Source organism: Plectropomus leopardus, chromosome 7 (assembly GCF_026936395.1).
Source record: "Plectropomus leopardus strain MGB_pleo_1.0 chromosome 7, ASM2693639v1, whole genome shotgun sequence".
NCBI classification, from domain to species: Eukaryota; Metazoa; Chordata; class Actinopteri; order Perciformes; family Serranidae; genus Plectropomus; species Plectropomus leopardus.
In genome coordinates this window covers 21,180,087-21,252,175 of record NC_142182.1, presented here as the reverse complement: position 1 = coordinate 21,252,175, position 72,089 = coordinate 21,180,087, and the positions used below count along the sequence as shown (strand labels likewise).

At 37.8% G+C, this 72,089-nt stretch overlaps 1 protein-coding gene across 1 annotated transcript; it reads right to left on the bottom strand.

The window, feature by feature from the left end:
- Nucleotides 1-19,759: 19,759 nt before the first annotated feature.
- Nucleotides 19,760-70,906, bottom strand: LOC121943502 (solute carrier family 23 member 2). Its single transcript, XM_088080185.1, has 12 exons — nucleotides 70,666-70,906; nucleotides 58,416-58,568; nucleotides 51,317-51,474; nucleotides 47,122-47,305; nucleotides 44,153-44,334; nucleotides 40,440-40,557; nucleotides 37,852-38,008; nucleotides 32,213-32,466; nucleotides 31,520-31,684; nucleotides 29,616-29,724; nucleotides 20,699-20,794; nucleotides 19,760-20,603 (listed from the first exon to the last, which is right to left on the bottom strand). The coding sequence occupies exons 1-12, from the start codon at nucleotides 70,735-70,737 to the stop codon at nucleotides 20,416-20,418; spliced, it is 1,836 nt and encodes a 611-aa protein (XP_087936311.1). The 5' UTR covers nucleotides 70,738-70,906; the 3' UTR covers nucleotides 19,760-20,415.
- Nucleotides 70,907-72,089: the final 1,183 nt, after the last annotated feature.

The following is a 72,089-nucleotide window of genomic DNA, read 5'->3' as shown; positions in this document are numbered from 1 at the left end:
TCAATACTGATGTCCGTGGTTAGGTTTTACAAAAGCACTTTAAGGTTTAGAAAGTAAGACTTGTGAAAGACTGTCTCTAAAAGTAATAGACACAATTTGATTTACATACTTTAAACATTTGATCTTTGTGACAGCTGGAGTTCCACTTATCAATATTTTCTGTTAATAACTAATCCAAACTGATAAAAAAAAAAAAAAAATCTGCACACTCTATGCAGTGTTTCACTTTTTATTGAACTTGCAGTCTACCAGACCGTCAGAGCTTCGGAGAATGGACAATCCTGATTGTAGCTTTAAAATTCCAACCCATGATATTGTCTATCACCAGGGTAGTGAACAGGTGAACTGCATGCTGCCGCTAAGAATGGGGTTGCTTTCTTTTACCTGCCTGCCCATTGCTGATCCAGAACAAAGTGAAATGCTTCATGTCAATAAGTGTGCAGAAACATTTTCTATCAATGTGGACTGACTGATATCTCTGGCACCTTTGCCAAGATTAAGCCAGGTGGTACTGTGGTTGTCTTCTTCTATCAAATGAAAGCATGGAAAATGAAAAAAAAGGAGAATTGTCACCAACTCTGCATACTCTCTGTGCTTCAGTCCAAGTGCTCATTAATCTGGTGCAACACGTTCTTACCCCAAGTTGTCACATATTGCTACTTTGCAATGGGCTTCTGCATCTACATATTACACTTTAGGAATTCTTCTGCGTCTGCTGTTAATGATCTGGGATGCCACTACCATGATGTCAACACAAGCACATGGTGGGATAAGGCTGTACATGGTTATGTTAAAGCGACAAAAGCACATTGCAACCAGTACTGGGATGTCAACAAACACACTTACTGGTACTGATGGCTAGGATCAGGGGAAGAAGGAACATGGTAAGGTTTAGAAAACCCCCCAAAAAACATTACATTCAGACAGAAAGACAGAAAGAGACAGTAAGAGGAACACCGCACTCCCAAGTGCAGGGGGTGAGGGGGCATTATGACACCAAATGCATTGCCAATTGTGCAAAATCCTGCGTTTCACATCAACTGGCAGATTTTTGCTTACGTTATGGGCGAGGAGTTTGCGGTGCTGCTGTTCATGCACATACTCCCCACATTGCAGTGATGTAAACCTGACTGAAAGTTAAATTATTCCTTTGAACATATGCAAGAGCATAAAAATGTCAGTCAGTCATTTTCTGTAACCGCTTGTCCTCGTAAGGGTCGCGGGGGGGCTGGAGCCAATCCCAGCTGTCATCGGGCGGAAGGCGGGGTACACCCTGGACAGTTCGCCAGACTATCGCAGGGCCGACACATATAGACGAACAACCATACACACTCACAACCACACCTAAGGGCAATTTAGAGTCATCAATTAACCTGAGCTACATGTCTTTGGACCGTGGGAGGAAGCTGGAGACCCCGGAGAGAACCCACGCGGACATGGGGAGAACATGCAAACTCCACACAGAAGGGCCCCCGCCCGGACCGAGCCCCGTTCCAACCGGGATTCGAACCAGGGACCCTCTTGCTGTGAGGCAACAGTGCTAACCACAAAGCCACCGTGCCGCCCCCGCATAAAAATGTGTCTAACAAAATTTTTAAAATGTTATTATTTTGTCATTATATGAATTATTCTATGTTGGTGTTTCCCTCTCATTTGAGTTACAATATTTCCACAGTAGAGCTTCCAACCTAAAATATGCCAACATGACAACTAAGACTCATGGTTCTGTTTTAAGTGATAACCTGAGACAATACAAAAGAAATGCTGCTGGATGTGTGCAACTGTGCTTGATGCATGCATGCAGTTTGCAAACAGTTTATGTTTGCAAACTGGGAAAAAGGATACACACCCTGTGGGCCCAACATCTTATTTATATATTTTCACAGTCATATTTACTTTTCTTTTTTTATGTTTTTGTTTAGACCTCAGGCTGTGTTCAAATCAAATCATGTGATGCCTTGAACCAACTGCAGTGTCTAGTAAGATTGGTGTGCACGCATGTCAATAGTCAAGTCAAGCTAAATGTATTTAATTTACATAGTCTATTATCTCAAATTTTAAAATTAATAAACACATTTATCTTCTCCAGGCTTGACTATTGTAACTGACACCAATTTATACAGCAGAAATACGTGATCATGCTTTTGCCATTTTCATTCTGTCAGCTTTAGAATGACATAGCCTAAATCCATCCTGATCACGTGAGCTCAACATTTTGTTTCTCCCCGTCTTCAGTCGATAATAGAGTCGATAACAACAATTAAACGAGGACAAGAGGATGCACTCACAGTATTTCTTGGAGGAAATGACCTTTTTTGACACTTGTCTAACTGGCTCTGTTGGTGATGAAGAAGGAATGTCCCAGAGCAAATGTAATGATTATTATTATTTTGTCACTGATTGCGCTAATGGAGGAGCAGATGTGAGGGGCTGCAACGCTGGGGATCACGGCCATGCAGATCTGTGTTCACAATGCTTTGGACAGACAACAAGGAGGCTACCAGCTGGTATTCAACAGTCCAGAGGCAGCTGACTGCTGAATGAGAAATGCAGAAATATGATAGAAACTGCTGTGTATGCAAAAATCTCATGGGGATTGTTGTCGAAGAGGTACATGTCACATACAAAGATCAAATATAAATTAAGTTGATTTTTTTAGACCGTTACTGTCTAACTGACAACATATTTGTTTATTAAAAGAGCAGATGCTAATGCTAACGTCAGGACTGTCTCAAGGAGTCTGTCTATCACAATGAGTAATTCCCACCCACTGAAACTGTTTGGATTGGGAGTGAGTCCAGAATGAATACAAGGAGAGAAACATAATGTTGAGCTCACATGATCAGGATGGTCATATCAGGCTAGGAATGACCTAACTGAGGAGGATAATGCTCACAGGATCACTGACCTTTTTAAATTACCACATGAATACCTCTTTCATGGACTTCCTTTTTTGTGGTGATGTCTGATGATCTTTTTATTCTCTCTTTAGTCTAATTATTATTACTATCATTTTGTGGTTATTAATTTTAGTGTATTTAATTTTATCAATATAATAATTCAAGTCTTTATCTTTATTTCTCCTTATCATATGCCTTCTCTCAAATATGTTTTTGCATCTGTTGTCACATTCGTGCATTGTATATGTCCGCCGACACCCCCCAAGAACCGGCGAATCCAGAGCAGCAGTAATGTTTCATTGTAACAGGTTCAGGATACTTTTTTTGTACCCGTAGGTAGATTTGGTTTGCAGTATAAAGCGAAAGGCATCCATTCAGCACAGTTTTCAGACACCACAGACAACATACAGGATAAAAACATGACAAAAAGATAAATGTGGAGGTAAATGTAAAAGATAACGCCAACCGGGTACAGAAACCAGGCAGCAAAATGCCACCACAACCTATTATACATTGCCTTTCCTATGTTCAAAAATGCTCATACCAGATAAGGAAAAACTCCCCCCAAAAAAACAACATCAGGTCCTCACACTCCATGTTCCCACTGGGTATTGAACCCATGACACAATGATTCTGGGTCTGGTTTACCACACTGTGTGTCCTTGTGACTTATCGGTAACCATGGAGTGAATAAACTGTTTCTTTATGGCCTTTGAAGGTCTAAGACTGTCTCCTTTCATACCCTTTTATATGCACAACTCTTGGCACTGTTCAGGGTCATTTGGAATAATGACTCCGAATGTGGTCACTCTGCACATTGAAACACTTTGTATACACAAGATGCAACTGTACTCACCTTAAATTCAAAGGAAGGAGATGAAAAATTTTCTATTTCCGTGCCTTTTAAAAGCATAATATCACACAGATGTTTCGAGAACTTGCAGCTCATGCACACTTAAACAGAATATCATAAAAAGCATGCCAAGGTGAGCTCTCATCATCTGTCAATGTTCTACTGCGTGAAAGCTGAGGACACAGAAGATGAAGATGACTGACTGAGCATGATTGCATGTTCATCCACTAATTTTTCCCGTCATTTACTGTAACTTTTTTTGCCTTCCATCCTGAACCACACGTTGATGATTGTGTATTTGTGAGATCAATAGTGTCCCTTTGTATATGTGTATGTATATATATATATATATATATATATATACACATGTTGTTTTAGTCTTTGTAGATGTAATTCACAGAAAGAACAAACCAGGCAGGCCGTATTGGATGATGAAATTCTTAATCAAAAAACTCGCCATTTTTAGTATGTAAGTTGCTAACTCCAAGGTTGTTGTTGTTATCCATAATGAAGGAGATTTAAAAACAATAACATGAAGACAGGGGAAAAGAGGGAGGGAAGAGATCAGGGGCCTAAATAGTTGGCAAATGGCAGGTTTATAGACACATTCAACATCGAGTGAGTCAGACTACTTACAGGGCTGTTTGCAGTGATGAGTGCGCATTAGGAAGTATTTGACACATTTACAGGAGCGGTAACAGGAACCACTGCAAATTTCAAAGACAACAAGGGTTATATATTCACTTATTCATCAATCGTTACTGCTATAGCTTATACAGGAGCCACTGAAGAGTGAAGAATATTTAAGTTGCTCGCTGAGTACCACTTTCTTCTTAGACATGTTGCCCTTTCAACTGCCATTTATATAGGTAAGACTGACTTCAAGAAAAACACACCTGGTATACGGTGTCCATTTAGGACATCCTTATGTGTCAGGGTTCAGAATCAGACCTTAGATGAAAAGGCATCAGGTCTCAGAAAAAACGCCATCAGGTCTCAAAGAAAACACGGTCTGACTTCAGAAAAAAAGGTGTCAGACAAAACAGCCTTAGAAAAAAAAGTCGTCAGAAAAAAAGTTGTCTGACCAAACGGCCTCAGAAAAAAAGTCGTCAGATAAAAAGGAAGAAATGCAAGAAACGTAGTGTTACGAGAGAACATGTCTCAACAGTGGCTGATATAAGACAAAAGAAAGAGAATGAATAAAACTAACGCTCGGTTTCTTCCATGTACTCGGCGCCTGCATCAGTACAGTTAAAGCCGCATCTGGATGACGTATTTACGGTCCCCAGTCGGTTATTCCCAGGAGTCTGTTTCGTCTGACAACTTTTTTTCTGAGGCCGTTTGGTCTGATGACTCTTTTTTTCTGAAGTGTGACAGTGTTTTCTCTGAGACCTGATGGCGGTTTTCCTGAGTCCTGATGCCTTTTAACCTGACTCTGAACCCTGACACCTGAGGATGTCCTACAATGGACACCGTACTGGTAAGTTACACAGGGGGAGCTCTTTGGCCGCTGTCCAACAGTAAAGCATTACTGTTCTGCTCAAACATCATATGGATTTCCACGTTCACTCTGAACCAAACAAGCACCACCATGGCTGAGACTAAGGCAGCGCAAGATTGACTCAAGATGAAACAGTAAAGCAAGACTATAAAAAAGTGATTTTAGTGAAATCTTTCAGCTGGGGTTGACTCTAGCCCCCTGGGACCCCTTGACGAATAACGGAGTGGATGGATGGATGATCAAAAATGCAAAACTTGTGTTGTCTCTCATAATTCAACAGGAAATCAAAGTTTGTGTACCTAATCTTACTTTGTGTAGTATGTGTCTTTCTTGTTTTTTTATAGTGTGTTTGATTGACATGATTGTTGGCCTGCTTTATCTAGGATTCCTCCACTTTACACAATCTTGGATTTTGGGCCAAATGTATAATTTAAAATGACAAGCAAAAGCCAGACTTGGCAAGTGATATGAGCTGAGTTAGACAACAACATCACTCATTTTGAGCCTGAGCTGCACCTATCACATGGAAAGCCATAAATCACAGGCTTCATTCACTTTTAAGAAAGTATATCACATATTCACTTGGCAAACATGATAGATCAAATCAGGTTTTGCAGTAACATTTATAAATTTAACAACATCTAAACATTGTGCAACATGGGACATCTGGGGAGAATTTAACAGGAAACATTGGTGTGAGCAGCAGAAACTGTCATGATGTTTATTTAGTATTTAAGGAGTAAAATAGTCCTCATTATTTTTGAGGCTCCATGGTAACTTTCACATGCACTAAATGAACAAAAATGCAGAATGTAAAAATATGGGACCAAAACCAGAACCGCGTTGATGATTTCATTTTTCTCTTTACTTTTCACCTAATCTGGGTTCTGACCAAATCACTATTGCATTTGACAAAGAAAAACAGCAACAAACTAAACATTTCTTATAAAACTGTTATGATTAACTTTGAAGGGACAGTTTAGCAAAATTCAAAAACACACCTTTTTTTCTCTTACCTGTTGTAGCTACAGCAGTCCAATGAAATAATGGCCATGCTTCGTGCAGATGCCTTCTGAAGACTTATTTTACTCTCTCTTTGTATGTTTCCTCAGACTCTGTGAAAACTATAACAAAATAAAACACATAAAAGTTTCAAAAACACATATTTTCCACTTAGCTGATAAAAATAAGATGAAAGGACCAAAGAGTCAAATGACTCAGTAAATGACTTCACTGTAGGTAAAAATGGAATACGTGCTCATTCACAGCATCTTAGAGTTCATGTTTACGAGATTAGAGTTCACGTCTTGATTAAAAAACAATATTTCGCACCTCTGTCCATCTATCATTATATAATGCGGGATATGCAGAATATCTGATAATTTATGCATCCACAACTATCACATCATGACTGGTCTCACTTTTAGCATCAAAAGAAGGACTGATCCTCAGCCCAAAGACAGAAGCATTACTAATTATTCATTATAATGCAATTACTGCTTTATAGCCCTTACGCAGTATTCTCCTACAGAAATTCTTGCAAATCCCTTTATCTGATCACCTCTGGCTCCAGACAGCTGCCATGCTGACAATGCCTTTTATAATAGTAATGTTTTACCTGCCAGTGTCCTGTGAATCACATGCTCATGTGTCTGGCAGACTGACTGCTAGACATCAGATAATGGATCCTGTTTCACAAAATCTTTTGAAGGAATTCTTTGACGGTCAGCCAGTGTGTCATCTCATTTTTGCCTTACTGTTTACTTTGTCTTGTGTTGAGCCCCTCTACCTCTTGTGATATCCACTTAAGTCAATAAAAATATAAATATATGGTAAATTTTGAGTATGGGACTCCTAATATTTTCATACTTTGATAACAAAAAAGGTGAAATGTTTTATACTTCACGATAACGCTTATAATGACTATAATAATAATAATAATAATAATAATAATAATAATAATAATAATAATAATAATAATAATAATAATAATAAACTTAATTTACAGAGCACAACTGACAGCCAACCAGCACGTATGTTCTGTGTGTGCGTCAGAGGAAAAACCCCTTCATACCAGCAGACAGCAGTTGTCTGTATTAATAATTCAAGACAGGAAACTGGTAGACTGCTATGACTCTAGTTAGCCAGTTAACACACTAACATCACAAACAAATGTTGAAAGAACAAGCATATTTAACGTACATCAGGAAACATTTTGAGCTGAATGGCAGAAGAAAAACAAGCTGACCTTATATAACAAATTTGTGTCAACCTTACTCCCTCTTGACTTTAGCCTTTTGTTTACATTTTTCACTTCAGTTTGTCTTCTCGTGCACTGAGCTAGCCAATCAGAGTGATTTTGTTCACCAAGGAGCCCCGGGGTCACCGCTGTTGAACGGGCGGAGAAAAACTAATGAGGGTAAGCAATGGTGTAGGACACACCTCGGCGACGATGGCGACGGATGCTTGCCATTGCCCCAATGTGGGCATACAGCTGACCATTGCCTTGGTAAGTCACGGCCTTTGGGCAAAATTTGGAGGACACTGAGCTGGCACTGATGCACATTGCACACATTTTGTTATCCTGGAATCAGTCAAATAAATCTCGAATAAAAATGGAGCAGTAATTAATCAAACAAAAATAAATTTAAAAAAGCGTGCATAGATGGATATCATTGTCACTGTCGAGAGTCACTGTCACTCGGGAAACATCTTGGGAAAACAACAAGATTCCAAAGATTTGACATTCACACCTGGCTCCAGACAAAACAAATAGCATTTTATCATAGAAGTTTATAGCTAAACAATAAAAGACCTCAAACAGCATTTACTACCACTTCTCTAGGGGAGTAAAACCTCTGTTCTAGAAGCTAATAGCAGATGATGTAAAATGTGCAAGGAGTCAAACTTCCGGCTCACTTCTCCTCTGACTTGGGTGGCAAAGGTCATTTTATTTTACAGGTTATTTTATGGATGAGTTTTACAGTTTGACCCAGAATTTCTTCCAGGTGATGAAAAAGTTTGAAAAAGTAACTCTTACATCAGAGGCCGGTCTACCTGCAGGTAAGTCTGAAAAACTAACTTCCTAACATAACATAGCTGCTATTTTGTTTAATGATCAAAAATTACTTTTTTTTTTTAGTTTCTTTAATTATTATTCATCTTTTGTAATATATTTATCTCACTGTCCCAGTTTTTGAAGTCATGAGTTCAAAATTTTCCATATCTTCCTCTCATGATCTCTTTCATAATGTGTATAACTGATATCATTACATGGTTCCTTCTCAGTAACTCAAATAATAGAAAGTGTTTATTAATACTGATGAGCTTTTCTGGCTGATATGCAGTTTGAATGCCATGTTGAGGTTAGGCAGTGCCTGTGAATTGTCAGACAACAGTATTATTACAATCTTGTCTTTAAGGTGTGCTTCAATTATTATGGTATTACCCACTTAAATGCAGATTAGCAAGAAGTAATTGATTAATAGAGACACAGACCTGATGAGAATGGGGGAAGTCTGTGAATCCTCAAGTTAGCCCAATAACTAGTCTGAAGTGCACTAACAATTTTTACAGTCTGATTTTGTGTTGATGTTAGCCAAATTCATTTTGGGAGGAGCGGTTTCTTGCCCTGGAGAAGCTGGCTGGAGTACTGCCTCAGAAGCTAAACAATGTACTGCTGTGGAATCAAATAAACATAGGATGTGATTTTAAGAAAATTTCCTTTTTCCTGTGGTGAGTACCTGCATGAGACATCCACACACAGTTTTCCTGATGGTGTGTAGATGTTAGGTTGATGATCTTGGAGCGCAGCATGGATCTTTGCACTTGAGCCATATCCTCTGGCTGCTTCTTCCTGCTGCCTCTGAGAGTGATTTATTAGACTGCCACAGAGCCTGGCCATGGATTTCTAGATCCTTCAGCAGTTTGAAGGTGGAAGATGGCACCAATCCTCTGGGGGCTGCAGCAAAACATATCCAAGCCACCTAAAAAAAAGAAATCGATATCGGTTTAAGTGTACACTATAATGAGAATGTTTTTCACTGCATTACCTTACCGGAGACAGCCCTTTCCAGCAGGGAAGCAGTTAATGGCTTCAGTTCTTCATTTATGCTCTCGTCAAAGTCACCAGACTGCACTTATAAAAAAGTAATTTTAGCTTGTTAAGTACAGGAGCCTCAACTGCAGCCTCAGTTTGTCAGTTTGCCTGTGTTATTTTGTGACTTTGGAAATTTTGAACTAACCGCTTTAAAAGTCAGTCACACAATAACACAAACTAACTGATCAAGGCAGCAATAGGCCAGCAACTCCTGTGTTCAGCAATGCTAAATCACTGTTTCTCAATCAAGCCTAGCTTTAAAGAGAGCAACATAAAGGCTTCAATTTCCTGTCCAATATTGCAGGATGGATTTCAGAAACAAAATGTAATAACTTTTAAAGTGGTCATATATATATATATATTTGTATTTTGCACTTCAATCATTGAAATGTTACTGTGATAAAGAAAATAAAGTACAGTGAAGTTAAAAAAGAAAGTTCACAAATAATACTCAAGAAATCAAGCAAACATTCCTTAAAGTTCCATTCTCAAAGATTTACATTTCATTCTCTTTAGCAGCACCTACGGCAATAAGCAGGTACTGGGTGTACTCTCCTGTATTTTTCAATGGCTTTTTGGCTGGACAGGGTTGTGAATACAGGGTCTGGATACTTTAGTTTTCTCATTTTAATGAATGTGATTTGTTTTTTTTTTCCTTTTTTTAAAAAAAGGACAATAGATGTAGATAAGGCAAAATAATGAATTCAAAAGATTTTTGCACAAGGCTGCAATATACCAAAATTTGAAAAAAGTGACAGGATCTGAACTACTGAATGTACTGTAGGAATCTTAGCACTCTGTCGCAACTCTGCAAGTGGATGCTTATATTTCCAGGTAAAAACTGAGCTGAGATGTAGCAAGGTTGAAGGAGTCAATCCAAACTATGACTCACCCTTTCACCAAATATAATCTCCCAGTTTCACATGTGCTGCAGCTATGGAAAAATATGGATAAATATATATATAATCAAACAGAACGAGCTAGGTGACCATCTAATGCACAATTTATACAATACTGCAAGACATGTCTGGGGTCAGGAGTCACAGTTAAAACAGATTTGTGAGATTTTAAACAAATGTCAGCAACACAATATGTTTTTGTCAAGACAGTACCACTGAATAGTTTGCACAGTTGATGTGATTATGCACTGACAATTGCTCAAATGTTTCAGTCACATGGACTACACATTATTGGATTACTGTCTGGTGCCACCGTGCTTGTGATGGCCAGTGATGATTTACTGAAAGATTATTGGTGCATGCATGGTAACATTTTCTGTAATACAATGTGAAACCTAATTTCAGTGTTTTTTGTAAGGTATTTCTGCAGACCATTCAGAGGTTACAGTTATTATAATAAAATCCATTCATTTATTATCAACAATTGTTTAATCTCTTAAAGGCTCACCCCCCCGCCCCACCCAGGGTTCAGACCCAGGACCATCTTGCTGTGACCAGCAAGTGACTCATAACATAAAGCTGGCATCATAAAATGTCAATAAAACACACAAGAGTCTCACTTACCATGACTGAAAACACTATTGTGAAATGTTTTTTTGTAAGGTTGCAGTTGAATCATGTTCATAGAGCCACAGAGCCAGGAATAGGGGCATGTTTGTCTGCTCATGAATCCAACGGCATGCTGCTAAGCCCAGTAGTGTCACCCATAAAAAAAAGCTGGATGTGCCACAACAACTTTGACAATATAATTTTCCAGGAAAGAGAGTCCCTGAGAATAGTTAGATCACTCGTCTATCCGGTAATTTCATCCCTCAAAGTTTCCGATACGTGGCTTATCTCCAAGAGTCTGTGTACCGCAGTGTACAGCTGTCTGCTGTGGCAAACAACGGAAAGTTGTTTGATAATGGTCTTCCTTGTGGTGATTATTTTATCAAATACAATGTCGATGACTTGTAAACACTTACTATGGTTGGGACATTGTGTTAAACAAAAAAGCAGAATACAATGATTTGCAAATCCTTTTGACATATATTAAACTGAGTACAGTCCAATGACAAGATATTTAATGTTCAAACTGATAAACGTTATTGTTTTTTTAAAAAAAATATATACTCATCTTGAATTTTATGCCTGTAACACGTTCCAAAAAAATTGGGAGAGGTGCAACAAAAGAATAGGAAAGCTGTGTGTTGCTCCAAAAACCCTGGAACATTACAAAGGTAAAAAGGTCAGTGTCCCAACCACTGATATTAGGACGCTGTCACTGCAAAAGCCTTATGCCCACCCTTTGGTTCCCCCGTGTCAGTACTATTGCTGTTGTTAAGCACTGTGCATAGAGGTAGCATAGCTGCCAGCCCCTGGCTCAGCCATGTTGAACAGTCTCCAGACAACTTATACACTCTGAATTTTGCATAAAGTCCCTTTGACTAAAGCCCCATTTGGCTTGTATATATTTATCAAAGACAAGGACATTGCGAGTGCCCAGTACACTAATGTAGTGTTTCACTGACTCAATGAAACACTTTCTCTGGACATAATCCAGGCAGCATTTACAGTGTTCATCCTGATGTAATTCTGAAAACAATTTAGTAACACACAAACGTAATTTCTAGGAGACACTTCTGGTTGCAGTTTCGGGTATTTAAAAATATTCTTTTGCAGATATAAACAGTGCTCAATGTATTTAGCTAATTTAAGACTGGGCTGATCAGATGCCCGAACCACCTCAGCTCTCTCTGGATGTCTGAGCTCCTCACCCTATCTTTAAGGCTGAGTCGAGCCACCCTAAAGAGGAGACTCAGTTCTGCTGCTTGTATCCACCATGTCATTCTTTTGGTCACTACTTAAAGCTCCTGACCATAGATTAGGGTTGCTACATAGATGGTAAGGATGTAACAATTCACTCAGCTCATTAATCGATAAGATTCATGATACTGGGTTAACTATACAATTTTCTCACATTTTTTAAAAATACAAAATGAGATTACAGAAAAATTTTGACTGAAAAATATTATATTAATTATTTCAAATAAAAATTATACAAAATACTGCATTTTGTTTTCCCTTTTATTTCTGATGTAGGGTATTAATGCAAAATACAAACTATGTGATGAATGCATCTGCTAGCAATATTTGCAGACTGTTTTTGTCTTTTCTGTTATCTTCTTGCCTTTAACTCTTTCTGACTTAAGAAAGCTCAAGTGCCGCCACACTTCTGATTTGAAACTGCAGGGCGCATCTTCTACTTCAATATCCCATGTCGCAGAGACTTTGCTTTGTCTAATTTATGTTGGCCACCTGTCTCTAGTCTGGGACATGACGCAGGGCACTGAACACATAGTGACGTGGCACTTCGAACAAGCAAGGTCAAAAGTAGATTACGCCTCTGCTGTTCAAAAAGAGTATCACAGTTCAGTTTTTATCTCACCCATTTGAATCTTACATATTTTTTTAATCAATTTTTCACTGTCTTGTGATGCATTGTTACATCCCTAATAGATGGACCAGTAAACTGAAAGCTTTGCCTCCAAGCTTAGCTGCCTTTTGACCACGACAGCCTGCAGCTGACTCTGCCAAACCTCCTATCCATCTCTCACTCTGTTTTTTTTCCTCACTTGTGAACAAGAACCAAAGATAGGCTTACTTGAACTCCTTCACTTGAGGCAGAAACTCTTGCCCAACCCAGAGGGGGCAATCCACCATTTTCTGGCAGAGAACCACGGCCCCAGACTTGGAGGTACTGACTCTCAACATGACTGCTTCACACTTGGCTGCAAACTGCCCCAGTGTATGGTGGAAGTCATGGTGGGATGGAGCCAACAGAACCGCATCATCTGCAAAGAGCAAGGGTGCAGTTCTAAGGTCCCCAAACCGGACCCCTCCTTCTGGCTGCACCTGTTCATGAATATCACAAACAGAATTGGTGGTGGAGGCCAACACCCATTAAAACTTGTTTGACTTTGTGCCACAAAACGTGTGTAGACTGGATGGACAAACTTCTATGATCCCTCTAGCAGCTCTGCAAGGGTAAAGAGCTGGTCCATTTTTCTACGGACAGGATGCAATTGCTCCTTTTGAGTCTGAGGTTTGATAATCAGTTGAAGTCTACTTTCCAGCACCATGGAAAAAAACCTTTCAGTGGAGGCTGAGTAGTACAATACCTCAATAACTGGAGCATAGCCTCCAGCCCCCTTAAAAAATTAAATAAATAAATAAATTATAAAGTGAGGGAACAGATTTATTCAGAGTCTGATGGGGCTTTGTCCATGGTGCTGAGTGTCAGAGGTAGACAAAAGTACAGTACATTTTTTGAAACACTATACAAACTCAGTTCATTTAAATTTAACACAAAACTCAACAACTACTTTGTATACTCACCAAAATATAACTAAGTGTACTTTGAGTATGGTGAGAGAAAAACCACACAGCTTTAAATGTATTTCAGTGAATTTGTGGGGATAAGTATGTGGGAGATGCAGGACAGTGTAAATCAAGTAATGTACACATTTTCCGCCATAATTTCTGCAGCCTTTTTGATAGTGACCAGCTTGGAGACTTTCCAGTATCATCATGACCCTATTACGTCTAATTAATAACAGCTTCCAGCCTTCTGAGCCCCATGGACTAACTCAATATGGTGTACCTGGTAGTAAAGCTGCATAAAGTAGCTTAAGCAAGAGGAAACAAACCTGCACCATCTTTTGCTTTAATCCCTCATCTATTGGTATTTGTTGCATTTGGAGATTAATTACTTTTACTCTTCCTGATTTTCTTTAACTCCAAATAGTGTGCTGAAGTTTTCAAATCATACTTCCAGCTCACTGATTTGAAAGTCAGCTGTAAACTGTGTAAAATTTCAAAAAGTATAGCAGAGATATTTTAAATTTTACTGAAAGATTATTGGTGCATGCATGGTAACATTTTCTTTAATACAATGTGAAACCTAATTTCAGTGTTTTTTGTAATGTGTTTCTGCAGACCATTCAGAGGTTACAGTTATTATAATAAAATCCATTCATTTATTATCAACAATTGTTTAATCTCTTAAAGGCGCACCCCCCCGCCCCACCCAGGGTTCAGACCCAGGACCATCTTGCTGTGACTGTGACAGCAAGTGACTCATAACATAAAGCTGGCATCATGGTTGGCAACTGTTATGGTAAAATGTCAATGGGGTGTTTTGAGGAACTAAAACAAAATCAAGCGAAGCAATAGTTTGTACATATGTATATACATACTTTTAATTTTTCTGAAACCAAGCACTTTTGCATTTTGGTTATGATTAGTATTTATGACATTTAATGAAACAACTGAAGCTGATTTTCTTGATGATCTTCTTAGTATTTTCCAACTTTAACCTTTTCATACAGGCATCCAAAGCCCTCAGGTCAACACTGGAATGTACCCAAGAAGAGTCACGTTGCCAGTGGATGATTAAACTCAGAGCTGGTAATGCCCTGAAAGACTTTCTCTAATACCTCGAGTTCAGAACATTGTGGTTGAAGGTGCCTCTTCACTTAATGAACTCTCGCATCTGTCGATACAACTCAATCCTTATTAGGATTTAGTAATCCTGTTAGATTTGTGCCAATGGAGTTGCAGGGCTAGACAACCATCTCAGATTTATATCTGTGCAACTGGCCTGCTCCTTGACCAGGTGATGGGCTTGGTGGCAAACTTGGCACCCATCCTGACCACATGGCTCTCACATATGGTACTCCTGACTGTGTGGCCCCATTTTTATATACTATGTTAAAGAAGCTGTTGGAAGTTTATGTTATGCTACATGCTTCAATTCACATAAGTGAACATTAACACCTGATGCAGATGGCTGGCAGCAAACTCAATTATATATGATTTATAACACAGTAAAGCTACTGACGTAAGAATTATTTCAACCATCTCTCTCCACCGTGACAGTTGCATCTATCATTTAAGCCTGTTGGCTGTATTTATTGACTTATTACACAACAATACATACAGGCCATTTGGTTTATTGTGCCAGGACCACAACATGCCATTCTTCCTGAAAGAGATATCCGTCTTGTGGAGTCTAGAGTTATCCAGACTTTACAAGGAGACAGCTGACAGGATGTTAATCTAATAGATGTTGCCATATAGAGGGCTGGCATCAATATACCTTTCTGCATGCATACCTTACAACATGATATTTGATGTAAATATATTTTAGAGCTCTGGCAGAAAATATATAGTTTCTCATATTTAAAAAGGAAATCATGCATGTATAGTGAAATAATTTGCTCTGTATCATCTTCCATTTTTGCTTTTATATACAAATCAATACAAATTGCTGCAGCTATCTAAACTGCAGTGGAATATTCTCGAGGTGAGAGAGGGCAGCCTTGGTTAGCTCTTACAAGTATTATCTAGGCAAACAGTTGCCACTGAGAAAAGTACAATCCCATGCATGCATGGTCTTGAGTTTACATCACAGACTGAATATAAGATGGACAATGCCTCTTAACTTCCTTGCACTGTACAAGAGTGAAGCCAAAAAAGATACTGGTGTGCACTCATGATGTCACTTTAAGCCAGAGTCTGCACAGTATCGTAAGTGTGAGTCAAATTAGTGAGCAACCAATGAACTGTTTGATTCTGAAGGGGTCCTATGGAGGGATAAGCATTTGACACAAAAAAATGATTTGGGTGGGGTATCACTTTATAGTCACAAAATTGATGGTTTCATGACTGGGTTACAGTTATGAATATTTTTTTCTTATTTAGTATAAACATCAGCTTGCCCACATTACTTTGAAGGTGCTGTGTGTCAGTTTGATGCTAATCCTAAAGGCTCTTGAAATATCAATATTTTGCATAGTTGTTCCTATCAAAGCTTTTCTTTGTAGTATAAAGGCACAGGCACTTACAGATTGACAGTAAATACCACAGTGGATTAAACCTGTGACCTTTGTGAAAGGATGATGTGCCTAATCAAGAGACTAAAGACTACGAGACCTTTGAGCCACCCTACATTTTTTTTAACTCAGGCATATCTGTACAGTGGAATATTCTATAGACCTTAATCCCAAGAAAGGAAGAGATTTTCTAGATTTTCAATATCAGTGAGGAGCGAAGAGCAAGACAAAACATTGCTCAAACATAAACTTCAAAGCTTGTTTTAAGAGACAAGAATTTGGAAACACCAAAACATGTGGATGTGTGCGCCCTCATGCATCCGAGTGCAAATCCACACACACCTGTATTTTACTATACTAGTGTGGGTCTCTTAGCTGCATCGCCTAAACCTGCAACCTGCAACGAGAGTGTGTTTCTTGGAAAAAAGGACCTTAGGGGCAATGGGTGTTAGCATGCTCAGACTTGCTAAAAGCAATTCTACTAACTCCTTGCATGTTCTAAATGGAGAATACCAACTTCTGCCCTCCAATTGGTGATTCAGAGTCCCACTATTTGAATGCAATAGGGTGAAAAATTTGCTTATACATCAGTCTATCCTGTTGCTAAACCAAAATGAATGTGCTGCTAATTAAGATCTAAATCTGGGAATATTGTTATGTTTTTCATGGTCATGACTGTGTGGTGTGTTTTGTAATGGAAATGTGCTAATTGTGTAAGGACACAAAACTAATTTCAGTGTAAACTGAGAAAGTTGTCTCACATTGTATTGTATTGTACTGTATCATGTCGTATCGTATCAGATTGTATCTGTGTTTGTTATGGGGAATAATAGGCTGCCAGAGAAACTGGTTTTCAGTCCAATGGTACATTTTTCAACAAACTGAGCTTCTGGGCAGTTGAAACAATGGCATGGCACCATCAAAAATAAGGTTAAATAATTTAACTAAATTAAAAGGTTAATTTAATAAATTTAACCTTTTCCTTAGCCATCATACAAACTGTTAAAAATGACAACATACTTAACATAAAGTATCATCCACAGAGAAATGCTCCTAAGCCTGTAATCAAACAAAACATGCTTTGGAATTATTGTTGTTGGCTCTTAACATGCTATCACAAGTCCCCATCCTTCCCCAGACAGAGGCAGTCCAATGGAGCAAAGGCAGACAACTCAGCAGACATGCCTGAAGTATCTTGACACAATATCAACATATAACAATCCACCTTTCATATAATTTATACTAATCCAGTCCTTATCAAAGGCAACAAACCTGCACTTTCTTTTACACCCACCTACAGCTGACAATGGCACAAGACCCTTCAGATAATATGCTTGTTATCTGGGAGCTTCAGGGCAATAGTTTGTTGGGTCTTGCCCTAATCTACTACAATTGGGCTTAATCCTGTGAGCGTGTCGACCATTTACTGTGCTATATTTTAAATTGCATTTGAACAATGTCATTTGAAATGGGGTGGTGCCAATCAACCACACAGAGATACCTACATATATTCTAAATATAATGATCTACAGACGGGCTTTTGATTTATCTCTGTAACACAAGAAGATGACAAAAACAAGTATTTCTGTTTACACATCCTCTCCATTAAATTTTACTCCTCAGCATTTATATTCATTATGGTAAAATGGTACAAAGGGTAATCACGCTCTTTAAATTATGATGGTATGATTACAGAAATTTGTCTGTGTATCCATCTGAGAGACAGATGATTTCACTGGGAGCGTCGGGTAGTAAAAAGGAAGGTGTGTTGCTTATATAGGAGTTAAGGTGGAAAGAGATGTCTATGGAGTTGGGACTCTAATCATGAGCCAGTTATTTGTGCATATCCCACGTAATCATGACTGCGTTTATGTGACCAATGAGCTAACGAGAGTTAAAAAAGTAAAAAACAGATAAAAGAGTGAAAATTATTTCATCAGGTGGACAGAAACACAATTCTAATCGATTATGTTTCTTTGTAACTTCTGAATGTGTAAATAAGCACAAACATAACTTAAAGACTTAAAAGTTGATATGTCAATACTTTGTTCACAAGCAGACCTCCAAAACATGAAACCAACAGAGAAGTGCCAAAAACTGCAGTTTATCTCATGAAAACTAGAGACTGGCTCCAAAAGTGAGTCATCCCACATATTAAAATGTGCCACATTACAGCAGAAATAAACACGTCTACTGCCTATTACAAAAAATCTGTGTTTTTAGATCATGAGAGATAATTGTAACCATTTGGTCACCTGAAAATGTCTTGTCAGCATTTGGTTGTACTAAAGGACGCTTTACTGAGTCTGATGTTCAGTTCTTTGCCAAGTAAGATTTCATGATTTTTAAATGGTTTGAACCCATTTTTTTTCTGCAAGTAAAAGTTAGCATTAGCATTATCACAGCTAACCATTGCTATAAATGCATCATACTAACCACGCTAGCAACTAGCATTAGGGTTTGCTATTCCCTCTTGACCAATATGGTCAATTCTGACTCACAAAAAATCCAAGATGGTGATGAATAAGATCCCAAACTCTTTACAATGGGAGTCCACTAACCAATAGGTAATGTCATTGTGGCTACAGTTATTGTATATTGTCTATTTTCACCATTACTCTGGCCAAAAGAAATATCAGTCACTGTACACATTTAAGATTTAGATATCACATGGATTGCTGTAAAATTTAGTAGAGGTGTTCATGGTCCCAAGAAACCAGCTGGCTTTGATGATCCTGACTTTTCCTCTTGTGTCACATGCAGGTCCAAATTTTTTGTTTGGAATGAAACATTTCAAAAACGTTCGGATGGATTACTATCAATTTTGGTACAGACATTCATGTTCCCCTCAGGATGAAGTGCAATCGCTTTGGTGATTCACTGACCCTTCAGTGCTATCATCAGGTTAAAATTTTGATTAATCCAATATTTGGGTTAATGATTAGACATTACTGACATATCTTATTTGCCTCAGCTGTTCCTTATTTTTGGTGCTAGTTAACATTTGCATGTTAACAAGCTAAGCTAGTATAGTAAACATTATTCCCCATAGGCATGGTAGCGTTGCCATAGTAACACGTTAGCAGGTTGATTGTGTAAGAACAGTTGTGCCGAAGTACAGCCTGACGAAGCTGCTGACATGGCTGTAGGCTGTTAGCCTTGATGAAAAAATGATTAAAACATGTACATGTGACAAGAACTTCATTTTGGATTATTTTTGACAAGGGATCAAATTCTCTTATTTTTTTAAATGCTGTGTGTTTAAAACTTGTGCTTTTCAATTTCATGGTTTTGTGGTGTTGCTTTTATTCTCAAATTATTAGAAAAATGACAAAAGTCTATATTAACTTCAGGGTTTACTGAAAACAACAACCCATCACAGTTTAGGACTGACTGAAAATTATGTTACAAAAATTAGTAAAATTGTATATATATTCTGAAATGTAAAGACAGCATATGTAAAAATGAAAAATTTACTATTATACAGAGACGAAACACAATTAAATGTATAAAGCAATAACATTAATCACATTAATGAAAACAGACATCATCGCATTATATATATACATAGTTTCTGTGAGTTACTGTGCTTGATGAGGTAGTAGTAATTATCCTACTTAAAACTTTAGTGGTTACGATATATTTGTAACACCTTAACAGTGGCATTTGAGCCACTTTATCATAACACATTAATTGAATATCAACTCAATCTTTACAACTTAATACACAATTTTGAGTCTAAACTGGAACAATGCATCAGTTTATTGATAATAAATCAATGTTTTTCTAGTGTTAGTCCAAAATTGTCCAAAAAAGAAGAGTGAAAAACAGGTGAAGTTTCTGGTGCATGTTGCAAAAGCTTTACAAAATCTTAAAAACAAATTAAAGGAGTGTCTAACTAATGTCTATGCAAGCTCCTCTGATGACAGATAATTCTTGTGAAATGTCAGACTACTTTTCAGGTGCTACAAATGTTTTATTAAGCTAGAAATAACATGGAGAGAGTTTATATGGTTAAATTCCAACTAGACATAGTACCCCAACCTTGATGTAGAAATTCAACATTAAGTTTAATTCTATTTTTATTTCTTACCATGTATTTAGTGAAACATATTAAACTTGGAGTCCTAAAGAATATAAGGTTTAGATATTTTGCAGAACCTCAACTAATGTTTTGCCTTGCTGGACTAATAGACCAGCATCATTGCAACCCTGTGAGTCAACACTTCAATAATTGGATGTCCCCTGTTCGGTGGCCCGATAGGAAGGGAGAAAGGGCAGGTACTGAAAACATCTGAGTCGTTTAAAAACAAAGTTGCAGAAAGGAATATCGTAGCATGACTGGTCACTCAAGGTTTTGCTTCCCTGTTGTACCTTGTCCCGCCAGCTTTTGATACCCCGCTCTTTGTCAGTGCCTGAAAAAACAAAAGAAAAAAAAAAAGACATGGTTTGCTGACAGTGATGGCTGATTTGATCATTTCTCATTATTTACACAAGTACTTTGTAATACCAGGAATGGTGTTGTCCAGGATAAACCCAAAGAATCCTCCAATGAACATGTGTGTGGTGAAGAGCACCACAATCACTTGGTCCAGCTCTTTTATTCCTTCAAACAGAAGAGAGTCAAGAAGTAGCTTTAGAAATAAAAATGAGACAACTATAAATCTGGTCTTTGCTCTGACCTCCTCAAGACAGAGGTCAGAGGTCAGGTTTAAGTTCAGCCTATTAAAACTGAAATAAATACAAGCTCCCTAAAACCAAAAGCAACTGGGGCCTGACAGTAAATCCTACAGGGCTGGTTAACGGCCAGTCCAGCTCTGATCCCGCTTTCTTTGTGCAGGTATCTTTTACAATTAGTAGCACTACATGACAAAAATATCTTGAAATTAACTTTAGCTAGGTAGCAAACGTAACACTTCATTTAGGGTTAATTACACATTTAACAACAATCTTACAAATGCATACAGTGATAAAAGCACAACACTCACCAGTAACATTCAGAGTCCAGTCTATCTGCTCCCAAAAATAGTTTTTTCTGTCTTTGTTGGGATAATTTCTGAGTGACATATTATTAAGTTCAGGATAGACAGTTGTTGAAGGAGCAACAGCAACCACACAATAAAGCCAAAGGGCTCTGATGCCGGGTGTGGCACTTTTTGTCCAGGCAGCCCCACATATGCTCTCTGTTCACAGGGAACAAGTAAAAAATTTTGCTAAAAAATGCTATGTGGACAGAGGCACTTTAACTTGTGAGAGTTTCATAATGAGGGCATTTTCTGTGTTTTACAGTATAATTTGAGATGGGTTTCCCTGTACAGTAATTTGTTCTGAAAGTACTTCAAACCATATGTGGTCACAGAATCAATACGAGCAGATATATGATTTATCATAAATTGGTGTTGGTGGGTGGTAGCACTGCGTACTCATCATATACGGTACCCACTTAACGAAGAAGAATTCATTGTGAACAGTTTTCGCTGGATCTCACTTTTTAAATGTTACCTTTCAATTCTGTACCTGCCTCCATGAATTTGGGCAGTGGCAGATATCTCAGAGACAAATCTATTAAACCTGGCCAAGTAAAATTAAAGCTATCTGCATGGCAGAGTACCAATAAGGTTATGTAAGTTTATGTTTCTCTATGAACTTGCACTTGAACTGACTTTGTTTATCTTAATGATAGTACATTTGACACTTTTAAAATGAGGTGAATGACAAATACTTAGAAGTAGTCAGGTGTTCTCCAAGATCAAAACGATGTTCATCTTAAAGAAGGCCTGAGGGCTGAGATGTAATGAAAACAGGTGACTATAAAACCAAAGTGTGCAACTCTGTTTTCCTAGTTTCAAGTCTTATTTCAGTTATAATTACCTCACTACAACCCTTGGTGTGCGTTAAACTTTTTGATATTAAATAGACAAGACTAACATCAATGAGAACTGGTACAATGAGCTCCCCTCAAAGGCCACACAGCGGGCCTGCGAGTACACAGACGTCCAGATTGCTTGGTGGCTGAGGGGCAATTCCTGTTACCACTAGACCACAATGGCATCATTCATGTGGTAACGTGTGGCTCATGAGTAAACTGCCTGATGAAGTTGTATGACGTGATAAGAATTTTATTAAGAATTTCAAACAGCACTGACAAAGTTGCACTTAGAACAAACATACTCTTTTGCAAAGAACCTATTCCAATGCACACACACACGCATGCACGCAGGCAGGCATGCACACACACACGCACGCACGCACGCACGCAGGTGGGCACGCGGGCAGGCATGAACACACACACGCACACACACACGCACGCACGCAGGTGGGCAAGCAGGCAGGCAGGCAGGCAGGCAGGCACGCACGCACACACATCCCTATGTTGCCCAGAGAGGAAGCTGTGAAAAGTTCAAGGCACCCGCTGAGTTGGTTTTAAATCCCACAGCCTGTACATCTAAAGACGTCTGGACGAGCAGCAGTGTGTTTACAAAGAGCGCTGACAGGCCTCCTCTTGTGCTGAGCTATCAGCTGAATGTTGAAGCTGGGGAAAACTCTAGGGGAAAGGGTTCTTTATCTGAGCTGGGCAGATTACAGCCAGTGACATGGGGGTTAGCCAAGAGGATTGGGAGGTAAGCAGCCTAGACCTGAGAGAACCAGACAAGCCCTCATGCCCAGTGTTGAACTCTGGATTAGCACTTTCCTAAGAGACACTCGCATGACATGACTCATGGGATCAAGGTCTTATGTCTGCAGAAAGGAGCAGTCGATGGCGCTTCACTGGGAGTGGCTTCAAAGATGTTCTGCAGCCAATCAATGTGTCTTAAAAAGTGGGGAATCATCAGCTAATAGCCTGTGATTGATCTCTCATTGGTCCTAAAGTCTTTGATTGATCAGACTTGTGTTTGTAACAGCTCCACATGGTCTCATTTTGACTGTTTGATGTTTCATGTCTATATAAGTATAATTAGATTCTACCTGTTGCGTATGTTTGTGCGTATATTTTGTTCAGTTATGTAAAGTGGAGAAAAAAAATATACACTAATATGCTTTTTTCTCCTCATTTTTTTCGTCCATAGTTTGGTTATTCCAGTTTCCTACTGGTTTCCTCTACCTGACCAACCAATTGTGACACTAATTAAGTGACAAAGACGTAATCCACCAGCTTTTCATCCACTACCACTGCCATTTGTGTACACTGGACCTTACAACCGACCTGGAGGTGCCAGTAAACCCAGATTAAACCTGGATTAAACCTGAATTAAACCCAGGTGGTGATGTGTGAGAATTTTGCCCTCAGTCACCCAAGTTCCTGCATTTACTCTTTCAAAATTCTTTAACATTGCCAGCAAAATATTGTCTAAGAACAGAAACCATTTGGATGTTATATGAAATGAGCATTACACAAAAAGCCCTGAAATGTATGTCTGGTCCCGTTTATCCCTGTTTTGAAGAGTTCATAAAACTGCCCTCGGGAAAAGCTGCTGCAGCAGCCAAGAACCATAACAAAAGTCTGTCATACTAAATGCAGTAACTGTAATAACCAACCATCATTCGCACTGGAACCATGTCTCTTATTGTTGTCTACACTCTGCATTATTATTTTACTATGATGTCTTTCAACCAACTGGCGAAACTGAAGGCAAATGTCTAAATTTAGTGTGGACAGCGATGATTATTATTCCTTTGAACACTGCAATAGAAATTGTCTGTCATTGCCTACATTGGTATTTTTGCTTAATGTAAAGTCGTTTCTTGGAGTATCTTCATGCTTCATATCCCTAAAATATGGCCAACTTAAGTTAAAAGGCTATATAAGTCAATAAACCACAATGAAATTGTGTCATTAAAAATGTAGAAAAAAAATCTTTTTTTAATCATATTTTACAAAAAAAACCCCATATTCATCCAAACAATTTTTAAATGTAGAAACATAACCTGAATATTTCGTTACACTCCATTAGTTATTTGAACTATGTACAACATTTTTTTTTTTTTCCCCTGTTTTCTGGGGAGTTTTTCCTTGGACAATGTCAGGGTCTAAGGGCAGAGGGATGTCGTATGCTGTAAAGCCCTCTGAGTCCACCTGTGTTTTGTGATAAAGGGCTTTATAAATAAAACTGAATTGAATCGAGATATGCTCATTTGTATAGGCAGAGTGAAGAGGCATTGGTGGTAGATTAATCATTAATCATTTATTCTTCTGGCGCCACCAAGTAATTTTGCACTGCAAGTACTGTAGCGTGATGACGCCATTACTTGCGTTCAACGTGATGCAACAGAGGAAAGAAACCTCAGCTTCCTATAGTGAAAATGATTTAGGTTTTAGCTATTGTGTTTTTTTATTTTAGATAGAGATATACAAGATTATACATCTGCAGGGAAATTTCACTGTAATTATGGTGCAATACTACATTTTCACTGCATGTAAGGTAATCTAGCATTAGTTAATGAAGTGATATATATGTGAAAAGATACATGAAAGACAGAAGCCTTGGCTTTCTGGTGCAAAAAGAATGATGTTCTAGCTGTTACGGTTTTTCATTTTAGTGCGATATAGAGAATTATGAAAACAGCAATCTCTTGCAGCCATTAAGGGGAAATACTAGTTAATAATTAGGGTGAAATACTATGTTTGCCCTGCATATAAGGTATGGTATTTATAGGATCATGGTGTGTTGACAGGTAAGACAGAATCCCTATCTTATCCCTATTATCATGCAAATAACGACAGCTGCAGGGGGTCTGTTATCATTTACCAAATTGCAGATGAATAGCAGAAGCATGGCAGCAATAATAATAATAAAATACATAATAATGTTAATGTGTCTGTGGTGTTCTTTGTCAAGAATCATTAACCCTTTTTGACAATCACCAACAATCTGCAAACCCCTGGTGCCATAACTGTAGATTTCCCAAGGTAACTAATGTCCTGTATAATCAAGACAAGCCTATTTAAATTGCCCGTCCAGTCACCCTCTCACAGGGACTGACAACACCCACATTATTTAACTTTAAATGAATATGACAACCTAATACCCCAAGAGATACCAAGGAAAAAGTCATGAGTGGATGTTTAAAGAATCAAGACCAAGAGTTTAAAAAGTGTGAAAGGTATGCTACAACGGGGGCAGAGAGTGTTTATTTCATTAAGTTAACCACTCAACTGGACTTATGTGGTTTGACCTGACAGCCTGACCAACTGAAATACAAACCAACTGACATTTCTCCCCTTAGCTGCCTATTTGAGGTAAAACAAACAAAACAAATTCACAGTTCAGAATAAGATAAGACAATTTAAAAGGCTCTGCTCACCACCATCAAATCTAGGCTAAAGACTAAATGTAACCAAGTGTTTGCCATCTGGGCCTGTGGGATTTGGGAACACCTTGGCTTTAGAAGCTTAGGCTGGCAGAACCGCTGCCATCTTTTCAAGGGTAATCTGTAGGTGGGAACACACAGCCTTTAACTCAAACTCAGAGGACCACTTTGTTCCTTTGATAAGGATTAACATCTAAGATGTGTTTTTGGCATTGTCTGCTGATTCTGTCTTTGCTTTTTCATGAACAAACAGGACAGTGAGTCCCAAAGTAGTTTTCTCAGCTTCATACAATAAATTCACCAAATGTTTTGCACAGAATAAAGGCGACACACTGATAAACAACATGAGAAACAAGTGTGAATATATAAGTATGGGTGGGGGACACAAATTATGATTGTTGGGCCCGTATTAATAATACACAATACGACATATTGATTCATATATTATCTTGTTTGTAAATCTACTAATGGAGCAACTAGGGTCATACAAGTTGTGTATAATTAACTGCCGAGCCAAAGATAGCTGGTGTTTGTAAGAGATCAAATTTAGGCGAAGGGGGTGGAGTGGAACATGTCGTGTTTATTTACTTCTTGGGTTGATGAGAGGAGATATGGCAGAGTTGTTGTACTTATTTTACCCCAACTAAATTAGAGATTTTAATAACCCCGCATGTGGAACATGAACATATCTACGTGTTAATGCATCAGTTTGAAATACTATGAAGTTAATGAAGTCCACTCATTCATTAATTACTTTTGCAATATGATGGTAAGTCGGTGACATGTGTGTCTTACTTCCGAAAAAGAACCAAGACACGCCTTTCTAGTTGAAAAGTGGCTGATATTAAGTACACTATGAATCTTTGGTATATCTGTAGTAGTTTAGTAAGAGTAGACCTCTTTACAAGCTCTTGAAATGCCATCACAACACCTACAAGTCACTAATCACACATTTGTTTGATCATTTTGCCGATTCGTTCAGTTTTAGGTAGAAAGAGAGATAATGACTAGTATAGACATTTCCTCAAAGTCATTACACAAAGGCATAATTCCATCCCCTATAATGTGTGATTAAAAGAGAGATCTACTGTCTGCAGTCAGCTCAAGAGGGTTCAGAAGTTGTCAATGTCAAATAAAGAAATAACGCTTCTCATTGTAGCTTCATTCACATAAGCAAATACAGGTACGAAGTGTAATTTGTGATGAAGACATAAGCAGCACTGTGAAGAGATGACGGTGGAGAGGATAAGACACTGTGCCTGTTATTGGCCGTGCGGGGTTTGAAACTGAATTAAAATGTACGAGTTTAACGCTCTCAATTAAAAACAGTCCATGTAGTTTTCCAACATGATTAAAGGCTTTTATTTGCACATTTCAGAAGTGTCACTTTTGCAAAGCCAGTTAAATTATGGCCTAAATGTGAATGTTCAATAAATGTCTTTATTAGACTGTGGAGTGACACGGTATCTTCCATGTCGATACTCCTGCGAGAACGCTTGGTGCTTCAAATGGGATTGATCGCCCTCTCCTGACACAACGGCCTTTAATTACTTTGTGCCTCAACGTCGATGACTTGATTCAGAAAAGGAGCTGCCGTGTCAGTTTTCCCTGCTCCTCGGACGACAGGTGATCATTTTCAGGCTCAGATGAAGTAAACCTGCCAATGAGCGTGTTTGTTTCACAGAACATGTTGCCATAGTAACTGACTCAGGGTGACGCTGAACTGGCTTTGTGAAACCAAAAACTCGCTCATTTCAGGCTCAACGTTCTCAGAGTTTTCACTAATCTTACTTTCTGAGATAGCGCCCTGGTCTATTACAAAGTCTAAACCGACACCAATATGACAACATTTTGGATTTGAAGCCAACAAATTAGCTGTACTAACTGGCTGCAGGTGTGTGAGCTGAACTTTTGGTGGACGCTCCATTTATTGAAAGATCGAAGTGGGATCGAGCACATAATTGTCCTTGGCCAAGAGAAGTTTCTGCAATGCTTTCTTTTTATGAGTTACATTTTATTTTATTTTTTTTATGAGTTTTATTTTATTTAATAATTATTATTATTATTATTATTATTATTATTATTATTTAATAATAATTTGCAGTGTAAAATAAATACAGTCAAACAAAAATTACTACACCTTCATAAGAAACACCGGAGGGATGAGATTTGGAGTAAGCCACAACTCAGAAATTATGTTCAAATTAAAGGAGATTACTACACAGAACCTTATTCAACGTTAAACTTAAGGAGGGGACAGACGTCCCTGTGCGCTTAGTTAAGATCTGGTTCCTTGCCTCTGGCGATTGAAGTCGGTAGGTATAAAGGTAACCCTGAGGAGCAGCGTATGTGTGTTTTGTGTAATCTTGAAGCTGTTGAGGATGAATTTCATTTTTGCTCTACTAACCTTTGAATAGTGACCTGGGAAAGCATTTGTTTGAAAAAGTTCAGGTGAAGAACCCTGACTTATTTTGGTTGGCTGAGTGTGATATGTGGAGTTGGTTCTCTAAAGAGGAGATTTATGCCTTGGCCAGATTCACTGTAAATGCATGGCTACTACAACAGAAAACACTGTATCCACTATAACAGTACAATTGTCTATTATTGATTTATACTTTTTGAAATGCTTATTTATTTGTATATTTTGAAACGCTCCTTATAGAAATTTGTGGATGTATTAGATTAGGCTATGTGACAATCTTTGTATTCTTGCATCAGTGTCTTTTAAGCCCATGTGGGCTGGGCAAAATTAAGTGCGTGACACTTAAATAAACAAATCAATCAATAAATCAGTATATCTGTCACTTGCTTTGAAAGCACCGCAGAGGAAGAAGACCGGCTGATTCACAAAGTTGAAATGAGGAATTACTGATATGAAACCTCCTTATTATAAACCTCCAACAAAATCCTAAACACTGTGTCAGCTGGCTGGAGGGAGATTGCTGGGAAGCTGCAAGTTTCTGCTAAGGTAAATCACCATTGCTAAAAACAAGCTCCAATTAATACCACAATATAAAATATGTGTTTTCTGATTTAAAAAATGTGGGAAGATAGCAAATAGGTTATTCACCCATCTTTTAAATGTTTATGGTGACTGAAATGAATTTGTAGGATTCGGTGTGGACAGAGCTTCAATGTTAATCAATGCTATGTAGCCTAATAGCTGGACGTTCATTTTCTATTGGGACACGCTGTCATTATGTTCCACTGAGGAGCGGCTGTCATGTGGGACAACTGGTAAAAATCAGAATTGGTCCAGTCCAGTAATTCGTATCATTTCAAACTGTTTGAAAATTTTCACACTAGACCAACCCACATTTTGAAGCAATGAGTTTGGCATTACAGCCATCTATTATTATTATCATTATTATTATTATTATTATTACTTGCTATCTATGTTTTTTTGTAGCCAGAAGTGACCATATAGGGATGAGAGGGTAAGGCTGTGGAGGATCTAGGGGTGGATCTGACACACAGACTGTTGTGATGCTTTACAGACAGCCTGTCACTCATAGCGGCCTCCCCCTTAACATGCATAACTTTAAGCTTTGATTAAATACAAATGATCAGGCACCCGTTCATAATCCACTCCCCATGCCGTTGTCATGAATGTTGAAATCAGCTATAGAACCCTAAACCATGTTTTGTATTAGGCTGTACACATGTTTATTTCTGCTGTAAAATTGAGCATTTCAACATGGGGTTCTATGGGATTACCTGAAATAGCTATTTGAGGTACTGCAGCTTTGGAAAGTGAGATGAGATCACAAGTGGTCTCTCTAAACGCATGTTAAGAAGCATTCTAATGCCAGGTGTTAACAGACAGACTCAAAGCTATCCACCTGTGATCGGATCACCCAAGATGCATGGTAATACCAGGTGTAAACAGGCTCTAATTGATCATATATTTTACGTTCACATGTTCCTTCATCCTAAGTCATTCATTTATGCGCCCGTCTGACTCTAAAGACAAACAAATTGGCATATTTTGGTGGAAAAGTCATTGCAAGTGTTGATTTTTTAATAATCTCAAGGGATGCTCCCTTTTTAAGGGACTTATTCAGAAAGGAAACATGGACTATTTGTGTGTGTGCACAAGTTAAGTGTCTCAGGATTACCTGTGTCAATGATGCCGGGGTTGGAGTGAAACCACGTAGGCAAAACAAGGCCACTGAAGGTAGAGAAGCCGAGGATGAGGAGGTTACGGGACGAGTTAAGGTCCACATACTGGAGAGAGAGAAATACAGAGAGATATTATTTTGTTGTTCTGCGTCAGCTGGCTGCCATCTCTATTTTGAATTCGAAATCATCTAGAACCTCAGAAAGGACCTGGTATCCATTTTGGTCCAGGACTCCCATTTATGCATGAGTGCATGAGAGGTCAACTCAGACCAGCCCTGTCTATAAATATGCTCTGACTGATTAATGAAATTACAAAGAAGCAACATCTATCCAGCCCCATTACACAAAATGAAAGTAATACTGTGTGTCTGAGGGAGGGTTGACATTTCAGCTCTAATGTATTTTTCCGAGGAAGAGGGCTTTTCTAAAAAACTGATATATGATACAAAGGCTTCTGAGCACCTATGACTAAGCTTTAAGGGAGCTGCAGCTGTTCAAAACAAACAAAATAATCATTAGAATACGGACACAAAAATCTTTGTATCATGTTTCATTTTTTACAAAGACTGTTGGAATAAAAACATGGGAAAATACCCTGTATGGGTGGGACCTGGGCTCTCCTGTTAGAAAGTCCTGACAAAATATTTCTTTAAATACATCTTCTGCCTCAAATTTCCTGCTGCTTGAAATCTAAAGAACCTCCCATCAAAATTCTTCTTTTAAAGAAGCAGCTTGAGACATTTCAGCAAAAAAGACCAACAGTTACAATCTAATGCCATAAAACTCATAAATTAGCTGAAATATTGTGTAAAATAGCACTGGTATTGGGCTTGGGTGGTAATGTTATCTTATTTTTTCATTAAATGTTTCTGTCAGATTTGTGCCCAAAATAACTTCTTATTTTGTCTGTGCTGGAGAGACACAAGGAGGCTGATGCTCTGAGATTTATTCAGGAAGAGATGAGTAAATTATATTGCCGATATAGTATTTACTGTTTGTTTTTTGAGGTTGATAAATACCTTATTAGTCTGAATTATAAAAATAATGAGCCCTTCGCCTTAATGTCATAGCAAGTAATTACATTATAATGACATTTCCTGAACTAATATCCAAAGTGAAACACCATCTTCTCATGTATATAATAATAATAATGTAAAAGCTATCTTTGTGGGTTGTTTTAATGGGCAACTGTGCTAAAGACCTACCCCGGCACTCCTGCTTTAATCACTAAGAGATACCATGCGCCAGGAAACAAGATCACTGTTGACCTCAGCTCATTCGGGAGCCTGTAACTTGGACTGTTTCCCAACTACGCTGCTGTCTAAAAGTGTATCACTACCTCAGGTGACACTCACGGATGCATTTTAGAGTCAACCTCTAGAGGGCCAGCAACTGCCATGATGACAAAATATGCATGTAGAGAAAGCAATGCTGTGGTGTTTAGCATATGACATGTAAATGATTTAATTTCTTTAAGAAACAGCTGAATGGCTACATTTTTTAATCTCAATTTTTTATTGTCAGTTTAATATTTGGTTGTAATTTTTATATCATCTCTGAATTATTTTCCTGATTTTTTAAAGATTTTTCAAACATTTTAATTTACTTAATTGGTCATCTATGTAGCATTTTAAGCTACTAAACTGAAGTTTTTTTTTGTGAATCGGTCTCCATGGGAGTCTTTTGTTTGTGCTTGTGTTTCAGGTCACAGGGTCAGCGCCAAAGTAGCACCTCTGGAGCCAGCCAGACTCAGTATCTAGTTCAGGGGCCCATTAACAGGGTGGATGTTTTTGTCTCAGGGTCTTGATTTCCAAGGAGGATGTTTTTGCAATGTCCTTAATGATATTGATAAAAGTGTCTTCCAAATATACTGTATGTTACAATATTTAAATATGTTTACCTGGAGGTTGGATATCCCCACTGCTGCAATCATTCCAAACATAACGAGGAACATGCCTCCAATGACAGGGTCTGGAATGGTGATAAAAACCGCCCCGAATTTCCCAAAGATCCCCAGGACCATCATAAGAATGCCGGTTGTTTGGAGCACCAATCTGCTGCCAACCTGGTGTAAAATGAGCACAGGAACTTGTTATCCCATGAATACAGAATGGGTTAATTCATCATTCTCACAATGCCAGCTTTATTTCGCATGGGGAAAAACCCTCTGAAAGCACAAAGACATCATAACCAGGAAACTATCAATCTCATCTGTAATGGTTTTGAGTTGTATGTAGGTGTGTAACCAGGAAACTATCAATCTCATCTGTGATGGTTTTGAGTTGTATGTAGGTGTGACACAACAGAGAAAGTGGTGTCACAAAAAGAATGCTCGGGTCAAGCATGTCGTAAAATATTTAAGCTTAAGGAAAGAATCTTATCTGTGCCACTCAGGGACAGGCTTTTACTTTAATACCTAAAACTGACAAGTTGACAGAGTGCTATATACGTCTTACATACTGTTCAAATCACAAACTCAAAAAAACTAAATACATGCCAAATATCTTACCTCAACATGAACGCTGCCAGTGTTTGCAAGACATATCAAGTGTTAGAGTCCTAAAAGACATGAGGAGACTATTACGAGGTGTACCTTGGTAATGCCAAGCGCAGCGATGTTCTGGCTGTAGGAGGTGGTGCCATTTCCAGTTCCCCACAGTCCAGCCAGGATGCAGCCAATGCCCTCCACTGCGATACCTCGGTTTATGGCGTGAGTTGGTGGAGGAGGAGCGCCGGACAAGCGAGCACAAGCATAGTAGTCACCAATTGATTCCATGGTAGATGCTAAGACGCCTGCCATCATACCCAACACTGAGGACACACTCACTGTGGGTACACCCCATTGACCTGTGTGTAATGAGGTGGCATACTTTAGTTTCCATACATTTAGTTACAGACACAGAACTTAGAGACTAGATATCTGCCAAAATCCTTCAACATCCTAAATATTTAGATTTCTTCCAGCTCTGGATGACACATTAAGTGAATGTTCAATATTTAGTTTGGACTGAGGAAAGGGCTAGCAGACTGTTATCTAAGAGGCCAAGAGGGTTCACATGTCAAAATACAAAACAACTCTCCTTAACCATTGAGGGGTTTCTCGCCAAGCAGCAGTATAAAACATCTGCCAGACCGAAGGTTTACACGATGTATGCCATTGTTATTCGATCTGCTGCATAAACATGTAGAGCCAAATACCATGCTAAAATTTTATTTCCTAACATTTTTTTATTGAAGTCGTCCAAACAAAAACCTTTCTGGATTATAGAACTCACACAAATAACTCAACAGGTGAATGTGGGAAGCCAGTTTTGTGATCCTGTTGTAATTCTTCAAGGCTGTGCTCTTTTGCTTTACAACTACACTGAACAAAAATTTAAATGCAACATAGCTTTTAGGCCTCTGGTGGAGAGGAGGCCTGAAACAATGGGGCATGTGAGTTGCAATATGACATGAATGCTTCATCTAGCATTAACCAGCAGGATCACAATATATTTTTAAGATAACTGTTTTGAAATGGAAACCTGTCGCCTCAACCAAGTATAAAACTTAAATTTATTAGATTTAAATAGGTACATTTGATTGAGCAAAAAAAGGTGGATGGAAATGTAACGATGGTTTACTTCTTTACATCAGTTTTAATAACAATAGTTAAAAACTTTGCATGCTCTCTGTTGGACCAGTTGGGCTACCGTCTCCCAAAAAGCATGTTGAAAAACTTTGTGATGTTCGAAGCCAAATACTGGATGTAGTTTTGGGACACCTGTAAAGTCTGTCACACTTACAAAACAGGCTCCTTTTAGACCCATATCATACAGGTTCTTTCATCAAAACATCTTTAGGTCTTAATCTCCAAAGGAAACTGCTATCCGAGTGTAATTACAGTCTTAGATGCTCAAATGTAAACCTTGTCTCTACCATGTTTATGTAGGAACATAATAATCCCAATAATATATCTGTGATGTGTATTGTGTACTACTGATATGTTGATGGGTTTATTCAGTGTTATTTCCATGCATGTCACCACATGAACAATGATCTTTTGGAACAAATCCTGATTCTAACAAAGTGTATTTAACACCAACATTACTAAACACAGGATCGGTATGTTCTTTAAGGCAGGCATCAACAGGTGGAGGTGGCAAACCAGAGAGCAATGAAAATTACCTGTTAAAGCACATATGTCAGCACACTGGGTTGATGATGCAGATACTCTGATTTTTGTGATTAATGGCTTAATCCAGCACCTTTCAAAGGCTTACAAAAACACACCCTCAAACCTCTTGCACACACGCCTCAAAATAAAAAATTAGCAGATTAAAATTTGTCTCTGTGATGGAGACCCATCTGCTTTGCCTAATGCCAGATGGCAGCACATTTAACCTTAACATAAGCTTATTTAACAGACACCTTAAAGACAATCATGATCATTCTTCAAAGCAAATTGACTTGATTTTTTTCAAAAACATGGAAGGAAGGTGATGATCAACGAATGATGAAAATAACCAAAATTAGCAAGAAACAAAGGAAGAAAAAAAGACTGAAAAAGTGCTTAAAAACTATAATAAATCTGTGAAATAATTTTATCGATTAGAATATATGCTGTTAACATAATCAACTTGCAATTAATTTACATGTATTTAAACACTTGAAAATCCACTCATTACCTAAAGTGTATGTCATCCAAGAGAGACAATAAAAACAGATGCAGTGGTCAAAATTGTCATATTGAAATTAAAGGTATGTTGATGGACTCACTTCATCATGTCATGTATTGAGTAACATTACAAGTAAGAAGTCAGCCCAGTGATCTAAATTCATTTTCTCAGTTTACTGCTGATGCTAGAGGCTGCAAAACATCCTGTCATTCTGTAGTTGTAGTTTACTAATGCATGAAAATCTTGTCACGATATGAACAGAGGTTAAACCAGCCACAGCTCAGCCCTGAGCACAGTGTTTATTCTCTACAGACCATTCAACAGACTACAGCATTTCTAGTTCCACCGTTTCTCTGTGTGCTAGCTAGCCAAGCAGTGTGGTGACCAAAAATGGGAATGGTTTCAAAGATACTAAAGGTACCATCCACGACTTTTCACAGTGGAAAAAAAAGTGTACAGAACTGAACTGAACCGAACAATCCTGCTAATGGAAACACCCCATTATTTCCACCTTCTCTTCATAATGATGGCAGCACCCGTTCTGACATTTTACCATGTAATTTAGTTAATAATGATAAAATAAATTTAGGGCGTGTGTCATACAGTCACAGCTGTTTCTTGAACAAACTGATCAGGTGATCCTCTTTGTCCTCCATCTAAAACTGCAATTTTGACAGAGTTGGCTGGTTATTTAACTAACTTGCTAATTCCCCCATGCTACCATGTCACACTGGTTACAGAAAATGAGCAATACAATACAGACTTGTCAGGGTGTCAGCACATATTTAATTCAAAAGAACAATGGCCAATGAGGATACAGCAACACTGACATCATAACTCATACCAATATTGCAACTTCATCCCTCACTTACTCAGTCACGAACAGACAGACTTGTGTCTTTTGCTTTTTTGTTTGTTGGTTTTGTCCCATTTTATCGATATTACAGTCTTCATCTACCCCATGTATGTACTGTCTGTCACTAACTTGATTTTATTTGTACTGTCCTTTGCGCTTGTTAAAAAAATAAATAAATTGAAAAAATCATGTGCAATCCTGTGAATGTTGCATATTTCACAGAAAAAAAACAACTTTGCATCCGCCCTGTGATTCAGCTCCGCCCCAAAATGTATTGGGTTCTTCCTATGCCCATGCTACACCCTTCAACTAAGTTTTATGAAAATTAGCTCTGTAGTCCTTCAGTCAATGTAATGACAAAGGCAAGCACCCAAAACAAGCATATGCATTCAATATTTGGCAGAGCAAAGAATATGAAGTGAGGTGCAGTACATAGATCACTGTTATTAGATGAAAACTATGAACAGCTTAAATGATGAATTATTTTTTATAGCAGCATATGTTCCTAGAAACTCCAGAACACATGCTATACATGGAAATCTTGCAATCTTGAGTTTTTGCCAGCTTAACTTTCAGTTATAGCCTTCAGGCTGTCAGGAGGCTCGTTGTCCCAGTGTGGTTATGAAAATATGTCATTTAACAGATCTTTTAACAGCAATTATACTATTATGCTATATACACTTTAAGCAATTAACGCAAACAGCAATAACTGTCTCCAAAAAGATTCAGCGACACTTTATTGAAAATATGAATGAGCAGTTCCTTAAGTCTTCAGCAAAACTGTTGAAAGTCCTCTGTTTGCATTTGGTTTGGATGTTTGACAAAGATGAAATGAAAGAGAAGTTGGCAGTGAAGTTGAATATATTGTGGGAACCAGAGTACCAAGCAGTTCGCATGATTTTTGACAGTTAGGACACTTTGATTTATTTTATTATAGCAATAACTGACAGATTATTGTTGTTTTTTTTTTTTTTGGTTAATTAATTAACACTTATAGTATGAGTGTTCGAAGGTGAAGTTGAGAGAGAGAGAGAGTCCATGACCATAATTGTACAAAATTACACAAAACAATCAATTACACTTTAATAGTGAGAAGGTAACCAGATGGCATTTGGGAAGACAAAGCGAGAAGGGGAATAAAATAGAAATGATTCAAGAGGAGCTGCATTATTTACACAATATTATAATATGTGTATTATCACTATAATAATCATTTTTCATTTTTAATGCACCCCCCTCTCTAAATTTGGATGTTTTTGCTGGTCCATAAGCAAATCACGGCCGAAACTCGTCAAGAGTTATTTTCATCAACTAATGATTTATCCACGCTGTGATGGCGTGGATAAATCATTAGTTGATCTGGTCAGAGCTGACCAAAACAATGCATGAGAGGAGAAGTTGCTTTAGAGTGAGTGAAAGTAAACTTTTAGGCACAGTGAACGATTATGTTTCAGTCTCACTGTGCCTGCTGTTCTGATGCTCCATCTGTGACCAGAGTGCACGCTGCGCCATGTGACTGTGGTGCTATTCCCAGTCAAACAGTACACACAGTATATTCCAACAGTACTCCGCATGAATGGCCCAGTTCTAAACAAAAAGAAAATTGATTCGTGGTGGAGGATGTTTTGATCATGGCAGCCCGCCAAAAATGAATGTGTGGGAAACCGTGAGGTTTTTGTCAATACCAGTGGAGCTGGGAGATCAATGAGAACAACCTCAATAGGGGATAGCAATAAAATGTATGTAATGTATTTGTATTGATAATGATAATTCAAACACAGGCTGAACAAGCAGAACATAACCTTGCAGAAATGTGGCATCTTTGGTCATTCTGAAGGCAATATCTTGCTGCCTCTTCTTAATACACTACCAGTTTGTTTTACACAGCTACGGAGATCAGTACTAAAGTGCTAAAGTGAACTCATCGTATTCTCCACAGCTAAGGAAATTGTTGATTAAAAAAGCTAACACCAAGTATACGGAAGTCAAAACATCGAAGCACAGGTTATGAAGGTCTGCAAATCAGTTGGTGACAGCCAAGACGGGAAACATATAATTGATGTCTAGTTGGTGTCTAAAAATGTGGGACGAAATAGCGAATTAGAAACAGTTACTGTCGGACATTTTCCAGAAATTCTCATCTCAGTTTTCACTGAAGTAAAGGGGGATTTTATTGGTCCTCTCTTCTTTTGGAGGCTCAATGAGCCCATATAGTGATGTGTCAGTCGGAGTAAGGATTTTTTTTAGAATATTCTAAACCTCCTCTCCATTCTAACACACTTTGCCTTTGATCTTCTCCACTCAAGATCCCAACAATCCTTCCCATAGAAACCCACTGTAAAATCTGTCGCAGGTGTTTGCGAATTTTGCGAAAATGGCTTAGGGAATTGCTGATAAAAGTCATAGTATACTATTACTGATAATCAGGCACATTTTGTCTATGTGGTGGCAATGCTGCAGGAGAAGTAGCACAGCCAAAATTCATATGGAAGAAGGAGGAGGAGGAGGAGAATAATAATAATAATAATAATAATAATAATAATAAGAATAAGAATAAGAATAATAATAATAAGAATAAGAATAAGAATAAGAATAAGAATAAGAATAAGAAGAATAAGAATAAGAATAAGAATAAGAAGAAAAAGAGGAAACATGACAAATAATTAGTCTGGCTAATTAGGTTTCCAGGATGTTAGAGCATGATATATATGCACTTACCTGGGTAAGGCACATGGAACCAAGGAGAGTTAGCCACAGCGTCCAGGCTGATGTCGGTCCTGGCTGAGAAACCGTACTCATCAGACTTTGAAGGGAAGACCTCAAAGATGGTCAGTAAGAAGCAGACGAGCCAGGCACCACACATCCCGAACAAAGCCTAGAATTTTTTTTATCAGATACAGGACGTCTAAGTATATTTAAACTGAAATTTAAACAACAAAAACCAATCATTTCTGACACTCTTTTAAGCATCTGCTGAAAGTCTGGTGATGCAGTAAAGTACTAAAAACCTTGAAGCTAGTGACTTTTTATATTCACCTACATGCACAGAGCCAACATTACATGCCAGTTACCTCTTTTTTCATTACAAGCCAATCACAGGTCCAATCTGTCTTTAAACCAATAAATTTGTCCATCCCTAACTGCAACCATGGCTGTTGGATAAGGATCTACTGAAGCATAAGTTTTTGCAAAGAAACGCCTGATTTGCATCAATAAAATATTTTAAATATATGTTTCTACAAACTCGTCTGATAATGGATTCTGAGCACAATCTAATTTATTAATGGATTTCATTACTGCACCATTTATCACTTGCATTCAATTTGAGCGTGCATGCATTTTCATACATGCCTTGGGCTCTGGTGTGCACCTCTGATTGGATTTGTGCAGGGATTTTGCGTGGAGCAAAGAGTTGTGCACAAGAATGCTTTTATCATATGCATGGCATATGAGGAGAGTCAAACATTAGCTCAAGGGAAGAAAAAAACATGCCAGAAAAATATGTTTATATTTCCTTCATTTCTGCTTTGATGCTATTTTGACATCTTCACCTATACTGTGTCCAAGAGAAAGAATGGATTAAAATCTAAAAGAGTCATTATTTAAAGTACAAATTACACAACAATTTGCCAGAGTATGTCATGCATTATATGATCACTTATTAATGAATAGAGCTTGCCAAGAGACTGTGTATAATATTGGGTGTTGGCTACCCTTTTACAGTAGGTGAGCTCTTTCTGTGCTGCTGTTAAATCCAAAAGTAACCTCGTTTACGGTAAGATCAAAAAACCTTCATTTCTTAGGTACGATTTTGGGGCTTACACAAGATGTGACATTCTGCCAAAATGATAAGAGCAGTCATATATAATGCATTCCACAGATTAAACCCTGAAGCCAAAATGAGTCACACTTTTCGCTAGAAGAGGCTCGCATTCAGTGTTTAAGTTGTTGTCTTTTTTCTTTTAAACCTTTATTCATTGAGTCTGCATTACATTAGCATGTATGTTCTCGACCTCATACCTTGGAGCTTCAAAGCATGGCCCAAAAACCTCCAGGCTCCTGCAACCACTTAATTACAGAGATGCAATCTCATCAGGTGTGAAAAAAGGGGACAAAACCCATTTTACCCAGAAACCGTGCAAAAAGGCTACCATCACATCCCTTCATTATGCCACCTTTGCTATTTACACAGAACCAAACAATGGTGGCATCATGCCATCATTTGTTTGACGATATGTTATGTGCGTGACCACACATAACATTCAGGGATTTAAAAAGCAGCTAGCAGCAGTTAGCAGCTAACTCAAAGACGACAAATAGCTGCTGTAAATGTCCACAAGTTGGGAAAATAGTGAGATTTGGGAACTCCTCACCCTCTGAGCCGATGATGTGAACAGCAACTATGTAACAGAGAATGTTAATGATTGTTATTGCCATGTTATGCCAATGTTATTGTTAAGAAAGCATTGCTGATGCATGTGTTACATGTCACACAAGAGGCTGTTGCTGTTGTGTGATACGTCACTCCTCTTTTGGTTCCAATATGCCAGCATGCTATTTAAATCGTACACTGAAGTGACATGATGTTACCAGTGTCTGGTTTTGTGTAAAAATGAAAAGTAAGCACTTAGTAAGTACGTAGTAGCAGCTCTATGGTGCAGTCTCTGTTTAAAAATCAAGTTAGTGTGCCAGTGTTCCAGAAGCAAAAGAGGTGTGATGGCCATGACATGTAACAACATTATCTGTCTCTTGTGTGACAAACACCAAATGCATCAAAAGGGCTTTCTATACAATATCAATTGCATAATATGGCAAAAACAAGCTGCGTTTCTTTGAGAAGAAGAAGAAGCATTGTCAGCTGTCTTTTCTGTAATGGAATTAACATCATATGTATTATGCATACTCTTATCATGATGACCCACCAGCAGATGGAGACATAAAATATATGTAACATTCATTAATTATGCAAAATAAGAAAAATACTTCAACCTGGGGTTAATGTTTTGTACATGTTCACTTTATTGATTGAACTATTTTTATTAACAAAGTCAATAATCTGCTGATACCGATGACGTGCCGTTATTATTGTGCATCCCTAGTCCTTAGATTAACACTGTTAATGAAAATTTTGAATTTAGTTTTGTATACTGGATTGGCAGACTTTTGGCTTGATACTAGGTGATCATTAAGATGTATAGTTTTTAAGCACTGCACTGATATTATGGGCCATGGGTGCTTGAAATAGAATGTTGTTGTTTTTTCCCATGACAGAAGACAAGCAGAACATGATAAAGTTGGAAACTCACAGAGAAGAGCTTGAAGAGGGGGTACTGGAAAATCTTCCACTTCTTATCCTTGTAAGCAATCATTGGAACATTGACTTTGCTGAGGTACTGAGAAAACAGGAGGATCAGACAGACTGTGCTGTGGGAAAGCAGAAGACAAGAAAAAATGTGTCACTCACAGCTGCTTCCACCAAGGCTTGGCCCTTGTTCAAAGCTATTAGTTTAATTTTGCTTAAGCATGACATGCCTCCAAACAACACAGAAAGGGGCAAGTCAAAGCAAGTGAAAACATGTCATTCTACTCAACAGGCATGCCTTTATGATACATGTCATCATGTAAAAGCTTACTGCACAGTAACAGTGCAAGTGTGGCTGATGGGGTCATGTGAACATTGTAAATTTCTTAATTCGGCGTGTGATCCACCTCATGCGGTGCATGAAATACTGTTCTGCACCAATGCAAGCATGGTGCATGTTATTTCAGTGGGAAAGTCTGCAGCCTGGTCAACACTAAAATGTATCCCAGAAATAGTTACTTGAAATGATAGTTGTTCTATTTCAAAGTTAAGAATAAGTTCCTCTCTGCATCTCTAAGCTCCACTTTGTTTCACAGAATGAGCAAGTCACTCAAATCTTATTAAACATTTACACTGTAGCTGAAACATTTATTCTGATTAAATTTATGACTGCAGCAGGAGCGGTCTAAACATCAGTCTAAACATTCAGATTAAAATACAGACTGAAAAATATGTGCCTGTAAAAAAAAAATCAGAATTTTAAATTGATCAGAACAGGACAAGTAGGCCAACAAGTATACAAATGCAAGAGATGTGACATTGTGAGAGAGGAGCATGTGATGTGATCATTAGGCTTATTTTTCTTTCATGACTTCCTCAGCTGTGAAAATCTAGAGCTTCTAGTCCTTCTGATGCAGATTTCGGTGCCTCAGTTTATTTCAGACTGTGTGCATTGCAAATGTACAATCAAAAGAGAAAGAGAGTGCGTGTATGTCAGTGAGGCTGCAGCCACTGCAGCAGAGAGTATGAAGTGAAACATAGCAGTGCGAGGTGTGTGAGAACAGTGAGTGTGAACAGTTTGGACTATTTGTCAGTGAATAAATGCTACAGCTACTCAAGACTCAAGCAAACCTCCCCTGTTTTGCTTGCTTTCTGCTGATTAAAGTGAAGGAGGTTAGCCCCAAACTTAGCAAGCCAAGTTAGCATTACAATGTCAAAAAAACCCAAAAAAACAGGCAAATGCTTTGATCATCCCTGAGTCTGATGTTTGAGATTGGATTGGGACATCCCTCGGTACATGTATTCACCTCAAACCATTCGGTACAGGATGCTGGTTCAGTATGCCACATACATTTGGTACACCCTGTGATCCAAGCATTCAAAAAAATCTATTTATGTCTACTACAGGAACCCACAGAACTGTAATTCCGTGAGTAAAGTGTGAGTTTTAGCAGCGAAGTAGCTGTTGATCATCTGTTGCATGCTGGTCAGCTTAGCTGTCAAGCTCAACTGAAAACGTTTTTGTGTTTAAACATTTGCCCACATTGTTTAACTGGGTATATCTGTGGCAACACTTCAAATATCTCATTAAGGACAGCATCACCAAAATGTGTCAATAAGTATAACGAGTCAAAAACAGACTACAGACATGAGAGCCCTTCTCTCCACAGTGTCCAGGTTGCCTAAAACTGTAGATTCAGAGCGTGCCAAGATAATAACTAATGCTATGGAGCAATAATGGCTGCATATACGATATATACCGTAACTTATGTCTGAATTCTGAATTTTGAATTACAGCATATGTTGAAAGTGCATGAGCTCCGTTACAATATGCTTTTCTGTATGCATTTTAGTCAGTCCCCTGTGCCTCCTCTTTGTAATGGGCCTAAGCTGCAGTTCAGGAATTATCAACAGGTCAACAACTTATGATAGAGTATCACATTTATATTACTGACATTGTGTTATTTACTTCTTTAATTTCTTATTGACAATATGACATTATCTAAGTGCCTTTTAAAGTAAGCATCATGGCCAGATTGAATGTTTACAGTTTTCAGAATGAATGAAAAATATATATTTTCTGCATGCTTTTCCCTGCTGTACTGAAATGTAACAAATCGTGACCCCATAATCAACGTACAAACCAAACCTCAATTTTGTGTATGCTTACACCCCTAAAAAAAGTGACTTTGTAAATGAAACTTTTTAACTCTTTAAAACCCTACCAAGTTGGTTTTATTTCTTTTAAAAACATGAGGAAAAGAGGAAACGGAAATGAGAAACCTAACAAGGCATGGCCAAAAAATGACTAATTTTAGAAAGCAGAAAGGTTAGTAGTTAGAAATAAGTAAAAAGTTACAAGAAAATTACCCGAAAATAAGCAAAAAAAAAAAAAGAAAAAAAAAAGAAACAGAAATACAAAAGATAAAGAAATAAATCAAGAGAGAAATAAACCAAGAAAGAAACCAAAAAAGAAAGAAAAAAGGTACCAAGAAAGAAAGAAAGACAGAAAGATCTTGATTTGCGAATGGACTTCTTCACTTCCCCTGCCCTATGTCTTCTGGCAGACTGGTCGAGTCTGAGTATTTATTGTGTGTTGGGAGTGTTGAATTACAACCACAAGATGTCTGTGTCTCAAGTCCTGTAAGCTCCTGATAACCAGCACACTGACTTGGTGTCAGGGCAATGGGGCTAAGAAGGATATGACTGATTACCCTCCATATATGGCACCGGGAGGTGAATGTGCTGAACCTTTTAAAACCCACAAGGATCACTCTGTATAATGACTTTAGTCTGCATTATCTGGAGATGGCGGCAGCAAATGAAGACAGATTTCAAGGGGTCGGACAGGTCAGGAGCAAAGACAAATCAGAGATAGTTAATGGGGAATAGTGAGCAGCAGCAGCAGCAGTTGTGGAGATTAGGTGGATTTTAAATTGGGGGCATGACTGCTTTTATAAAGAAACAAAGTGAGTGGAAAACAGACAATGAACAACATTTTGCTGAACAGAAATTAAATCAGACTTCTGTGTCTGGAATAATGTTATTAGTTCCCCATGTGTTCTAATGCCTTATCTTACTGTGCTGTATTTGTGAATGCTCAAGTTGCTACACTGTAATAGTGTACATCCACATAAATCATATAATTATTTTAATGCCATCATCGCTCCTAATCTCTCTAAGCTGTGGGACTGTGCATACAGGCTCAAACAGATGACAATATAAAGGAAAAGCCTGAATAAATGAGTTGAGAGAACTACTAAATGATGATACCTATATAAAGGGTATTACGGGTTGCTGAATAGTGTAATGAAAATTATGTGAATCATATGCTATAGCCCTCACAATCCCCAGATCTCAGCACAAGTGAACATGTATATGGGATTTTGGACTTGAGCGTGGGACATCATTTAAATAGAAAATGAGGGAATATCTTTCAGTGGACTCGTATTCGTCCTGTCAGTAAAGACTCTTGACAATCGACAGAGACTGAAGCTGTTGAAAGCACATGGTGGATAGTACACAGTGTAATACACTGAAGTACACACACACACACACACACACACACACACACACACACACACACACACACACACACACACACACACACACACACACACACACACACACACACACACACACAAACAAACAAACGTTATGGCCTTTGTAACAAGATGAAATTGTTCAAAACCCAGGTGTAAAACACCACCCACTCACAGAGCAGAAATTCCCCAGTGACCTCCAGACTTCTTCCCAGCTTCAATGAACAGTGACAGGCCAATGAGGTTGATGGTGGGGGCGATAGCCAGCGGACCGATATATTTCAGCACGAGGCCAACCAGGCCAGAAAGACCCAGGACGATCTGGAGCAGAGAGGACACCAGGATGGCTCCCTGGATCTGCAGAGGGGACACAACTGAGATACGTAAGCCATGTTTCTGGTACTCAACTGTGCATCATCTAGCATAAGTCAAGGGAGTTTTATAAAAATGAACAGTCATCGTGAACAGGGAAATTAACGATAACGACCAAAACTGCTTTTGTACCAGGCTATTAACATGTTTATTTCTCTTTTGGGGTTTGGCATTTTAACATGGAGGTCTTGGTGGACTGACTCAATTTTGGAGCCATCCTTTTTTATGCCCCAGAGTTACCCTCTTGTGTGTAACAGACATAAAAATTTGTGATATATGATTTAAAAAAACTGAAATGTGGAATATTATAGTGTGCACATGCGAGTGAGAAATACACGTAATCACAGATAAGAGGATAACCAGAGGATGTTGCCACTTATCTGCATACTGTAAAGAATGGAATTAACTTAAGATAAACTGTATGATACGAAATTGGTTTTTTCCTATATAGCAGGGATACTTAACTTGCTCTGCTTGGGGGCCACTTTTGCAAAATGACAGGAGGCCAGAGGCCAGTCACAGCAGCAGCATAGTCATAGAATTTCAGGACATTTCTAGCTTTTTAGGACATTTTGAGGATTTAAGGAGGTTTCTAAGTTTCTGGGGAATTTTTAGGATTTTGGGACATTTCTCAGATTTTAGGATACTTCTAGTATTTTAGGACATTAGGGGCTTAGCTAGGACCTCTGTCAAGGAGATCTTCCACTGGCACTTCGCTGATAAACAAGCACTATTCTGATGCTGTTTTATGCACTCTGGCACCTTATGTATGCTCCAAGTACAAAAACAATTCCCAGTGTGAATTACATTGTTTTATTGTGAATGATTGGAGGGCCAACCAGCACCCTATCAACGGCCAGATTTGGCTTGCAGGCGGAAAAGCTGAGTATCGCTGCTGTATAGCTCTCTCTCTGAGGGAGGACATCTACAAGTGCTCTCAGCAAGCGACAGGCAGGCCAACTAATGCCGCTGCTGTGCTGCTGTGCATTTAGCAGTTAAGGAGCCACTCCATGAAAATGAAAATGGATGCACTTGTGACTCTATTTGGATTCCAGATGAAATCTAAACAAATTAAAAATAACAGAAGACATGGGTGGCTCTAACTGAACTAAAACCTCTACAAAAAGCTTTGTAGCTTTGCAAATATATTAAACTCAGAAATTAAACTACAACCTTATTAATAGAAATGCAAGGATGAACATTGCTTCTGGTTTGGTATTTTAATTAACAGCGCTGAACAAAGACAAATTTAAGACGATGTATTTTATTCCAAAGGCCTATTTATTATATATAACATTATAATTATGCAGATTAGTGAAATAGTGAAGATGGTGAAAATGCTAAAATAGAGTTATGTGAACTTTGCTGTTGATGTATTTTCTGTACATAAATGTATATTGCCTGTTTCATGAAGAGGCGGTGGGCTTGTTGTTTTTTAATCATCCACATCATAGGGCCTATATACTCGATAATGGTGTATTATTATCCAATTGCCTTTTTACAAAGTCCATTGTAATGAGCAGTCACACATACATGTTGAGTCGTGACTTCCAACTTCCAACCTGACAGTTGGATTTATGATTTTCAACTTGTTGTTTTTATTCTGTTAAACCTCTCATTAAACTGTAATCAGTCTTATCAACAGGTCTTGTCACACAGACTTTGATCTGAGAGCACATTTGAAATATGGTAAACATACCCTGCTACAGAAACTAGCAGAGCTTTGGCACTTTATCAATCGCTCCTACTGAAAGCAAAGGTGTGGCAGTTTCCATCCTGTTTAGAGATCCTCCTTTTGAAACACACATCTGTGATAAATGCACACATTGCCACAGGTAAAGATGTCTTGCGCAAAACCCTGCTGACAGATATATGAGAGCGCAAAATATCTTAAACGCTAGACAACAAAAGTTGATTCATATTTTTTCCTGTTGTAGTTTGTATGAGAAATTTAGCATTGTTCAACAGTTTTACCCAGATTTCTGTGTTTACACAAACTCTTAGCATTGGGACATAATATTGGGTGTGTTATTTAACCCAAATCTGGAGGTTTTACCCCAAATTTTGGGGTAAAACCTGGTTTTTGATTCATGTTTTACCCATTCTTGTTATTATTATTATTTTATATTTTGTTTTTACTCACTATCAGATTTTTGTAAATACACAGCTTTTTCTTCAATTAATAAGAATCTGAGTCATCTTTGACCAAATGTTCATGTTTTTAACCACACAGTTAAGTATTTATGTTTTCAGCAATTTGTTTCAACTTGTTTTGTTTTTTACTACCCCTTCTGCAATTTAGACACTGTATGGGTCCTGTTTTACCTGGTTTACAAGGTCCAACTTGCATCTCTGGGTTTGAACCTAATTTCAAAATATTAACAATTTAAACTTTTTAAAAAAAAAAATCAATAAAAAAATATACAGTTGCAACAGAACAAATGAAAATCTTAACTGGTCCCATAATTTATGATAGGAGAATAACATGGAGCATTTATTGTAATCATATTGTAACTTCAGTACGTGTTGAGTTTGGCATTTAAATCTCTTAAATTGGAACATTTTGTGTGAACCTGCTGGATGCATACATGTAGAGATAAACAAAATGGTATAAACCATACAACTGTTTAAATCAGCACACAAACATTAAGGTGTGACAAAATTACACAGGGTCTTCATTGTTCCCCTGATATCCATTAGTGCTGCTAAGGTGATTGGATTCCCTCTAGGGGCACATAAGGTACTTCTGGCTCAAGTGAATATTTTACATACCTCACGCATTCGTGACATCCAGACCTCATCAGAATTTTCCATTTGTAGCGAGCTGGTGCTGTTCTGCAGCTGCACGGACAACATCATGGGTGCTTTTGGGGCTGGGCACTGCCACTTGGGCAGGGCAAGAATGGCCAGGGTCGGAGTAATGAAACTGAATGTCCCACCCTGGAGGATGGGTAACCTGCAAGTCAGTAAATCGACTGGGTTAAAGGTCAGAGGTCATCGCAGCAAACGATGTCAAGTCTCTGCGGACTAACATAACCTGGATGAGTTCAAAGCAAGCTTGAAGGGAGAGCTGAGAACTTTAATGAGCATGTTGATTTCTCACAGAGCCAGGATCTGGTCAGTCGAGTCAGGACCGACCTAAACAGACATTCACACTGTTCTCTCTCTAATACCTTAGTTGTTATCAGTGTCAAATATTGCCATGCATAGACAGGCTGCCCAAGGCATCGAAGCGTTACTATATGGCAACGTGGGAATAAGAAGGGGCTGGTTCAAACCAGCTTAAAATGTTCACACACTGATATTACACGGTGGAAGACATTCATAGTAGTTAAATTATTGTTTTAGAAACTCAGACCAAAATTAATACAGAGATTTAGGATCTAATATAACAAACGTAGCAGTTTTGGTTGCCTACAGTGATTGCGCTAAACCTTTTGGGCTCATGACTCCCTTAAAACAAACAACTGATGCTTATCAAATTCAAGGAAGGATCCTTCAAACTTTGAAACCTGGACCGACAATAGTAAAACAGTAAAAGTTGAAAATGCCCCCAAAAAAGAGAGAATGAAAAAATATTTTGTTTTCTTTTAAAGTGAAAAATGAGAAGAGAACTACATTATATCTATAAAAGAAATCTATATTTACAATTATGTCAAAAATATATAAATTTATTTTTTTAGCACTGTGTTCGGGAACCACTAACCTTAATCCAACCTAAAAAAGAAGGCAGATCAAACATTGTCTTCATGAAACTTTGAGATTGAAACTTACAGAGTACGTGTGCAAGCAGTATGTGATATCTTTTCTTCATAACTACTCACTCACAGGCATAATTTAAACTTTCACTGCAACAATACTCCTGCAGGACATTTTCTCAACAGTTATTATAATCTGCACTTATCCTGTCTAATGTCTGCATTTTTAATCTCTCATTATTTTTTAAATGCATAACTCTCCCAAAAATTTCACATAATATACCCACATTTTTTATGTTAAAAACACTTGCTGTTGAGGACTGAAATGAATTGACTATAAATATAAATATTAATTTCAAACCATGCAACAAGTTGTTGTCTATACCAGTTTAAAGTTAAATTGAAAGACATATTTTCACAGTGCCTGTGCATGTATTTTCTTCTTTTTGTGCTGCAATGTATGTACTTGCATGCACTTTTGTGTGTGCGCATTTGTGTTTTTATCCTTATATTCCCTTGTTCAACAAAGCCCTTCATACCACAGTTTTGAATAGGACAATTAAAGCAAAGATTAACCTACTTATTATTCAGTGTCAAAGTATTTGCCGGGATCCCATTTTTGTCCTTTAAGCTTTTGCCAAACTATGTGGGTGGAGACCTCAAACAAAGCATTAGCTATTTGCTCAGGCTCACAGTTACAGCAGTGGGAAAAGAAAAGTGTATTGAACTGTGTGTGGGAGGCAGCTGCACAGTGGTAAATCGCGGATTGATGCATTGGCTTCGGAAAGATTTTCCTATCAAAGTGCCAAACAGCTTCCTGGATTTTACATCACTGTTATGAAAGGAAAGCCACAAATTAAGCTGCGTAAAACTTTGGAGGTCATGAGGCTTTGAGGAAAACTATTTCAGAACTTATCCTGAAGGGTAAATCTCATTTCCACTGTTAGTGTCACGTAGAGCTCGGCGGGAGACTGACTCACTATTTCACTGTGCTGCTTATGCTGAGCTGCTGCTCATGTTACAAATAAAGCTCCGGGGACTCATTTCAGAAATGTTATAAGCTTTCTATTTTATGTCAGTTTAGAATGACATTTAGGATTTTCTGGATTTTCCAGTATTACAGAAACAACCCCTTCTTGATTAAAGGACACAGTGGACTCACAATCGACATGCCAAGGGACTCAACCTATTATTTCCCTGATATTGCCACATTGTGAACAGCAAATACGTGTTGACATGAGCAGGAAAAGGGCGAGTAAAGGTTAGGTGTAAGCAGTCATTGGCTGGTGCGTTGAGTTATATTATGATGAACTAAAGTCTCTGTTTAGTAAAAGTATTGGGCGAAGGTAAATTATGACTTTCTCATGATATGCACAAATACAATCTTGTAAAATGTCATTTTAGAAAGGAACTTGTATAAATACAATTGTTTGTTTTTAAAGCAATATAATGAGGGTGTTAGAGTGGGAATAATGATGTATGACTGGGGTTGTCAAAAAAATTAAATTTTTAAATTTTCTTAAATAATTGCTGAATTTCAATAGTGAATCGCAATTAATCACTATTTTTTTATCACATGTTTACAATTACGTTATTTTGCAATTCAAAACAATTTTGAAGTCCACATTAACAATGTCAAGCCATTCTTATCACATTACATTGCTTAGGAATCAAATGACAGCATTTGCACTTTTCAGGAGTTTAAGTTTAGTTGCTTTTTCTGATTCATAACATTCTGTATGTGTTAAACTATTGTTCCCTGCAATGCTAAGACATATGCAATGCTAAGACTTGTCCCCAGCTTGGGGACATCACTGAGGTCAGTCTTCCACCATGTTGGCTGGTCTACAGTCAGTTGCATCAGATTTACGCAAATTCTTCTATGTAGTTTCAACCACCGTCTGTGGTGATTAAAACATACTCCTAAATAGTGCCGGCTTTGACGATGTGGTTACCGGCTGATATCAGTCTGATTAGCCTAATTATTATCAGGTGGTAGCAATTTCAAGACTGTTGAAGGACCCCAATATGCATTCAATTACTATGGACAAAAGTAACACAATTATACTGCATGCAAAAAAAACAACAACAAAAAAAAAGCACGGCATGATTTTTGCGCAAATCTACCTGGGACTAGCGTAAGTGGGCATGTCTGTAAAGGGCAGACTCACTGGTACCCATAGAACCCATTTTCATTCAGATATCTAAACATTTAGCCTAACGTTGGAGCCTTATTTAGCCGTTACCTTCCTAAGAAGCTAGCCAGACCACTGTACCACTGGATCCCTCATGTCTTGATATGATACCAGAATCATCCCTCTGGTTCTAAGACTCAGCTCAGTACAGCCTCTGAAAGATAGCAATGGCAGCTGACGACTAATGCATACAAATAAAAATAAACGCGTAATGTATGGACCTTAATTGCAACACAATTAACACTGACAACCCTATGCATAATATTAAGTAAAACAGGCTTTTAAAGCAGATTTTAAAATGTTTAACTGGTTAATGCTTACTGATGTCTTTAAAACAGTTATTTTTTGTACTTTAGATTTCTTTGTTTCGCTGGCACAAGGGAGGGAATAAATAAGAAAAGCAAAATAAACACAACAAAACATCACTATTGGTATCAGCCCAGAGTTTCAAAATCGGTGCATCCCTGCTTGAAACTCCAGTGAAAAAAAAACAAACAGTTTGCATATTTTTCTGTAACAAGCCTCTGGCTCTGCTTTGGTTGAACAAAAAAGCTTGTAAAACCATCACAGGATCACTGCAAGGACATGTTGTATGTGAGGCTAGATGACAGAGGTATGCTGTCAAGTAGTACTCGCGAATTCAGATTTAAATACTTGCTTGTCCTCATCATCAGAGGGTTAAAACAGTCACGGCAAGTGTGTGTGCGTGTGTGTGTGCGTGTGTGTGTGTGTATATGTGTGCAAATATGTGTGTGCGTGCGCATGTGTGTGTGCACGAGTATCGGTATCTTTTTATCTTGGGAACATTCTTAACATTCTTAATTCTCTTGGGGCATTCTCTAAGTTTTTACCTGCAATAAATCTTAAACCTGACTGACTGCGCCACTTAAAACATACACACGCGAACACACACACGCACACACACACACGCACACGCACACACACACACACACACACACACACACACACACACAAAAGTTGTCAAATCTCACGTGTATGTGTGTGAAAGACCGCATGTGGAAATATCTTAAGCATCAGGTTTATTGGTGCTGTAAGACAGTGAGGGGGCGTTACCTGGTACCAATGGCTGTTTGCAGCAGAGTACATATTCCTGACACAAAGAATATGGTGCAGATGAGCTGGCTTTTGGCGACATTGTTGTCTTTTATGCAGAGGGGCTCGGCCAGGATCAGCGGGATTGCAATGATGCCTCCAAACGCGAGGATGTAATGCTGCAAAGGCAGAGGAAAGTGGATCAGTTTTAAGGGGTTAAAAAGAACATTTCCACTTCACACAAAATGAATCCCATTCTCTTGATTTCTTATGAATTCTGCCAGTTCTCATCTTGATATGTAAATATGAAGTATATCTCTCATCCCCATGACATTTTTTCTCAAATCGTTTCTGTTGCACTGCAGGGAATGATGGAAAAGGAAGATGCTAAAAGGAAAAAACTTTAATAATAGCTGATACGTATCTAGATGAGTTACTGTAAATGACAGAAAAAAATGAAGTTTCTTTTATGAAATACAGAAAAATAAAAGTAACATTGAAACAGAGTTGCTGATTTTTGACTTTTTGGCACAGCAGGTCATTCCAGGTCACATTATCTGTGTGTACTCTCGGATGTCTTATGCAGCACTGTGATCTGAGTTTTGTGCCAACAATCATTCACACACAGATAAGTACTCCAATTTCAACAGACAAAGAAGTCGTGTCATTCCCTTGTAAAACAACTCCTATTAGTACAGTCTGATGCGGCACCTCTATCACCACAAAATTATTTGGCAATGTCATAGAAAACTGTTAGAGGACATGAAACATGAACATTTTCTAACGTGACACCTCTGTGTCTGGCTTCAAAGTAAGCGATCTAACAGCTTCAGCTCCCCATCGGAAATTGTCGTCTGATGGCAAGGTTTAGCAGTGACAATATTTTTAATATAGCATACACATAAATTGACACACTTTTTTTTTTATTTTGTTAAAAGACATTTTGTTGCTGTCCCAGTCCACAGCAGTACATTGCTTAGCTTCCCTGTTGAAAATCCAAACCGGGGGCGTGTCGTCGGCCATCTACTGTGTGTAATACACTGACTATTGATAAGTACCTTGTACCAGTGGTTCCCAACTGGTCCAGCCACACGGCCCAGATTCCTCCTTAGTCACTAGTTCAATTTTCACAGATTATAAAATAGCACATAACACAGACAAGTTTTTACTTCACAAGATGTAAACCACACATCGGCTTTGAACACAAAGAAATAAAATGCACTGCAAGAATAAACAGACACTTGGCACCTCAAAATAAAACGTCTGTGTTTTTTTTATAAACTTGACACATTCACGAGTCACTTGCAGTCCATTTAGAATGGACCCAACAGCCCAGTTTGGACCACAACCCACCACTTGGGCCTTGTACAACCCCACCTCAAAAGATTTGAACTATCCTTTGAAGGTTTCGTTAAGTTTAGCAAATCAAAAGCAAAGTTTAATACTTTAAAGATACCCACTAGCTAAATATCAAAGTGCTTAGCCATGTTCATGTAATAGAAAGTGACCTCTTGCAACCTCAAGGCTTAAGAAGCTGCCAAAATAGTCGGAAAAGACTCTGAAACAAGCGTACACAGTTCAAGCTCAAATCTGATCCTGTTCTTTACAGATCCAAGCCTGGCTACTTACAATGTTAGCTTGCATACAGAGGAGCACTTTATTTTGTTTTCAGCTTTCTTTAATATTTTGTTGTCAATGCATTGTCCCCCAAACTCTATATGTCTGAAGAGGAAAACAATTGAAGGCAGATGTTGATGGCCTCACTAAATTTAGGATTTAGGGAGTTGGTAGAAGGGAATCTATATTAGTTGTTGGTGATGGTGTAGCTGAAGGTTAAAGTGTGGCCAGATGCTGGGATTATCTACTGAGCCTTCATGACAAATTGTGGTCTAAATCAAATTAAGCGCAAGGAGGACACAACTTGATGACCCCGGTGAAATGCCCTGTGACATGCAGCTGAGGTGGCTGGTGAGCGCTGATGCTTGTCTACCAATCCTGCAGATTTAAAGCATGCTATGTCATGATGTGATGAAGTCAAACTTCAACAGATTTGTTGTGACTTTACAGCAAATTTCTGGGAAATGGGTGAGTTTGCGCTTATATAAAAACAGTGATGTGACCAAAAAGGGCAAACCACTCAAAAAAAAAAAAGAAAAAAAAGCTCAAGAAAATGAATTGTCCCAGTGGAAAAAGAAGTTAACTGCAGCTTTTACAATAACAGACTTTCTTTGGGTGGACAACAAACTTCTCTTCTTCATGTTTTGGTTTGTTTGTTTAGACTTTTAAATGCTTCGGTTAGGCTGCACAGTATTTTGAGCTTATACTGAGGCCCGCTTTTCTTTAATTTCCACAAAAAACAGGTATTTTATCACACAGCAGGCTTCAAAACAAATATATTTACATTTATATTTACATGGACAAAACCCATTTATGATCTGTTTTTTGTAATATTCTGTTTATGTGTTTGACCATGTAAACAGTATCTTCCATTTATGAGAAACCTGAATATGTTTGCTGGAATACATATGCGTAATGTGCATAATCTAATATTTCTGTGCTCATTTAAACACCATTTCCCAAATATGATTATTACCAGGACAAGCACTATAAATGGGTTATTTATGTCTATGTAACTACAGTTAATGAGAAAGGCAAGGTTAAATTGACCTTGACCTTTAACCCTTGACCACCAACATCTAATGAGTTCATTGTTGAATTCAAGGGGAGGTTTGTGCCAAATTTAATGAAATTCCCTCAAGCCATTCCTGAGATATCTCATTCATGTCAATTGGCTGGATGGATGTGGAGAACCCAAAAAAATAATAAATCTGGCCATGGCTTTCAACTAGCATAAAAATGTGGAGCTCCAGGCGACATTTTTGGCCAGCCTTGTTTAAAAAAGATAAAGAATTTAAGCGTTAACCCAATTAATTCGTGTTTAAGATGGAGACACCACATGAAAAGCTTGTAGGAATGGGAGCTATAGCTAAGATAAAGCTGAATAAACTGTTTTCAATGCATCCATCTCCAATATGCAGAGTAAATTGTACAGATTAATAGTTAAAGGATATTTGATGTGCACATAGTACTGGGGGCTTGCTTATTTTAAAACAGTCTTATAATTCAAAAAATGCCCTGCGGGAAGCGAATGATGCCATCAGGAGAAATCGGATGAAACTTTTTATAGTAGCTGCTGATTTTAATCAAGTCATTCTTCAACTTCAAAGATGACAAATGTAATTTTGTTTTTTTAAAACTTTGTTTTAAAAAATGACCAATAAGTTTACCTTCTACCTTCCTCTACATTCTGCTTACACAAAGTGTAACAAGATCTCCTGTGCACCATGTGTTTTGAGACAACCAAAAGTCACTCCACTTCAAGAGTGCAAAGCAAACAGATACCTACTGCCTTCATATGGCGGTAAAGAGAATCCCGAGTGTAAAGGAAAGGCTGTCAGTATAGTATAGTACCAAGGCGCACCAGAAACATGAGTGTTGTGCCCGTAATATATTTAGCGATATATTACTAAACATATTATATATTACTAACAATTATTTTTTTTGATCGATTTTTTTTTTTGATTAATCGATTAATCTATCGATTATTTACTCTAGATATGCTGCAGCTGAAACACAGCTCACACGCGCCTGACAAGCGATGCTCGGGCGAGCAGCGTGCACGCTCTAACTTGATACATGGGCGCCGAAATAATAAGCGACACGCCCGGTGCTGCTCACGCTGTCATTACGCATGCTGTGTGAAATGGTGGGACGTGTCGACGTACGTTACGTGACTTGACATGTTCACGTAATTCATTACTTCCATCACGTAAAGATATTATAGCAAAATCTCCCCATAACAGCCCAAAAGCTTTTCCTTTGGTCCATGGATCAGCCTCAGGCCTTTAATACACAAGCTAAAAAGCTAAATAAAGCAGAAAATATTTCAATCTAAAAATATCTAACTAGCTGATTAATCACTGCGTCGTCAAAGTGTATTCATTCTACAGGGTCTCCTTGTAACTAATTTTACCGCATGATTCAAATGTCATGGCTGCTCAAACTTATTGAACTCATGGCCTTCGGATCTTCTGATTTTCTTATGTAAACTCAAGGAGCACTTTTTCTCATGTCCTTTTTCCATTACACTGCCCTGTTTATCAGAAACATTCTCTTTTATTGTTCTAATGTTCTTTTTCTGTGGAGAAAACCTTCTCTCACCTTGGACTTCCGCCAATAATAAGCACTATAAAGTACTGACAAACAAGTTTTGTCTTCCAACATGAGATTCAAAGAGGTCTGATTTATTGTCAAATGTTGACAACTGCTGGATTAAAGGATGACAGGTTTAATGTCAGATTCAAATCCTTTTGGATTATCAACTTACTATAAATGACAGCTGCTTAAAAAAGAAAGGGTTTAACATTTCAAGTGCTTTAAATCATGTAAACATTAAAAATACTGTGACTTGTTTTAAGTACTGTTTAACAAGGCTTTGGCATTTCAATGTGAATGACCACAAAACTTGGCATTTCATGATCATATTGTTATGAATTAGTCTTTTATTTATTAATATAGTTTATTTTGCACAGTTATCTTTCTATTTTGCTATCCCTTTGCTGCTGCAATGTTGGAAATTTCCCCACTGTGGGACTAATAAAGGATTATCTTATCTTATCTTATCTTATCTTATCTTTACCCAGACGAGGACTGAGCAATTCTAAAATTCACAACGAGAGACACAGGATGAGATGTGCTGGAAAGTTTTAGGACACAAAGCAGAAAGAGGGTGCTGTTCTTCCACACATAATATTTTATAATTGGTAAAATGGTAAGATGGTAAGATGGTAAAAAAAAATTCCCATCCAATATCTTTGTCTTTGTCCAAAAAAGGACCATCTTCTACATGCTGGGATACAGCTGGGTTGTTTAAATAGGATTTGAGGTTTGAGAAATGCTACAGGCATGGCTCCAAGTCTGATATTTTTCTAGTGATTACTGTAGGAAGATATCATAATAGTTGTTATAATGTATTGCTGCTTAATACCTGGAACCAGCTACTGTAAGTTATCTGAATAATTTATTTTGTAAAAGCATTTCAAATACTGGTTTTTGACTTATTTGTGCATGCACATCATAATTTAATACTTGTTTAATTTACTGTACAATTATTTGATCATTGAAAAAATGCCATCTCACGAATTTACACTAAATTGTTTTCACCCAAATGCATTGTGTTTAAAGCTCCACTAATCAATATTATTTCTTTTAGCGTTGAATAACTTTTTGCAATGATAAAAGTGGCTGTTTACGGTGACAAACCCAAAGAGAATTATTACACACTTTGCAACACTATCATGGTTTTAATCTTATTTCAGCTCATTGCAATGTGTTTTTTGGAACATCCACCTAATGGTTCAGTCCCATTTCACCCTTGTTTCCAGCAGTGGCAGGCAGTTGTTAAACCAAAAAGCTGCAGCACATCTAGAGAAATGGTGGCTCGCAGTTTTTTTAAGAGTGACGTTCGTGTTAGTTGACTCTTTACCAATTTATACTGCAGTTTAAAGTCTCTCTCTGTCACAGAGATGAGGAAATACAAAGATGTTTGTTTTACCTCAACTTTCTTGCTTCTCTTTCAAAACAAAAGCTATCTGACTGTGTCTCTGTGGACAGAATGCCATCAGTTGCTGATACAATGCATTTTATTTTGAAATATTTACAGGACGGAGTTGTCAGCTCTGCAGGAGCTTGCATAACTTCATAAATGAGTGGAATATGTGCTTATAAATATGAAAATACAGCACTCATATCAGCAGACAGCGATATGCCTTAAGGCCCAGTTAAGGCTGGTCTATTCTGATGCAGAAAGAATATACTAGTTAGAATTATTTCTGTAAGAGAGAAGTTACAGTGTTAATCAAATTGTACTAATTTTACTGTAAGATGTTATGTTGGACTGCAAGGTTTGATGTTTGTTACTGTAACAAAGAGTAACTGTTTTGGTCCTCCTCCCAAAAGTGACTTGAATTTTACATTGTTTTATTTATTTTGCTGTTGGATTGGTAAATGTAGATTGCACTACATTCCTTTTACTTGAATGGAACAAGCTCTTGCATTAATTTCATTTTGGAGAGACTTTATATCAGACTGTAAAACACAGATTACCAGTTACGACTGGGCTATTTTTTGTTGGGGAATAATGCCCTGCACTGTATGTCAAGTTATAAAATGTTATTTTTCAGTAAATTTGTTGTTATATTAATCAATTAATTGATTATTTGAAAAAATAATCTATAGATTAATCAATAAAAAAATAATTGTTAGGTGCAGCCCTACAGTATTCATGACATAAACTGTGTAACATTCATTTATTCTAATATATCTGGCAACCTGCCCCTCATGATGACGACGCTTGTGTCAAAGTATAGCTGCAAGTGCAGCATTTCATGAATATGAAGTAGTGCAGCGTCTGTGATAGAGTTAGCAAAGCCCCTAATGCTAATGTTAGTCTGGCGGTGGAGTCCCCAAGCCCCAGTGGCTCCAATTGCTCTCAGTAGATGGAAATCAGACACCCAAGTCAAAACATATTGACCATTATGAACCAAGAGGAAATGACACAGTAAAAAAGTTTATCCTGAAAGACAGTCATTCATTTCAGTGAGTGAAGTTGGTTTAGGTTTGCTAGATAACTGCTGATAGGTATGCTGAGAATAAAGTTTAAGCTGCCCTTATAACAATAAACAATAATTAACAAGGAGTACAATTGTGTTTTTCTTTTTCTTTACCAAAGGAAACTGTGAAGGTTGACAAGCTAAGTTTCGGTATCGTTAAGCAGTGCCGGTATTGGTATCAATGAAATCCTAATAATACCCATTCCTAATCAGCACTGCCTAGTTTTACTGTTTGATCTGATTTTGGTGGAAGTTTGACAGACAAAGAGGGGTGGATGTGTCTCTTGATCAGTGGTATACTCTTTGTGTACGTTATAAGGGTGGCAGGACTTGCGGCAGTTGGCAATCCGAAAATGTGAAAGTACAGCCTGTAGTTCAGGCACCCGATCCGAGAGCCAGCAAAACACCAACAAATGACATAAATTACATCATTTGCAAGAGTAATTTACCTGGAAGCCAAGCAGGATGCAGAGATACCACGGTGGTCTGTCATTGAGGGAGTAAACCAAATCTGCACCTTTGTCCACAGGCTCTTCCAGGGCCTCTGTTTGTGGTTCCCCAATATCAACCGTCAGCTGTGGCTGTTCATCACTGTCTTTGCCCTTGTAAAGAAGCAAAAGTGAACAAGTTAGGAATTCATCAAACCCATCTATCCAAGGAACATCAAATAAAAAACAATATTTTCTTAAAGCTTAAATCCACCGAAACTATTTGGACATCAACCCCCGACCTACATTTTTTTAAAAACACAAACATTCTTAAATATAATCATTCACTGTTGTTGTGAACATAGAGACTCCAACAGAGCCAAAGGTTTCAGAATAGTTATATATTTTTTTCTTTTTCTTTGAAACAGAGGATAGTTCAGGGAGACAGTCCATCTTTACTGTAATCTGCTCAGATGAGAGACATAAATCCTAATTGTTCGCAAGGGAGTTGATGTGAGTGAAGACATGGGGGACATCCATATGGACGATAGCGAAGGGCTGCTGGGGTGAACAAATTATATATTCTCCAAAATCCTTTCGAGGCTGATGATGAAGGTGCATTGCGCTGAACTTTTGTTTTTGAGAAAGCATGAGTGGAGGCAAAAGTTGTAGAGCGTGATAAATCACTGTCAACTCTCGGGATCATAACATCCTTGTTGTTGTGTTGAAGAGGTTGAAGAGGAGGCACTGACTTTGGCCCTACTTCCTGAGAGTTGTTGGATTAGCAGCCAAAGTTGTATATAAATACATGAAAAGAAAGTGTTTGGACAGCATATAAATATGCAGTATGTCTTGCATTAATCAAACTACAAATACAAATTACCTGCTTTTGTCGCTACAAACATGGCTGGAAATGTCCCAAACTGTCATTAGAAAATACCCACTTTTGCTGTTACAAACACAGCGTGAAATGTCATGAACTGCTGTTAAAATCATTGCAACAAACATGGGTGAACCAGCTCTCGTTAACTCTGACTGTGTGCTAAAAAAACAGCTGGAACGCAGCATACTCTCATAAAAAACAACCAGACAAATACACGGACAAATGGACCAGTGATGTCCAGGCTTTACTGAGCATAGGCGACAAGGGAAATACAACAGGATTTTGGCTCATTAAAGGGAAATATAAAAATATGCCATAACTGGTTTATGTCACTAAACTTTAATATTAACTATTGGTAGGGAAAATGCAAACAGACAAAAACCCTTGAAGGTATGTAGCTCTCAGGGAGTCCCCACTACTGATTGGTCTGAAAACATTAAAAATTCTACAGAACAATAAAATAACTTAACAGCCTACAATTTCCTTAAGCTGCCAGTGGTATAAAAAGTAAATTTTGGTTGAAAGGTATGAGTGTGTGTGCCCACTTGGTTGTATTTAGGTTTAACAACCGGGGAAAAAGTACTGACATCTGAACCTCTGTGCTCTGATTTATGTCGCCAACAGCACTAGAGGCACATTAAACTAAAGTGTGGACTAAACAACATGAAGTCTGAATGAGGAGCTTAAAAAATGTGAGGACATGAAGGAATTTCAAAAGAGGTTCAAAGAGATGATTTTCAGGAGGTGCAATCTTGTCAATCTTAGTCTATTCTAATGTTCAATTTATTTATGGTGCTGGTTATTCCTTCATAGCACTCAAATTTGAAATCCATATTTGTATATATATATATATATATATATATATATATATTTGATAAAAGTACATACATCAATCATGAATTTATAATTGTGATATAATGTAAGACTATTGAAATGGAGAACTACACAATTTGATCAGTTTACATTGTTTATTATTATTAATAGGAAGCTGAATAGCTAATCTTCAGGGGTTTATAGAGAAGGGGTGAAGACAATCTACAGCTTTAAGTTTGAGGTAAATTTATGTAAGGTTGCTGACACATTAAAGACTAGTAGCATTTGTTTAGTGGACAGGGAAATACATATGAGGTGATTTGTTAAATATGCTAAATATAAAAAACGGAAATAGATTTTTGTGTTTGTTTTGTCCATTTTTTTTTTATTTATTTATTTGGCATCCTTTGGGAAAGAGTAGTAGCTGATGGTGGTGAATGCAAGCATGACTTGTTTTAACAACTATTAAATCAGAGTGATCCTAAAGGCCACCCTGCTGCGTGAGACTAGGGGCTGTGTTCAAACACAAAGAGGTCTGTAAATTCTTAAAGCAGGCCGCAAGGGACAGATCAGATTCCTGTGGGATTGTACAAACACTTTTGAAGATGTTTGAAGTGTAGGTATGCCAGGTTTGGTCGTTACATATGCGTTAAAACTATAAAGTTACAGAATTAGACATTTGGCCACTATGTATCAAAAAACATCAATTGTAACCATATATTTGGTACCATACATTTTCTGTCTTCTGTTTTCAGGATTGTGTATTTTCGATTATATATCTGTGTACATACAGGCCCATGGAATGCCTCAGATGTCCCAGGAGCTGTATATAAATGCAAAGAGGTCAGTTCCCTCTTAATACGGTCCACATGGGACAGATCAGTTTCCAAACAGTTCTTACAAACAATATTGAGGATGTGAATGTGTGAAGTGTTTAAAGCAAGTTAGTCAATGACAAGGTATTCAGAGGGGTGTTTTGAAGGTGCAACTGGTGAAACATTAGGTAATGACATATGAGATGGCAAAGACAAGGCGAAACAAATTCGACATCCTCTAGAAAAACAAATTAAATGTACAAAAAAATGTTACACGACATTTTTAGATCTGTTAGATTCGTCTTTTTTTTCTTTTTTTTTTAAAGGCCAGTGTGTAGTATTTTGTGGCATCTAACGGTGAGGTTGCAGAGCTGAAACTTCTCCTGTGTGCCAAGTGTGTCGTAAAACTGCAGTGGCCTAAAAGTAATCAATCATCATCATAATCAACTTCACTGATAACAAAAATGTCAATTTGATATTATATTTTGGTTGGTTATGACAGAGGCAGTTGGATGTGAATAAATAAGCTCAATCCACTTCATAAAGGATGGCCCGAAACCAAATTTTTTTAGTGTAAACATCATATAGGGCCATTCAACTTGGTCAAAGGCACGCTGTGCATCCAAGGAGATTATCACTGATTCTAAAGCTAAAGTATCCCGTCCAGCGTGGTCCAGACGGTTGCAGTTTTTTTTTTTTTGGGAAATATGTTTATTGATTTTCAATGAGAAAAATGAAAGAAAATATATAGAAAATGGAGAGAAAGAAGAAGTAGAGGAAGAAAAGAAGAGGAGAAAAGAAAAAAAAAGAGTAAAGAACATAGCACATCGAGCACAGTGATACTTCATGGTCATAAAATGAGTACTATAGATAGAATATAAAAGCAGAAAAATAAATAAATAAAAGTAAAATAAATAGTAGACATACATAACATCATTGTTTGCACTGTAAGGTTTTGTACAATAGCCAGTGTCTATGGGCTCACATTTTTGAGATAATTCAGTACTGGGTCCCATATTTTATCAAACGTATCCCCTCTATCTTCATTGTAGAACCTCAGTCTCTCCAGATACTATTATAGTATTTGACAGTTCTCCCAACCATGAGTTATAAGTAGGCACCGAGTCCATTTTCCACACACGCAAAAGCATCTTTTTAGCAATCACCATCCCAAATTGAACTGCCCTTCTTTCAAATTTATTAACAGAAGAAAGGACGCTTGTGGCTCCTAGAATGGCGACCAGGGGGTCGGGTGCCAGACTTTTACCAAAAGCTTTGGAAAAACACTCAAAAATACATTTCCAAAATAAATAAAGTTTACTGCATGCCCAGAATGAGTGCGCTAGATTTCCTATCGAAGATTTACATCGGTTACATGTTGGAGGGACATCTGGATAAAATTTATGTAGCTTCTCTTGTGAGTAATGGAGTCTATGGAGCACTTTATACTGTAATAGGTTGTGCCTGGTGTTAACTGAACATTTCTGTATGGTACGTAGACATTCTTCCCATATCTCATCTGTTATTTCCATATTCAACTCATCTGCCCGTGCTTTTTTATAAGTTTGTGAATTCACTGGAGCTACATCATGGAGCATTCGATAAAAAACAGAGATTGCCCCGCGAGTGCCCGGGTTCAGACTGTTAATAGTCTCTAGAGCATTGTGTTTATTCAAAACTTCAAAATTTGGTAAATTTTTTTTAACAAAATCTCTAATCTGTAAAAACCTGAAAAAACCTGAGGCAGGTATACCAAACTTGACTTGTAATTGTGTAAATGAGGCAAAATGTCCTCCCATATACAAATCATTTATGTTATTAATGCCTTTCTGTTTCCAATCAGAGAAAGCAATATCATTCAGGCCAGGTATGAATGCGTGATTTTCACAGATTGGAGTATCAATATATACACTTGGGGCCTTGATATGAAGTTTTATCTGCTCCCATGTGCGTATAGTACCATTGATTACAAAGCTGTTATTAAACTGTGATTTTCTGATTTTGGTGGGGCTGTTGAGCAATGCCAACAAGGAGGTTTTGTTGCATAGGGATTGTTCTAAGCATAGCCAGGCAGGGCAGGAGAGTGAAGAGGAGGGGGGGCCTTTTCTCCACCAAGCAAGTATAGATAGATGAGCTGCCCAGTAATACATTTTAAAATTTGGTAAAGCAAAGCCACTTATATTTTTACGTTTGCACAGGTGTTTTTTGTAGTTCCAAAGAAAAGGTACAATAATTGCGTCTAATTGTTTAAAGTAATGCTAGGCGATGTAACATGGAAGAGACTGAAAAAGATGTAAGAAACGTGGCAGTGCAGTCATCTTAATTGCATTGATTCTACCTACAAGAGAAATAGGAAGAGTCTTTGTTTAAGTTGTTCAACTTTATTCTGCCAATTCTTTTGTAGAAGGTCCTCTGGGTTTTTTGTAACTGCTATACCAAGATATGAGAAGTCTTTAAATGCCTTTTTAAAAGGAGTAGATTGTATAAATGTCATATCAGTTTCGTTAGAAATTGGCATTAACTCACTCTTGTCCCAGTTAACGGAAAATCCAGAGAGTCTGCCAAAGTTGCTAATTAAAGTCAAAAGATGAGGTATGGAGACTTGGGGATGAGAGATGAATAAAAGAATGTCGTCCGCGTACAGTGAAATATGATGTTCTTGTCCGTGAATGTTAATAGGAGATATCAAACGACTTTGTCTAATACTAACTGCTAACGGTTCTATAACAATCGAAAATAGGAAAGGGGAGAGGGGGCATCCCTGACGGGTCCCACGACTGATCGCAAAAGGGGGAGAAATATTTTGGTTGGTTATGACAGAGGCAGTTGAATGTGAATAAATAAGCTCAATCCACTTCATAAAGGATGGCCCGAAACCAAATTTTTTTAGTGTAAACATCATATAGGGCCATTCAACTTGGTCAAAGGCACGCTGTGCATCCAAGGAGATTATCACTGATTCTTCAATATGTTCTGTATACAGAATGTGGAACAAGCGGCGCAAATTAAAGTACATATGTCTGCCTGGCATGAAACCTGATTGGTCAGGATGAATAATAGAACAGATGTGTTCCTTTAATCTATTGGCTAAGACTTTACCAAGAATTTTGGTTTCAATAGGTAGCAGGGAGATAGAACGATATGAGGAGACCAGGTTAGGGTCATGCCCAGGTTTGGGTATAAGTGAAATATTGGCCTTGTATAGAGTAGGGGGCAACTTAGAGACCATCAATGAGTGATTAAACATTCTTAGTATAAATGGGGAGAATTTATGACTGAATTCCTTAAAAAATTCGATGCAAAAGCCATCAGGCCCTGCTCCCTTGTTGTTGGGGAAAGAAGAAATAACTTCTTTCATCTCGTTCAAATTGATGTCTGCATCCAATGAGGAGGAAGATTCTCTTGATAGGCTAGGCAGTCTTAGATTTTCGAAAAATGTATCCATATTCTCCGAGTCAAATCCACCTTGTGACTGACAGACACGTTCATAAAAATTAGCAAAACAGTCATTAATTTTTTCAGGATCCGTCAGGGAAGACCCATCACCCCTCTTGATTGAGCGTATGGACCTGGATGCCTGAGATTGTTTTAACTGGCGTGCAAGTAACCTTTGGGGTTTATCCCCAAACTCAAAGTATTTTTGTCTTACTTGAACCAGCAAGTGTGAAACATTTTTGGACAATATAGATTTGTACTCATATTTTAATGCTGAGATCTTTTTCAGCACTTCCGGCTTATTATCAACTCTATATAATGCCTCTAAATTTGATAATTGACTGTCTATTTCAGTTAATCTGGCCTTTGATTTTCTTTTGTCGGCTGCCTCATAAGATATGATGTGGCCCCTGAGAACAGACTTCATGGCCTCCCAAAGTGTGGAGTCGCTAACTTCACCATTATCATTAGTGTTTATATAGAGATCTATTTTGCTTGAAAGGTAGGAACAAAATTCCTTCTCTTTCAGTAAAGTATTATTTAGCCGCCAGTTGAATTCTCCATGTTTATGATTCAGATTGAGCTTTAAAGAGACTGGAGCGTGATCTGAAATTAGAATATTATTATATTTACATTCTGTGACTTGTGACAATAGTTTTGAATCCAATATAAAATAATCAATCCTTGAATAACATTTATGAACGGCTGAGAAATATGAAAAATCTCTTGCTGTGGGATTAAGGAGCCTCCATATGTCTACCAAATTACAGGACTGTATTAAATTATTAAGAGTGATACTACTCTTTGATACATTAATCTGAGAGTTTTGCCGATCGAGGACCGAGTCCAAAACACAATTAAAGTCTCCACATAGGATTATATTTGTGTTAGAAGTATTGGATATAGTGTTGAAAAGATCTTGAAAGAAAATGGGGTCATCAAAATTGGGGCCATACAAATTTATCAAGGTTACTGGTACTGAATTTAGCTCCCCTTTAACAAATAAATATCTACCTCTGTCATCAGAAATAGTTTGTTTATGTACAAAAGGAATGCTTTTCTTAATAAGGATTGCAACTCCTCTTGCTTTTGTACTAAAGTTTGATTGGAAAACGTGAGATGCCCATGAAGGACATAATATCTTAGCTGTAGTTTTTTTAATATGCGTTTCTTGGAGGAAACATATATCAGCTTTGAGTGTACGTAAATGAGCATATACTTTTCCTCTTTTTAATGGGCTATTCATCCCCCTTACATTCCAACTGACTAAAGTAATTTCTTCATTACTGCGCTTTCTTGAACCTCTTAACATAAATATTGTCTACAGTGTAAAATGACTTATTACATGACCATGACAAAAAGAGGTGTGCAATAAACTAAGAAAATATATGTGCTGAAACATAGAGAACCCTGAACAGTCTCTGAACGCATGAACAGAACCCAAGAGGGAAACAAACCCACGAGCGGTGTTTCCATACCCCAGACGGTTGCAGTTTACTGTTTGTCTGCTCCCAAGCATGATACATTAGGATTATCATCACATGGAACGTGTTTCTGTTTGTAGTAGTTTCATAAACTTTCAACACCACTGTTAATATTACACCATGTGTTATCTTATATTGCTAATTGGCTATTTAATATTTTCTGTTTACTTTGCACGAGTGCAAAAATGGCTTAAACTTGTGTTTAAAATTGCTGTTTCAGTGTGTGACGGTTGTTGCAGTCTGTGACTGCAGTTTCAGAGTGTGATTGCTGTTACAGTCTATAAAGTTATTTTTACCAGTGATCACCTCAACTGCATATACTGTACATCCAGTGATGAAATAAATTAATGTAATAACCATTTAAAGTTTTAAGTCAAATAATTTACAAAAAAATACTGATTAACAGTGCTTAAATAAATGTTTGTGTAACAGGAATAATTTTGAGTTTGAGGTCCTCTATTCTTCTGATTAGGCATCTAACACATATTGTCTTTAATATTATATTAATTATTATCAGTATTAATATAACACAGCAGTGATGTAGATATTAGACTAATTTTAATATACACTGCTATTATCATTGTGGCTTTTTTTAGTGAAGATGACTAAATAAAATTGAGTGTGAAAAGGTATCACTTCAGATTATTTCCTTCCAAACTGTAATGAGGAGAAATAATTGCGTGGACCCATTTCATTCAGAACCCAAAAATATCAGTGACATTGCAAACATTATGAAATGCTTAGCCGTCGAAGAAGTCAATAAAGACGCCAGTTATAGACAAGGCTCCTCTCGCCTACAGTCAGTTACATAAGGCTGACACACAAAGTATATAGTGTATATACAGCATATACAGTATATGTTGGAATTGGGAGAGGAATACAAAGTGACATCATTGATTTAACTTTGAACAATTCTGATTTTGAAACTAGCATGGGGACTATGTAAAAAGGTTGGACTTCTCTCTGTTATGTAGGTCAGCAAGACCCACAACCACACCCCTGATACCAAATTTAATTTGAATTCTGAATGAAACAACATTAAGAAACTGGAATTTATATCGTGTGCTCTGTGTTTGCCCCTTGATTCCCATTTAGGATTTATTAAGTTTACATGTCACCACCAAATGTATCACTGCAATAATAGGAGTACAAAACAACTCAGGACCAGTGAAGTTAAGTTTCTCAGTTCAAAGAGCACTACAGTTCAAGATTAAGGCTAAATAACCCTTTCGAACTACTTTAAAAACATGACTTCATGAGTCAAAGACATTCTCCATCTCAACCCCTGATACCATAGCTTTACACTAATCAAAGGTAGACTAGGTAGAATTATCCTAAAAACACAGGTGTAAGATTGTAAGCAGTAGGCTTCATGGAGCCAACAAAAACCTGCATATATAGCAAGGTTAAATGCCAAACAAGAGTTAATCCAGGGTTGGCGTTTATTTTCACTTTGACTGGCAAATGTGTTTTCAAACACTAACAAATCTACATAGTATACCTTTAAATTGTCCCTATAAAAGTAGACTTTTTGTGGGGTTTTTTTTAATGTTTATCCTTCTGACTGGATCCCTCAAATATTAAACTAGAGCCAGCATGCAAGATGAAATCCATACTCTAATGAACCTCAGGAAATTTCATACCAAGGTCCCACAACCGGGAACAAAACCACATGCTGCAGCCTTTCACTCTGCAACCTGCTGTGTCTCAGAGGGTGAGTGTGGTATTCATTCAGCACCTCAAACAAGAGACGAACACCTTGTTGTATGCATCCCACCGTTGTTTCTCTCTCATGTGAGAATTTACTCTCACTCAGGAGGTAGTGTACACGGATATATCCTTCCGTAATTACATGGCCATTTGCTTCCATCTAGTGGTCATCTACGAGCACTCCAGTAACCACAGGAAACAAGGGCAAGCAAGTGGAGGGATCCGCATAACCAGCGGTGGAACTACGGTTTCTGCTATTTCCAGGGTTATTCATTCATTCATTATCCACAACCGCTTATCCTATTGAGGGTTGCAGGGGGGCGCTGGAGCCTATCCCAGCTGACATTGGGCGCAAGACAGGGGACACCCTGAAAAGGTTGCCAGAAAATCATGCCAATACAAAGGGTTAATCCATGTGAATAAAAACTCTTTTTTTATTTTACTTCTAACGCTAGCCTCTTAATTACTTTGGAGATTAAGAAAAGTCCCTTCGTCCATCTGTCATTGGTCATCACTCACTCTGACTAATGATGTGACATTATTACTCACTCACTTACTCACTTCTATGTTCATATATTTGAATGTATTGATTTATCATTAGAAGCGCTATTGGTGTATGTATATATGTAAATGTAATTTAAATATATATATACATACATACACACCATCGTTCAGTTTGATTGTACCACAACTTAGGAACACAGAGCATACTCTCGGCACAGACGAAGCAGCGGAACAGCACGCGCAGTGAAAGTGAAACTGCTAATTTGCTCTGGGTATAAAAGTTTGCTTTTGCAGCAGCTGTTCCTCTCATCCATGAATCTGATCAGAGCTGATCAGTTTGATGGATAAAAGGAGCACATCAATTATGCACCCCGCCTCTCAGACTCCTCTAAATGCTGAAATAAAAGAAGTCATGAAGAGTTCCACCTGTGTTCCCTTCACTGAACTGCAAAACATCTGTAGTCAGAGAGGTGAAACAGAATGATTTAAAAAAAAAAAGTGTGTGCTTTCTTTTTTTAAAGGAATTTTTCTGACAGGATTAAGCTGCTTAAAGTAGAGATTGCTAGTTAATTATTAATTCATTCACCAACACTGCAGTACTTGCCCTACTCAGTTACCCCAACTATTATCCATGGTATGACATATTTTCTTCTCTTGTTTTAAATACTGCTTCTTGTCTGCCATTACTTTATATTTTTGGGGGTATGACAAGCATAATCACTTCCCTGCTCATGAATGCATCACTTCCTATTGATTTATGTAATTTGCAACAAAATACTGTGAAACACTGCAACTACTACCTCTAGTAGCTTATACACAAACATGTAAATTTTTGACAGTTCTGTCGTTAGTATCCAGAATCATTTACAACAAAAACCTGAGAATAAAACTAAATCATCACTAAAATTAAAAACAACCACCAGTAAGGCGAGCGAGGGTCAGAGTTACTGTACCATGACAGTTTTCTGGCATCCAGAGGACTCTAAAGTCCAGCAAAAAGTAATAGGATATGGGATCCACGCAGAGAGTAAGAAGCTCTGTTTCATGTGAAGTCGGCCTTTTGTTTTGGGAGTTGAGCTTCTTTCCTGTGTTGATACCTGAAACCCTGGACTCCACTGGACTCAAAGCTAAACTCACTTACAAAAGCTCACTTGTACAAAAGACAAGAAAATGCCACAACATATTTGCTTTCCAATGTCTTTGCTTTGCATTGCGTGCCAAGATTGGGACTGAGATCTCTTATATGCTACATGCGTTTGTTTATAGCTTTAAACACTGCAGAAAATATTTTTTGTTTGTTTGTTTTTTAAAATACTGATATTCAATGAAAATATTGTATTCAACAGCCAAAATTACATCTTCTATTGGATACGAATATCTGCCAGTTGCATCTTGTTATATTTTTAATGATATTCTATTATATATTTGATGAAAAAATCAAATCAATATGATTTTTCGCCATTTCTTAGATGTTTTCAAAGTAATAGTACTAGTAAAGATCTAGAAAAAATAAGTGGAAACAATACTGGTACTAGTAATACGACTAATTCTATAGGATCAAATTGACGTGTAGGTATACTAAAATATTACAAGCATTATAACAGCATGGTTTGAAAATCTTTAACAATTTTATAACATACAAAATTGTTACAATAGAGGTGATATCTCTTAAATATACTTATTTGTCAATGAGATTTTAATATACTGTATATCACTGTAATCTGGGGGGAGTTTTCTCCCCAAAGAGTAAAGAAACAACCTGCAGCCCTAATAGGTAGATTTAGTTTCCTGATACACTTTACGGACAACATACTTAAGATTGACTCAGACTGGTTTCAAGGGAAAAAAATAAGTGCCTAGGTTCTTGTGAAATATATTTACATGTGAAATATATTTACATGCTCAAAGCCTAAAAAATGAAATATGAAAACTGAATCGGGATGTCCACGTCACCAGGCTCAAATGAATTGCATAAATGCATACATCGAAGTTCAACATCCTTGAATTTATTGTTTGGTCATTTGTCATTGTGTCAGGTCGAATACAATCCAAGTCCCTGTGCCTTTGCCTGTATTATTTTGTAGATGTTGACAGACTGATGTGTTCGCCCATATGTAGTCCTGTTTGTTTGGTGTTCCCATCGTCCTAAATTCTTCAGTTAATTGGGAAGGGGTTAAAAAAGGGGGAAAAATCAACCCTGGGCTCAGCTGTGTACACTTGCACACCCCATGCAGCCAGACTTTGACACCCACACATCCCACTTTAGTATCCTTTATCTAGTTTGTTTCTTGGTTTTAAAAATGAGCATTTCTGGTTTGAGTTCAGAGCTCAACTATAATAAAGACTGACATTTGCCACAATCAATTCCACTGAAATATCCCACCTTTTGTGGAACACATTCACACTTTCACATTCCACAGTGGCTTACATTTAGCTCTTACTGTTGTAATGCAAGAAAAAGAAGTCCTGTATTTCTCTCTCTTGGTCTTACCAAAAATAATAACTTCTATATTCTAATTATTCATAATAAAAAGATGTGCACATGACTGCTTTATCTCCTCGCCCAGTCTTCACATTTTTATTTTGTTGGTGTCGCAAAACCAAACTAAAGATGACCTGCCACTTACCCCAAATCCAGGATTGACTGTCCCCTGCTCCTTGAGTCCCAGCTCTATTTTCTCCTCTGTAGTGAGACGCATTCTAATAAAATGAGCCAAGGTAGTGTATAGTTGCCTCTAGACTCCAAACAGATTCACAAACACACAGTGGAAGTCAAACTCTGACTGACCTAAGAGGACAACGTGAACGCCTGCCTCACGTCACCAGGGAAACCAAGTATTACAGTCAGAAGGAGAGTGGCTCAGTTATTTTGTAATCTCCTCTGTGGCTCTGAAACGTTTCTGGTCTGCAGCTGAGAAATGTAAGCTTTCGTTACTCTGACTTGCGGTCATGTGCCTGCTGTTGTGTGACGATGGATCCTATGAGAGGAGACAAGAAAGTTTGTCACATGAATCTTTTGTCATACTCATTAAGATCTTCTCTTGTCAAAAAGGTCAGAGTTCAGATATTTTGGGGAATAAGAGTAAGGACTTCTCTAGGTATCAACCTCTGGTTTTTGATTTGCTTCCTGGCTGTTTCACTATTTTTTTAATGAAGATAGAGTAGTTCAACTGTACTACAATGGACACTATATTATTTAGGTAAGATGACATTGTCATTAGTATCAGTTTATGTCCCTGACAGATCATTCTGTTCTGCTCCAGAACAAAAGCAATAGTGCTTTCAGTTCATTTTCCCTTAGCCTCCTGCAACCTACAACTAGGGATGTCAACAGTAAAATGTTAACCTGTTTACTGCCAAAACTATTTTTGACCAGTTACATATGTAGGTCTAGTGGTTAACCGAGCTACTCTTCCATTTACAACACTGCACCCAAGCTGGTTCTGGTGGAAGCTAGCCCGCCAGCAGCAAGGCTTACTACTGTCAATAATGCAATGCAGAACCAACAATGTTGGTGTGGAAACATTGTGCCCACTAGGGGTGTGGAAAATACTCGTTTCTATGATGCATCGCAATGCAGACATGGCGATTCTGCATCGATACAGTGACAGTACATAATAATTTATAGCCACGTAACATAGCTTGTTGAGTTTTCAGCCATGATAGGGCAATAAAGTTCTAAATTTTAAAATATTTTCCTGTTAGCAACCATCACAACCAGTGCTGTATGACAGCAACATCGCATTGAATTGTGGGATAAAATGTAAGACTTTAACAATGGGTATTCACAGACAAGACTGCATAGTGTGTGTTTGTGAAAAAAGGAGAGAGAGGTGGAGTGAATGATTGCATCAAGTGCTAATATATCATGACAATTTATGTACTCGTTCTATAAAAAACTACCTTGGTACTGAACACTGACTTCTTTCTAACAAATAATCTCGTATACAACGTTTACAAAATGAACATTATAATCGTGTGATATTTCTGTAGTGGACCGCCTTGGCGTGGTCATTACATTTGTCCTCTGAGGAACTCCAGAGCTCAATGT

Coding starts and splice junctions, on each gene's coding strand:
- LOC121943502 (XM_088080185.1), bottom strand. CDS start 70,737: ATGCGTCTCACTACAGAGGAGAAAATAGAGCTGGGACTCAAGGAGCAG. Junction 58,569..70,665: donor CAGTCAATCCTGGATTTGGG/GTAAGTGGCAGG, acceptor CTTCTTTACAAG/GGCAAAGACAGTGATGAACA. Junction 51,475..58,415: donor GCATCCTGCTTGGCTTCCAG/GTAAATTACTCT, acceptor CTGCCTTTGCAG/CATTACATCCTCGCGTTTGG.